The sequence below is a fragment of the Sorex araneus genome, chromosome 8 (genome assembly GCF_027595985.1).
Source record: "Sorex araneus isolate mSorAra2 chromosome 8, mSorAra2.pri, whole genome shotgun sequence".
Lineage (NCBI taxonomy): Eukaryota > Metazoa > Chordata > Mammalia > Eulipotyphla > Soricidae > Sorex > Sorex araneus.
In genome coordinates this window covers 51,218,340-51,279,287 of record NC_073309.1, presented here as the reverse complement: position 1 = coordinate 51,279,287, position 60,948 = coordinate 51,218,340, and the positions used below count along the sequence as shown (strand labels likewise).

The 60,948-nt window shown below is 41.4% G+C and overlaps 1 protein-coding gene across 1 annotated transcript; it reads left to right on the top strand.

Annotated features, from left to right (window-relative positions):
- The first annotated feature begins 8,892 nt into the window (after window positions 1-8,892).
- Window positions 8,893-46,104, top strand: LOC101551700 (sulfotransferase 2A1-like). Its single transcript, XM_055146197.1, has 6 exons — window positions 8,893-9,028; window positions 33,723-33,931; window positions 36,059-36,185; window positions 41,130-41,224; window positions 42,891-43,071; window positions 45,887-46,104. Exons 1-6 carry the CDS (start codon window positions 8,893-8,895, stop codon window positions 45,997-45,999), a joined length of 861 nt encoding a protein of 286 aa, XP_055002172.1. The 3' UTR covers window positions 46,000-46,104.
- The last annotated feature ends 14,844 nt before the right edge of the window (window positions 46,105-60,948 follow it).

Sequence of the window (60,948 nt, the reverse complement as noted above, 5' to 3'; positions counted from 1 at the left end):
TCCCCACATCACGCCAACAGCGGTTGTTTCTGTTTTTTTGACTGTGTGCCAGTCTCTGTGCTCTGAGGTGGTATCTCATAGTTGTTTTGATCTGAATCTTCCTGATGATTAGTGATGCAGAGCATTTTTTTCATGTGCCTTTTGGCCATTCGTATTTCTTCCTTGAGAAAGTTTCTGTTCATTTTTTCGCCCCATTTTCTGATGGAAATTGATGCTTTCTCCTTGTAGAGTTCAACGAGTGACTTTTATACCCTTGATATCAACCCCTTATCAGATGGGTATTGGGTGAATATCCTTTCCCATTCTGTATATTGCCTTTGTAGTCGGGTCACTGTGTCTTTTGCGGTGCAGAAGCTTCTTAGTTTAATATAGTCCCATTTGTTTATTTCTGTTTCTACTTGATTGCTTAGTTCCATGTCATCTTTGAAGATACCTTTGGCTTCAGTATCGTGGAGCGTTTTTCCGACCTTGTCTTCAATGTACCTTATGGATTCTGGCCTGATGTTGAGGTCTTTAATCCATTTTATCTGACTTTTGTGCATGGTGTTAGGTCGAGGTTTAAGCCCATTCTTTTGCATGTGGTTGACCAGTTATGCCAGCACCATTTGTTAAGGAGGCTTTCCTTGCTCCTCCTCACATTTCTTGCTCCCTTATCAAAGATTAGGTGTTCATATAATTGGGATGGTATGTAGGAATATTCCACCCTGTTCCATTGGTCTGTGGCTCTGCCTTTGTTCCAGTATTCTGTTTTAATTGTTACTACTTTGTAGTAGAGTTTAAGGTTGGGGAGGGTGATGCCTCCCATCGTCCTTTTCCCAAGAATTGCTTTAGCTATTCGTGGGCGTTTGTTATTCCATATGAGTTTCAGGATTGCTTGGTCTATTTCTTTGAAGAATTTCATCGGTATGCTTATGGGGATTGCATTGAATCTGTATAGTGCTTTAAGGAGTATTGCCATTTTGATAATATTAAGTCTTCCTTTACATTAGCAGAGATTATGTTTCCATTTCCTTGTGTCTTGTTTTACTTCATGGAGTAGGGTTTTGTAGTTTTCTTTGTAGAGATCCTCAACCTCTTTAGTTAGGCCGATTTTGAGATACTTGATTTTCTGGGGCACAATTGTGAATGGCATTTTTTTATATCATTTTCCTCTATCTCACTGTTTGCGTATAGGAAGTTCATGGATTTTGGGGTATTTTTTTATAGCCTGCAACTTTGCTGTACAAGTCTATTGTTTCTAGGAGTTTCATAATGGAGGTTTTAGGATTCTCTAGGTATAGAATCAAGTCATCTGCGAATAGTGAGAACTTGATTTCTTCCTTTCCTATCTGGATGCCCTTAATGTCTTTTTCCTGCCTATTTGCTATTGCAAGTACTTCCAGCACTATGTTGAACAGAAGCGGTGAGAGTGGGCATCCTTGTCTTGTCCCTGATCTTAGAGGAAAGGCCCTTAGTTTTTTCCCATTGAGGATAATGCTTGTCACGGCTTTGTGATAGATGGCTTTGACTATCTTGAGGGAAGTTCCTCCAAAACCCATTTTGGTGAGAGTTTTCATCATAAGTGGTTGTTGCATCTTGTCAAATGCTTTCTCTGTGTCTATTGAAATGATCATATGGTTTTTATTTTTACTTTTGTTGATGTGATGGTTTATGTTGATTGATTTCTGAATGTTAAACCATCCTTGCATACCAGAGATAAGTCCGACTTGGTCATGATGTATAATCTTTTTGATGAGTTGTTGGATTCTATTTGCTAGTATTTTGTTGAGAATCTTCGCATCTGTGTTCATCAGGGATATTGGCCTGAAGTTTTCCTTGTTAGCAGTGTCTTTATTTGCTTTTGGTATTAGGGAGATATGTGCTTCACAGAAACTGTTTGGGAGAGTTTCTGTTTTTTCAATTTCCTGGAAAAGCTCGAGGAGAACTGGCAAGAGATCCTCTTAAAATGTTTGGAAGAATTCACTGGTGAAACCATGTGGGCCTGGGCTTTTGTTTTTTGGGAGAGTTTTGATTACAGTTTCAATTTCCTTGATATTAATGGGTCTGTTCAGGTATTCCTTGTAAGGTAAATCTTCTTGGTTCAGTCTTGAGAGATTGTAGGAATCCAGGAATGTATCCATTTCTTTTAGGTTCTCTTGTTTTTTGTGATACAGATTGTCAACATAGTCTCTGACGATCTTTTGAATTTCATTGGTTTCTGTTGTGATGTCCCCCTTTTCATTTCTGATTCGGCTTATTAGGGTTCTCTCTATCTCTTTCTTTGTGAGTATTTCTTTGCTAGTGGTTTATCGATCTTATTTATTTTCTCGAAGAACCAGCTCTTTGTTTCATTAATATTTCGGATTGTTTTTTGGGTTTCCACGTCGTTTGTTACTGCTCTAAGTTTTATTATTTCTTTCCTTCGCTGTGGTTTCGGTTCCTTCTGCTGGTCCTTTTCTAAGATCTTGAGCTGCGAAGTCAAGCCATCTATGTAGGCCCTTTCTTCCCTCCTGAGGAATGCTTGTAGGGCTATAAATTTTCCCCTTCATACAGCTTTAGCTGCATCCCATAGGTTCTGGTAGCTTGTGTCTCCATTCTCATTTGTTTTGAGGTATCTTTTGATTTCTTCCTTTATTTCCTTCGTGACCCACTCATGCTCAACAATGAGTTGTTTAACTTTCAGGTGTTTGATTTGGTTCTCTGCGTCTGTGTGATTAACTTCTCTCTTTTTTTAATTTTTTATTAGAGGATCACTGTGATGTACAGTTACAAACTTATGAACTTTTGTGTTTGCATTTTACTGATACAGTGATCGTTTACCCATCCCTCCACCAGTGCCCATTCACCTCCACCTATGATCGCAGTATCCCTCTCACCACCCCCACCCCATCCCCCACCACCCCACCCTTCTTCTGTGGCAGGGCATTTCCCTTTGTTCTCTCTCCCTTTGGGTGTTGTAATTTGCAATAGAGGTATTGAGTGGCCACCATGTTTGGTCTATAGTCTACTTTCAGCTCTATCTTCAGTGCATCATGGTCGGCAAAGATAGTTGATACAATTTCTATCTTCCCGATTCTATTGAGATATGATTTGTGACCCAGAACGTGCGTGGTCTCTTTTGGAGAATGTTCCGTGTGCACTGGGAAAAAAAGTGCATTCTTTCTTTTTTGGGTGTAAAGCCCTGTATAGGTCTATTATCCCTCTCTCCTCCATTTCTTCCTTCAGAGTCATTGTTTCTTTGTTGAGTTTTGTTCTTGTTGATCTATCCAGAGGTGATAAGGCAGTGTTGAAGTCTCCAACTACTATCATGGTGCTAGTGATGTCCCCATTAAATTCTGCTAGGACTTGTTTAAAGCATTTAGCTGGTCGCCCATTAGGTGCGTATACATTTAAGAGTGTGATTTCTTCCTGTTGTACATACACCTTGATGAGTATAAAATGACCTTAACTGTCCCTTTCAGAATAACCTTTTTTAGTCTGAAATCTATGTTGTTGGATACTAGTATGGCCACTCCAGCTTTTTTGAGGGAGATTTTTGCTTGCAGGATTGTTTTCCATCCTTTGAGTTTGAATCTGTGTTTGCTCTGACTGTTCAGGTATGTTTCTTGTAAGCAGCAGAATGTTGGGTTCTGTTTCTGATTCCATTTTGCCACTCTGTGTCTTTTAATTGGTGCATTTCGGCCATTGACATTGAGAGAGATTATTGTCATGGGATTTTGTGCCATCTTTCTGTAAGGTTTGTTGTTCTCGTACGGTTTTTCCTTGTCTTACAGTAGCCCCTTTAGTCCTTCTTTTAAGTTTGGTTTTGAGTCTATGAAGTTCCTGAGCTGTTGTTTATCTGTGAAGTAATGTATGATTCCTTCAAGTTTAAGTGAGAGCTTAGCTAGATAAAGTATTCTTGGTGAGGCATTCATTTCATTGTGTTTTTTCACTATATCCCACCATTGTCTTAGGGCTCAGAGGTTTTCTTCTAATAGGTCTGCTGTAAATCTAAGGGGTGCTCCTTTGTATGTGATTTTCTTCTTTGATCTTGCTGCTTGCAGTATTGTGTCTTTATTCATGGCATCAATCATTGTGACTATGATATGTCTTGGAGATTTTATATTGTGGTCTCTTCTAGCTGGCACCTTCGGGTTCCTTGGATCTGAATGCCTGCATTCTCTATCTCTGGCAATTTCTTAGCAATGATGTCTTTGACTGTAATTTTTTCACTGGGATTAGTTCCCTGTGCCTCTGGTATTCCAATGATTTTATGTTGTTCCTCTTGAGGTTATCCCCTAGGACTCTGATTTGCCCTAGAGCAATTTTGAGGTCTTTTGCCATTATTTGTTGTTGCTATATGCTTTCTACAGCTCATCTTCAAGCTCACTGATTCTGTCTTCAGCTGTAGCCATTCTACTGTTGAGGGCTCCTACTGAGTTTTTTTTTATTTAATCTACCGATTCCTTTAATTAAGTCACTTCTGTTTGTAGCTTTGAGATTTCTGCTCTCATTTCTTCCCATATTATCTTGGTGGTCCGTTCCAATGCTGCGTTCATATCCTCCCTTAATTTATTGGATGTCCATTCCATAGTTGCTTTGAGATCGTCAATCATCTTCACAATATCCTCTCTGAATTCTCTATCTGAGAGGAGGTTGCATTTGTGCGTAGTCTCTGTTGAGGCTTCTGTGAGTTTTTCTTTTTTTTTTTTTTGGTGACCATATTTCCTTTCTTTATTTCTTTCATTAGTACATATTTTTTATTAGTTTATTTTTAATTAGAGAGTCATCGTGAAGGTACAGTTACAGATCCATACATCTTTGTGCTCATGTTTCCCCCATACAAAGTTCGATAACCCATCCCTTCACCAGTGCCCATTCTCCACCACCAGTAAACCCAACATCCCTCCCCCCCTCCCCAGTCCCGTCTCTCCCCACCCCACCCTGCCACTATGGCAGGGTATTCCCTTTTGTTCTCTCTCTCTGATTAGGTGTTGTGTCTCCACAGTCCCTCCCCAGTCCCGTCTCCCCCCACCCCACACTGCCACTATGGCAGGGTATTCCCTTTTGTTCTCTCTCTCTGATTAGGTGTTGTGGTTTGCAATAAAGGTGTTCAGTGGCCATTGTGTTCAGTCTCTAGTCTGTATTCGGCCCACATCACCCTTCCCCCACATGACCTCCAACCACATTTTACTTGGTGGTCCCTTCCCTGAGTTACCCAGAATGAGAGACCAGCCTCCAAGCCATGGAGACAATCTCCTGGTACTTATTTCTACTATTCTTGGGTGTTCATCTTATAGTCTATTATTCTATATTCCACAGATGAGTGCAATCTTTCTATGTCTGTCTCTCTCTTTCTGACTCATTTCACTTAGCATGATACTTTCCATGTTGATCCACTTATATGCAAACGTCATGACCTCTTTTTTTCTAACAGCTGCATAGTATTCCATTGTATAGATGTACCAGAGTTTCTTCAACCAGTCATCTGTTCTAGGGCATTCTGTGAGTTTTTCTTTATTCTCACCTGGTGGTGGGAATTTTCGTTGTTTCTTCATGTTGTTATAGGCCTTACTCTCAGACGCTCTTCCTACCTTATGTAGGGCCCCTATTGAAGACTTGAGGCTATGATCTCTTTATAAAGGTTTTTGTGCAGCTTCTTGTGTTCACTGAAAGTTTTTATGAAATTAGGATGGGATGGAGTAGTTGACGATTAGCATATAGTGACTAAGAAAGCTAGGGTGTTCTTCATAGGAGTAGGTTGTATAGATTGTGACATAAGTGAGCAATGCAGTGAAAGGGGAGAAACAACTGCAGCCGCTGAGGAGGGAGGCCACGCTCCTTTTGGATACCACGCCCCTGACCTAAGTACACGCCCCCCCACAACCTAGTGGAGAAGTAGGGCGGAGGTCTTCAAGAGCCTGAGCCCCCGGAGGGCGCAGACTTGGGGGCTGTTTCTTCCTGGGTCGCGGGGTGCAAGAGCTCGTTCCCGGTTACCTGGGGAAGGAGGGGTGAGTTGGGGCGGCGCTGATGATGACTGGCAGCGGCGGCAAAGTGGGGGCAGGGGTCTTCAAATGGCCGATCCGGCAGGGCGCCGACTTGGGGGATGTTTCTCCCTGGGTCACTGGGTGCAAGAGCAGTGGTTCTATAAACTTGCTGTGGAGAGGTTTGACGGTGGGGGAGTTTGGAAAACTTTCCATATCCCAGGAGATGTTCAGGCTTGTGATGAATTTATGCGATTCAACTTTTAGAAAAAATTAAGTTTAAAAATTATATATGAGCCTGAAGATAACTTGGTCGATTGGCCTAGCTTTGATGTCCATCTTTATGTTTTAGGTGGGGTGCTAGAGGAGGACACCCTGCTATGCTCAAAGATCATTGCCGGCAAGGCTTAGGGGACTATATGGGATGTTGGGAATCGAACTCGGGTTGACCACATGCAAGACAAACACCCTCCCCACTGTGCTGTAGCTTTGTCCCTGCCTTGATATTGATTTGCATTGACCAATCCAATGATTTTGGAAAACCCTGCTCAGGGCCTTCCACTTCCAAACTAAAGGGCATCTAGGCAGTTCCGAATTCCTTATTTAATCCAAGATCATTGCTCTCGGGGATGTTATGTCAGGATCAAAATAGCATATACTTGAAACCACAGGTTTCAGTCTTCCCTTACCCAGTCCTGAGTTTAGGTCTCCCAAAAAATGTGTGTCCATAGTTCAATGCTAGGATTTGATGATGAGGTGCCTGCTTTTTGGGCCTTTGATAGCAGGATTAACCCAGGCCACACTGGTGGTCCTCTGAGGCCTCAAGGGCTGTTCCTGGGATGCTTAGGTGCCATGTGGGGCCAGGATTTGAACTGGATTTGGCTCATATTATTGTACTATATCCCATTCCATTCGTATGTTTTCTTTATTTACTATATTTTAGTAAGTGAAACTTACCTCAAAGTATACAAATCATGCTGTTTAATAAAAACTTTATAGAATGAAATGTGGCAAGTAGATCAACCCAGGTAATATGCACCAATCACATGCTGAAGAACATTTTATTCTCTCAGAAAGCCTATTATGTGCGTTCAGTCAACCAAACACTAACCACCTGCTGTTTTTGATGTTTTCACTGGAAAGTCAGCAAAAGCCTTTCAAGTATAATAATAAAGTCATGACAATCTCTGGAGCCAGAATGTTAGCACTGCGGGTAGGACAGTTGCCTAGCCTGCTGTGACACAGATTCAATCTTCAGCATCCCATAGTTCCCACAGCCCTGAGTTTAGAGCCAGGAGCAAGCCCTGAACACTGTTGGATGTGGCCCCAAACAGAAAGCAAAACAAAAGTAAACCATAATATCTTATTATCTTCTTGCCTGATTGCACCTTTGCTGCCCTCATTGTAACTAAAGTAGATTTATTTACTGAGAGGATGATCTCAACCTTGGATTTTCTATTAAGAGGCTGATTTCGCACTGATGTCTTGATACTATACTTCCTCCATTCCTTGACTTCTTTTTCCATGTGTTCATGGAGCTGGCAAGTGTTGAGGGCACAGAATCTCCTGGATGGTAACAAGACTAATAAAAGGTGTGAGGGCAGGTAGCATTAGGAGGGCAGGAACTTGAGTGCACTCAGGCCTTGCTGAGGTGAAAATGGACTTGGTGGCTGAGAGGCTCCCCTGAGTCACAGCTCCTCCTCCAATCCCATATCAGCCCCTCTGGAAGAAGCTGACTCAGTTCCTGGGGAGAATCCCAGGTGTGTGTACATTTATTGTGTACAGAAGGATTCGGGAATATAGACCAGGGAACTATGATCAGATCTACCCCAATACTTCCCTACCCTGTATTCACTCTTTGGGCCCAGTTGGCTCTGTGTGATTGGTCTCAGTGTTCCCTACCTCAGTCACTTGTTCTCCACCCTGCATCAGCAGGTGCCCAGATTACAGGTCCAAAAGGACTTGAGGCCTAAAACACAAAAAAACGCATTTTTCACAGCCAAGATGATCTTCACAGATTATCTCCTCCTCCATCTCCTCTTCCTCCTCCTCCATCTCCTCCTCCCCCAACTCTCCTCCTTCTCAGCTTCATCCTCCTTCTCTTAGCATTTTTCTACATTGCCTCTTTTTTATGTTTTTCTTTTCTTTTTTTTAACTGAACCACTGTGAGATAGTTATAGATTTACAAACTTTCCTGATTATATTTCAGTCATAAAATGATTGAGTACCCATCCCTCCACCATTGCTCATTCTCCACCATCAATGTTCCTATTCTCCCCCCATACCCCATGGCAGGCACATTCTCATTTACTCTCTCTCCATTTCAGTGTTATGGTTTGCAATAATGGAACTAAGTGACCATCATATTTGTCTACAGGTTTTCATCACGCATCTCCCATCCCGAGCATGCCCTCCAAGCATCATTTACTTGTTAGTTTCTTCTCTATCCCATCTCCCTTTCCCCCCAGCATGTGAGGCTGACTTCCAAGCTGTGGAGTCATCCTTCTGGCCCTTATTTCTACTATCCTTGGATGTTAGTCTCCCACTATATTTTTTACTTTATACTCCAAAATGAGTGCAGTAATTCTATGTATGTCCCTCTCCCTTTGACTCATTTCACTTAGAATGATACTTTCCATCTCGATCCACTTATCTACATTGCCTCCAAATCCATTCTATAAAAACATTTTAAGTGCCCCATATCCTACCTTCATGGGATCTTACTGAATTGCAGGTTCCTTTCCAAGATTTATACTCAGATTTCCACATAATGTCTCTGAGTAACCTTACAGTTGCATAATATCATTGGATATTATGTGACCTCACAGTTGCATAAGACCATTGGACATGTCTTAGAGAATATTTGAACTTTATTATAATGTGAATCTTACAATAAACAAAGGAGCCTCCAACCATGGATACCACATTCCTCCAAAATCAAGCAACCAGAATGTCTGGTGAAAATAAAAGGATTAATGGTGTATTTTTTCCCACCGTGTTTTTCACACCTACTTTCATGACAGAAGAGTGGCATAATTTTTTGTTTACAGATGAAGATGTCTTACTGCTGACCTACCCTAAATCAGGTAAGGCAGCTGGAGAATTTGCAAGACAGATTGTGGCTCTGTCTGTGGGCATTACGGAAAAAAGAGAGACTTTCTATAGGACAGACCACCAGTGTCCAGGGAACTGGACATGGGCCTGGAACAGAGACATCCTAACAGGATTGGGATGGGGACTATTCAGGCTCTAGGGGAGCCTATAGGATGGAATCCTAAGACCGTGTCAAGATGCGAAAGTGCAGAGGGAGCTTATCAAAGACCTAGTGGGGAGCTTGATTGTTGGTTAGCTGGGACTGTTAACATCACTATACAGCATCACTATATACTGCATATAGTCCAGTGATCAGATTGTGTTCTGTAAGTAGAGTTTCACTTCTCAGTTGTGAGGCGTGAATTAAAGACAATTTAAAGGGAAGAAAATTTCCATCTAAATTGAGATGCTAAGAATGAGTGTGATCAACGAGCACTAACCTGCTCAGGAAATCCTCAGTGATTCAGTAACACCATCATGAAATTATAACAGTGAAAACCAGTTAGCTTTTACTGACCTTAGTTTGGATAATTTCATTTACCTTTGTGTTTTAACAAACCGGTGTAGCACTGTAGCACTGTTGTCCCATTGTTCATTGATTTGCTCGTGTGGGCACCAGTAACATCTCCATTGTGAGACTGATTGTTACTGTTTTTGTCATTTTGAATACACCATGGGTAGCTTGCCAGGCTCTGTCTTGCAGGCAGGAGACTCTCAGTAGCTTTCCGGGCTTTCTGAGAGGGACAGAGGAATCGAACCCGGGTCAGCCACATGCAAGGCAAATACACTATCCACTGTGCTCTCACTTCAGCTTGTAACAAATCACAGGAAGTTAAATTGTTGTATCTTCGAAGCGAGTAGGTTGATATGGTGGGTGGGTTATCAGGGACATTGGTGGAGGAAAGGTCACACTGGAAGTAGACATGGTGTTGGGACATTTAATGGCTGAAAAAACTGTATTCCAAACAACATGGTAAATCATGGTGTTATATAAATTTAAATTTTTTTAATTTTTAATTTATTCATTTATTTTCCAATATTTAAATTTTATTTAGTTATTTTAATATTTTTTCGCTTTTTGGCTCACACCTGGCGATGCACAGTGATTACTCCTGGCTCTCCACTCAGTAATTACCCCTGGCGGTGCTCAGGGCACCATATGGGATTCTGGAAATTGAACCTGGATCAGCCACATGCAAGGCAAATGCTCTGCCCGCTGTGCTATTGCTCCAGCTCCCAATTTTTTATTTTATGAGGTAGTTCAAAATATTTTATTACACTTAATGTTCAAGAAAAAATCCCTTGGGCTGGAGCGATGTGACTGGGTCTGACCCAAAAAGAAAAAAGAAATCCCACCACTATTACACCTTTCTACCACCAAATTTGGGATGTTTCCATCTCAAGCCCCAAGCCCTGTTCCAAAACACAACCGAAATGATATATTTTGTATCGTCTGTTATTAAGAACCACTGAAAATGCTTGCAAAAAATATTCATGTAGAAAACAGTGTGAATATTGTCCTATTTTGGCAGGGGCCATTAAGACATTCTTTAGGATATCACTAACATGTTGTTAAAGGTTGACTGATGTGAGATTTCTTATATATATGAAAATATGTGTATATGCATATATATTTACCTCTATGATTTGTTGCATAGTATCTGAATCCCATCAAATGTGGTGTGGTACTTATGGAAAATGGGTAGGGAGTGTTCAAGAATATGTTCATTCATGTATGAAGCCTGTCCCAAGCTTGTGGGAAGTGGCCTTGAGTGTGGCAGTAGTTGGGTTCTGGAGGTGTTTGCTGCTGGGGTTTGGTCCCTTGGGGTGGGAAGGGCTCTCACCCGACCCCTCTGGGGCGCCCCGGGTGAAATAGCCTGGTGTCTAGTCCGGTGGCATGGCTATGGCAAGTTTCATGTTATGCTCCCTTCCGGGAGAAAGAACCGTGTGATCTCTCTCTCTCTCTCTCTCTCTCTCTCTATATATATATATATATATATGTATATATTTATATATTAATAGTGCACGTAAAACAGTTTACTGAACAGGCTGTTTGCCCGGAAAGATATAAGTGTAAACAGTGGCCAGGAAATGAAGGGCCTGGAAGAGTGAGTTAGTTATATGATGAGGGTGTTTTTACTTTGGTGGGAATCATAGCATTTCTAGGGTTCTATGAGACTCTTCCAGGTGGTCTGGGGGCCAGAGTGGTCCATGCAGTTATTTTACTCAGGGCCTCAAGCATGTCTGATATTGATCCAGCCCACTGTGCTGACACCTTTGTCCAGATGCTATTCATTGTTTTTTTTATTTTGCTTTTTCTATTTAAGATTTATATAGACACTGTGATTCACAGAGTTGTTCATAGTACTGTTGTTTCAGACAATTGTGTTCCAAACCTATCCAATCACTATTGTGACCTTCCCTCTACCACTGCTCTTAGATTCCAACACCCTACCCTAGGAAGGCTGCCCTTTAGCAGGCACAAAACAATTGATTTATATTGTTTGCTGCAACTCAATAATTAATGGAATTACTGAATATGAATGCTGCAGTAACTAAATTTGTGAAAATTGTTACGTCTTACAATGGGTTCAAAATGTTTGTCTGAGGGTTTACTAAGTTGTTTGTTTACCAAGTTGTTTGTTGATAGTTGAGTTCTCTGTCATTGATTTTTTAAACTATCTTCCTTGAATTCTATGCTACTTTCTGATCTAATTTGGTGTGCTCTAATGGGCTGTCAGTAGTGTGGAATTTGGAGGGGTTGCTCAGTCCCCTGTATTATAGCACACTCCAGAAGTCCAGGATCTGTAGAACTGGGCTGATTGTTTTCAGCCGGTCGTCTTGGCTTGGCTTGCATCTCCCCTGAGATTAAAGCTGGGCCTTGTTTGTAAGGAAATGACTGTGAGATGTGGGTGTTGCTTGCGAAGCTTCCAGCAGTACAGCAGGGTGGGGGTGGCTGCTTTTCCCCATTCCAAGAAGAGCCCAGAGTTTTCAGGCCAAAAACCTAAGTACCTGGAATTTTCATTGATATGGCATCTCTACAGAGATGATTTGTGAGGCAGTGAAGTTGGGTCATTTGAATGGCTCCAGCTTTGGGGGGTGAATGCAGATGCTAGAGCTTCAGCATGGAGGAGACTTGGCCTGGCCCCCATCCTAAGGGAGCCCCGTAGTATTCAGCCTGTACAAGATGTGTGTACCTCTGAGATTTATCCTGGCTTGCATCTCTTCTAGGGTTGGTCTTGAAGCTGTGTTGCTGGGCTGCTATGTCTATCTAGATGTTATTTATGTGAGGGAAGGGAAATGAACGAGGACTGAGGCTGAGGTCAGGGACAGGGTAAGTGCACAGAAATGATCATTGTGCATAGAGTCAGAGACAGAGTCAAAGTCAAGATCAAATGCCTTGGCAATGTGTAGTTAAAATGTAGCACAAACATCTCAGGGCATATTCTTCAACCTTTTATGAAGGGGTGAAGTTCTGAAATAGCCACAAGAGGGGCTGGAGTGATAACACAGGGGTAGGGCATTTGCCTTGCACACAACTGACCTGGGTTTGATTCCCAGCATCCCATATGGTCCCCTGAGCACCGCCAAGAGTAATTCCTGAGTGCAGATCCAGGAATAATTCCTGTGCATTGCCGAGTATGACCCAAAATGAAAAAAAAAATCCTGAAACCAGAAACAGCCACAAGATTTTATGTACTCATAACAGAGTATTGAGTCCCGCTGACTGTATTGAGTCCAACGATCAGTCACACAAGGACAAACTATCGTGATGGTGCATCTAGGCAGGGTACCTGCTGTTCTAGAGCTCACGGAAACAGAAAAAGATCGGTGGTGATTAGGGTGTAAAGGGAGGGGAAAGAAAGAGTTAATACGGATTCAGTAGAAAGTCCTGCTTGAGTGTTTATAACCAGGTATAAAGTTCCTTCTTGTAACTCAAGACTTTCTTACAAAGAGAAGTATGGGGAAATGGGTGGATAACTCCAGGTTTGTCCCCAGCACTGTGACATTTGCTTGTTTCTTTGCTTTCTGCGGTACCAGAGGTTTTCAAGTCTATATGAAACCCTAAATGTTTCTGTTTAGGGTTACACTGCTCCATTTCAAATCCAACACCAAACTGCCAACACTCCTGCACCCCTGCTGACCCCACTGGTCCTTTGGTAACATCAAAACTGTAACCGCAGACTAAGGGGTAGCTTTCCCGGAGTCCCTCTATTTTATTTCCTTGTTTATTGTCTTGATTTATTATCTATCAGCTATATCACCTGGTATCTATTTTTATTTATTTTATTTTATTGTTATTTTAATTTTATTTTCATAAGGTTGTTCACATTAGTTGATTACATTCAATCTTTCAACACCAACCCCTCAACCATTACAACTTCTCACCACTATTATTTCCAATTTTCCCACCACTATTCGAGCCTGCCTGCCAGAGACAGATGCTAGATAATTTATTTTCTATTGCTTATTCATAAATATCATGAGAGGTCACTTGGCTGCAAAAGCAGCCACATCCTTCTGGAATTCTAAAATTGTAAATGGTTGGGGTCAGAAACATCTCTGTAGGGAGCTAATCTATTTTGAGATTCTTTTGGGGGTCTCTGGATCAAGGCCTTTGATGCTCTGAGATGGCGCCTGGAGGCTTGACAGCCAGGACCCCAGCAGACAGGGAGATGGGAAGGAACGGCTGGTCTCTGCTGCCACCACGTGGCCTGAAGTCTTAGTCTCTGAACCCCCATACCTGGGTTTTTCTTCTGGAAACTGATGGCCACCAGGGTTTCATTTGGAGCAGGCAGAAAGCGCACACCCACTCCATCTGAGGTGCCCTGGTGGAATTGATTCTGTACGGGGTCTGGAGAGATCTCCAGTGAGCTGTTGTCTTTCGGGATTCACTGCTGTGTCTCTGTTACCTGGTATTTAATTTCTCCATTTCTCCCTCATTAGATGAGAAGAATTGGACTTCATCTTTTTTCCCATATGACTAGGATTCCTCGCTGTCTGTAAAGTCCTCATCTTTTTAATTTATCTGTTTGTGGGAATTTGGTTGCTTTTAGATCTCAATTTTTGTAGATAGAACTGTGGTGCACGTGTGAAAATGCGTCCCGCCTTTAGTACAATGCGTTTTTAAAAGTTAAAGAAAATGCCAGACCTTCGTTTTCTTTCCTTTATTTAGGAAAAACTAGATGGCAGAGATTCTTTCCCTGATTCGTTCCAAGGGATATCCCAAGTGGATTTAATCTGTGTCAATCTGGGAACGTTCACCGTGGTTAGAGTCAGAGAGGGGGTATAATATATTAAAGAATAAGAAAGGCCCACACTTTATGTGTTCCCACCTTCCAATTCAACTTCTGCCCAAGTCATTCTTCAATGCCAAAGTGAAGGTGAGTGCACGATGGTCCTTGTGTGTGTGATCAATGCTTTTTAAATCTCGCTATGCCCAGAGGTTAACAGAGACTGTGGTGGAGATGCAAAGTCTCTTTCATAGGCCTGGAGTGAGGTCTGTGGCTCAGTGTTAGATGGTGCTACTGTGCATCTCTGAGTGCATTCTGTCAATCATTCCACAGGCTTTCTGGTAGCCAAGTTAAAAGGAAAATAAAGAGTTCTGTTATACATCACCCTAATCTGTGTAGTAAAAGAATAAAATGCGAATGACCTTAGCTCTCTCTCTCCCTCTCTCCCTCTCTCTCTCTCTCTTTCTCTCTCTGTCCCTCTCTCTCTCTCTCTAAACCTTCATTTGGTGGTCTCACAATGTTTCCCTCACCCAGGAGCAGATAATGGCAATGGGTGGATGGAGGAGGACACAAGGGCCAGCCTGGTTAGTCTCAACAGCAGTTTACTACAATCTCATCTCTATTCTTCTCTGACTCTCCTTCTGTTTTTGCCTGTTTCTCCTCCTAATCTTTCCCTTTCCTGATCCCCCTCATTCTCCTCTTGGATCCTGCTCCTTTATACTTTTCCTTACAGCTTCTGCCTCCCCCAGTCCCCTCTTACCACCTTAGTTAAATCCCAAATCATGAGGGGTTGGGTAATAATTTCACATAGGTGTGATCATACAATCAACAGAGCTAAAGTCCTTCCCTCAGGGGAAGCTTCTTCTATGACAGAATCACATTCAGTAAGATGACATTCTCAGAACTAGTATTCCATCTGTGAGTGTGTGTCTCCTTTACTCAGTCCAACATACATTCATATTATTAGTCATTTTGTATGGACACAGTAAGAGATACATTAAGCTTATAGGATTGCTTTCCTGGGGCCATTTTGCTATAGATCTCAGACTACAGTGCTTAATCCAAGTTACTCTTTCCTAACTCTAGCAGGGTCCTAACTCGTCGTTACTTTTTGGATCATGACAGAATTTGCCCATCACTATGCTCTTAATTTATAGTTAAGTATTGTGCCACTTTGGCCTGGCCCATTTTGATGCCAGGGTAGTTCACAGCTTGCCCTGGGTCCATTGAGTCCCTTTTCAGGACCCTCCTTTTGGGGTGCTAGGAACTAAGGGCAATTGAGGCTTCAGTCAAGAACGAAGATGCCCAGGAGTGAATATTATTCGGAGTCAGTTCCGAAGTTGCAAAAGCATAATATTAACTGTCTTCCTGTGTCTATACAAAAATGACATTGCTTTAAGGTAAATTATGCAAAAGACATGAGGAGAAGAAAAAGGCAATATTTCAATTATGAGTAATGTCAAGTGTCCTTAGAAGGATCTGGCCTTACAAGTTAATAGAGTATGAATAGGGGGAAAAGATGTTAGACCAATTGGGTAAGAGAGACCAGAGAAGTTACAGATAAGCACAGAGAAATGGAAGTGACTTGAGAGCACTGTGATGGGTGTAACCAATAAATCTAAGCTCCATGTGGCAAGGGAGAAAGGACAAACCAATGTTTTCCTACACTACTCTGTTTAAGATGCAACTTAAATTAGGTCAGGTTGAAGCCCAAAGAGCTATTCGTAGGAGACTGCTGGAAACATTCACGAATGAGTGCCTGAAGCCAGAGGGAGAGGTTGGCACCCTCCGTGGGTTCTCTGCCCCCTTTATCTCTACCAATTGTCAGTGTCTGTTGAGTCCAGCAGTCTAACACATCTCTCATGGGAGTAACAGATGACCCACAGGGATCATAAAGAGTAATATACTGTGTATCTGTAGACAGTTGGTTTGAGATGAACAGTAGAGTAAAGTGAGAAAGAGTGAGTCTTTGTGGATAGACAGGCGCACCTCTGCCTTCTCCTCTCTGGGCCTCTTCTGTGTTTCCTGGATTCACAATCCCCTCATTTTCTCCTGAAATGAATCAATGGATAAGTGAAGGGTGTTTGGGGTCCTGGAGTTTCTGATTTCTGTTTTCCCAGAAGGCCCTCTGTCTCCCAAACTCAATTCAGGATGAACTCTGAGTACCTGTGTTGGCATTCGAGAACATGGAGATCCAGGACCAGGTATCTTTGAAGCCTTGTTGGGATGAGCCAATTTTTTCCCTTTTTTTCATCAGCGGGTTTCAGTCATACAATGTTCCAACACCCATCCCTTCACCAGTGTACATTTTCTACCAATGTGCCCAGTTTTCCTCCCATCCACCCCAAAGCCTGCTTCTATCTAACATCCAGGCATGTTGCCTCTCTCACTCTCTCTCTCTTTCTCTCTCTCTCAATCTCTCTCTTTCTCCTTTTGAGCATTTAGGTTTCCTATATGGGTGCTGAGAGGAAATCTTTTGTTCAAGAAGTTTAGTGTTTATATGGAGAAGGTTCAACTGAAGTGGATTTTGTAAATGGTTGGCAGTTTTGAGTTGAGCATGATTGCCAAGGCTTCTGGAATTACAGCAAAGTGGGGAAACTTAGCTCATCCCAATTGCAAAAGAGCCTGGAGATTTCTGTCATAAAACTGGCAAACCCAAATTTCCAGCAGATTAATATCTTGATGAGGTCTTCCTTATATCTTGGGGTCTGGGCCTGGGGATTGTTGAGATTTTGGATTGTGGGAGCAAGTGGCTGCCTGAGGCTCTGAATGGGAATGCACTGGGCTAACTCACTTCCCCCCACCCCCAGATGCACTAGATGATTCACTCATGTGTGTGTCCAAAAAATTTACTGAAGCTTTTGAAAAAAATCTCTTTTGAAATTTCTTTACAACTCAGGAGCAAACCAAATAAATGAGCTTTTATGGCAGCACCAGAGGTGGTTGGTGGGGAGGTCTACTCCATACCTAAATTTTGTCAGCCTAATTTCTCAGAAAAAATATATCCTTAGTTGATGAAGTCTGGCTGGAGGCATAGTGCCAAATTTTGGGGTGTCATAGAGCACAAGGGCACTGCCAGGCTGCTGATACTCTCACCCAGCAGGTCCAGGATGCCTGAACAGAGGTGCTGCACACTCTGGGCCCAAGGGGTGGTGGCGGTAGCAACTTTGGCCAGAAACTGTGTGGTTGGGGACTCCAGGCAGGTGGCCAAAACCAGTCCAGCAGAACCTTCACAGGGGGCACTCGTCCGTGTCCTCGAATTCGGTCTCCAGGCAATTGGAGCTCAGGAAGATTTTCTTCCAAGATATGATACAGTCAGCCACCACTGCCAGAACCTCTCTGTGTGGGTTGGGGGAACCTGGGGTGCCCCTCTACTCAAGGACTGGTGCGCCACGGTGGTGCCAGGTTGGACCTGAAGATCATTGTTTATTCACATAGAAATGCTGTGGCTGCAGTGGCCTGCTGAAATAGCGCATATGACCGCTGTGTCTGCACCAGCTTGGGCACCTGCAGCCACACCTCAGCCTTCTTCAGGGGTCACATTCCTGGCCAAAGCTCTATGGCGGGCACCAGGCTGGTTCCAAAAGGCACCCATTGAGGGAGAATATTCAAAATTCACTTACATTCTTTCACGCAGATATGTGACCACAGCTGCTGCTGTTCAGTGAATTGAGTGCTGTCGGCTCTCAGCCAGCTCTGGCCTTTTGAAGGCATGCTGCCACCAACTCCCCCCCAACCCCTCTATCCCTAGTTATTTTGTATTGTCGGGGTTTTTTCTTGGATTATAGATGATGAGAGGTGAACTTGTCGAATGGAAAACGACCAAACTCAAAAATAGCAAATGTTTTGTTTAGATGAGTATGAAGTCTTGACAGTATTAAGCTCTATGAAGAAAATCAAACAATAAATACAAGTAATTTATGACTTTATTACATTGTTTTAAAAATGAGCAAAGAAGGCAGGAGCAATAGTGCAGAGGGCAGGGTGTTAGCTTGATTCGTGTCCATGTCAATTTCAGTACCCAGCACCCAGTATGGTCCCCTAAGCCCAACAATGAAGATCCCTGAGACTAGTGCCAGGATTATGCTCTGAGCAATATGGTACGTGGCCCTCACACTCCTCTCCATCCACTCCAAATAATCAATGAAAATAAGACTTTAGGAAAATAACAATTACTATTAATAATATGAGTGATTGGCTGGAGGAATCGTCGGGATGGGGATGTGTACCAAAACTAGATAATGGTCCAAACATGATGACTGCTTAGTGCCTGTGTTGCAATTCATAATGCCCAAAAGTAGTGAGAGAGTATGGGGAATATTGTCTGCCATGGAGGCAGGGGGAGGGTGGAAAAGGGGTGTTATACCGGGGATATTGGTGGTGGGGAATGTGCATTGATGGAGAGATGGGTGTTTGATCCTTGTGGGATTGTAACCCAAACATGAAAGCTTGTAACTATCTCACAGTGATTCAATAAAATTTATATAAAAAAAGGATGGATTGTTTGGAAACTCGTGGAAGCTCGAGTTTGAGGGGAGACCACAAGGAAGTCCTCTGAGGCACACTGGACACATGGTCATGTTCTAAACTGATGCTCCTCAATATGAATGAATTTTCATAGGAAAGATAAAACATAATTCAATGGTTGATTTTTATCCCCGTTTTCTATTGAAGGTAATTTATGTCATTAAAAATCCCAGAGATGTTATTGTGTTGGCCACTTGTTCTGGAAAGGCTTCAGGAAGCCAAATCAATAGAACAGTATTTTGATTGGTTCCTCGAAGGAAATGGTGAGTGACTGTAAAATATAGTAGTTGGATAGAGGATGTCAGAGTCCTTTATGAGATCTCATGTTACACAAGATTGTAATTCAATGTCTTCCCAACAAATGAGCACCTGGTTTGTTAGTATGGAACCAATATTTTATTTTTGCAATTAAAAAAATTGAATTATCATGAGATGGTTACAAGCTTTCATGTTTGGGTTACAATCTCACAATGATCAAACACCCATCCCTCCACCAGTGCACGTTTCCCACCACTGATATCCCGTGTATAACCCCCCTTTTCCACCCTCCCCCTGCCTCCACAGCAGACAATATTCCCTATACTTTCTCTCTACTTTTGGGCATTGTGGCTTGCAACACAGACACTGAGAGGTCATCGTGTTTGTTCCATTATCTACTTCAGCATGCATCTCCCATCCCAACTGGTTCCATGGAGCCCAATTTTTCCAAATGCCAATTCTCTACTGCAGTGCAACCTCACAAACTTGGAGACTAAGGAACCATTTGACATGCTACAGTATTAATCCTCCCTTCCTTTGTTCCCCTGGAGGTAGAGGTTGGGGGTCAGCTTTTCATCAAATATCTGCATGAAATAATCCACACTTTCCAAGACATCTTGAGTGTATTTTTGCCAAGATCCCATAATCTCTTATCCTATGTAGAGGAGTTTTATGGTTTGGAGTCTTGCATTCAATATTTGACCCATTTTGGTGCTAGAGAAATCACAGAGCAGTGAGGCACTTGCTTCACACATGAGGGACCTTTCTCTGATTCCTGGCACCCCATATAGTCCCTGAGCTTGCTGGGAGTGAATTCTGAGCACAGAATCAGGAATAAACGCTGAGCACCTCAGATGTCAGTCAAAACTCAAATTTTGGACCCATTTTGACTCAAAGATTGTGAGTGGTATAAGACAGACATTGGGTTCAGACTTTTTCACCCTGAACCTCACTTTTGGCAGCTACACTGATCTAAGAATCATCTGAGCCATTATTGCACTCTTGCTGTTCTTGTCTATGACTCTGATGTGTGATCACTAAAGACTGATGGTGGATGGCATCTGCATTCTCTTGAGCCCACCAGATGAGATGCCTGTCTGAGGTCAGAACTGTACCATATTGATGCCAAAGTTTTGTGATCAGATTGGAAATCAGCATGTGTGAAGCCTCCAGTTTTGTTTCTCTTGCTTATATGAGATCAGGTTACCTAGAACTTTTTTTTAACTTTGCATATTGTAGAAACACATTTCAATGTCTGAAGAAATGTCATGGAATTTTGAAAAGAATTTCAATGATTCTCTAGTTCCATCTGTACTCTGCACACATTCACCACAGCCATACACATACACACCTCTCTGGTAGATCCTCTTAGACACAGATTCCCCCACCCCCACACCATCAGCTACCATATCAGCAATGCTCATCAAATTTCACACCCAGGAACAATTTAATGCAGTCACCAATTTGGTCATGACTATATCAATATGTCTATGAGCAGAAGATTGTTTTTAATGGGGAACAAGCATGTCTATATTCTGAAATTTGGTAAATGTGAAACTGACAGGATAGACTCATGTGCTCCCATCAAAATTCTTTGTAATAGTTAGATCAAAGTGAAGAGAAAGGCACACTGGACTGGAGATAATCATTTATATGGGAAACATGGTTCTTGGAATTTTCTCTTTATGCACATATGCAGGAAAATCCTAACTGTGCTGTCTTTTTCTCTGGGAAAGTCAGTATTAAGCATAGTTGACAAAGTAACCTCTGTGAGGTCATTAACAGTGGGACCAAGAGCCTGAGGAAGTCTTTTTCTTTGAATTAGATCAAAAGCCCTTGCTTTAAGAAACCATTGACGAGGGTAAATAAGAAAGAGAAGAGATCAGTATGACAATAAGAGCTGGGAATGATCATGCTGGACAAGATCTGAGGGCTAAAAGTAGGTAAGGGATGAACTTTATAAACTTTCAGTATCAATAGTGCAAACCATAATGCCCAAAGTGGAGGGAGAAGTGGAGACAGAGAGAGAGAGATAAAGAAAAAAAGTGCCTGCCATAGAGGCAGGCAAGGGTTGGGTGTGGGGTGTGATGGGAGAGAATCTGAGGACACTGGTAGTGGGAAATGTACAGTGGTGCAGGGAGGGGCATTGACATAGTATAGTACTGAAATCCAATCATGAATGATTTGTAAGGGTCTATCTGACTGAATTCAATAAAAAAGTAAAAAGAAAAAAGAAAAAAAGAAACCATCAAGCATCAATTGCTGGAAAAGTGAAGGTGATATCGTGGAACAGGGTTCATCCTTCCTAGAACCCCACTGTGTTGGAGGAGAATGGAAGCCTTTTCAAATCATCAATTTTCTTCTTTCACTTTTTATTTTTCTGAGCCCCCCGAAAACTCTGACTTTGACAAAACTGTCATGAAAAAATTGATCCTTTGTCTGCCTTAATCTATGAACCCCAGTTTGCCTTTCACTGCTCCCCAAATTAATGTGCTTTGTCTCCTGCGTGCTCAGGTAGAGAAGAAAAGGGCATGAACGAGAAGAGTATATTATTCTCCCAGTTTAGGAATAGTTTTCCTTTCCAAATGAACACTTAAATGTGATTTTTGAAAGTGAAATCAAATCAAATATTTAGATATGAAAGTCATATACAAATCCACTACAAGGTCCCCATTCAGGCCGCAGTCCAGGGATTCTGTCCTAATGTCTCATGCTACTTGGGTTAATTGCCCAAACTAAATAGTGTACTTTCCACCAAATATTTATTCAAATTGTACTATTAGTCTGGGACTGTTAATCATTTACAGAGCACTTCTCTTGCATGTGTCAAGTGCTGGTTTTGATCCGCGTCCTAAACACCAAGCAACGTAAAAGTGCTTCATTACTAGGGCCAGAGAGATAGCACTTGCTTGCATGTGGAAGACCCTAGTGGATCCCAGGCATGAGATATGGTCCCTGGAGCATGGCCCAAGCATGAGCACAGAGTCAGGAGTATTCCTTGCCTTCCACCAGGTGTGGCCCCAATGTCTCTCTCAAAGCAAAGAAATTGTATTTTTAATGGATAGGTATATAAACATTTAAAAATAATGAGCAGATGTAGGAGTACATAGGTTAGGACACTTGCATTGCAGGTGACTGACTAGCATTCCATCTCTGGTATAGCTCATGGCACCCTGAGACCTGCCAGTGCAGAGCCAAGAGTAATTCCTAAACACTCCCAGTTTTGTGCTGCCCACCGCCGTCAAATTTACTCCGGAATTTGAGTAACTAGTCACAGGGAGAGTTACAAATCACAAGTCAAAGTAAAATCATATCATTCTAAAATCTGTGCTCTATTCTTGGAAAATCAGTGGAATATTAGTCACTAGAAATTTGTTTTGGGGCAGAGATGCTTAGAGGTGCTTCCAGACCCTATTGCAGATTGAATAATCTGGGACACCCAGAATGGAGTAAGTGAGACAGCACCTACCTAAACAGAGTTTTGGCAACAGAGAACTTCTACACTCCAATCACCACCAACCGCATGGCCAGACTCCACAGCTCTGGATGAGGCTCCTCCAGAAATGAATCTGTTGAAAAACTCGGGTATGTGGGTTTTGTGACTGAAATCTCCAGGTTCTCATGGAGTCAGGGATGGGATACTTCCCCTGTTCTTCTGAAATCCTGGCAGTCATGCCCTTAAACATTATCTTCTCCCAATAATCTCATTAACCAACCATGATCCAGAGGCTCATTAAATCTCAAAAGAAACCAACAAGTTACAGAGATTTTCCAGAAACCACCAGGCAGAGTGATCCAAGCTGTGGAGTGATCCTTATGGCTCTTCTCTCTACTATCCTTGGGTGTTAGTCTCCATTATATTCTTTACTTTATATTCCGCAAATGAGTGAAGTTATTCCATGTCTGTTTTTCCCTCTCTCTCTGACTGATTTCATTTAGCATGATACTCTCTATGTTGATCGCTTATCTACATTGCATCTAAAACCATTCTTTAAAAATATTTAAGCACCTTATATCCTACATTCGTGGAATTCTTACTGAATTGCAGGTTTCTTCTCAAGATTCATACTCAGATTTACAAATAATGTCTCCTGACTAACCTAAACAGAGGTTAGTTATATTGCACAATATCATGACCATTGGACCTGACTTAGGGAGTGTTTAGACTTTATTATAATGTGGATCTTATAATTGACAAAGGAGCCTCCAAGCATGGATATCACATCCCTCAAAGGAAAACAACCAGAATGTCTGGTGAGCATAAAAGAATTAATGGTGTATTTTTTTCCAACCGTGATTTTCACACCTGCTGTCATGACAGAAGAGTGGCATAATTTTTTGTTTACGGATGAAGATGTCTTGCTGCTGACCTACCCTAAATCAGGTAAAGCAGCTGGAGCAGTTGCAGAGACAGACTGTGGCTCAGTCTGTGGGCATTAAGGAAAAAGAGGAACTTTCTTTATTTTTCTTTTTTTTAATTTTATTGAATAACCATGAGATAGTTACAAGCTTTCATATTTGGGTTACAATCTCACAATGATCAAACACCCATCCCTCCACCAGTGCACATTTCCCACCACCAATATACTGGGTATACTCCCCCTTTCCTACCCTCCCCATTCCTCTATGACAGACAATATTCCCCATCTCTCTCTACTTTTGGGAATTATGGCTTGCAAAACAGACACTGACAGGTCATCATGTTTGGTCCATTATCTTATTTTGGCATGCATCTCCCATCCCAACAGGTTTCTCCAGCCATCATTTTCATAGTGATCCCTTCTCTATTCCATCTGCCTTCTCCCCTATGCTCATGAGGCAGTCTTCCAGCTATAGGAAAATCCCCCTGGTCCTTGTATCTACTCGCCTTGGGTGTCAGCGTCATGTGATATTATTTTATACTCCACAAATGAGTGCAGTCCTTCTATGTCTGTACCTCTCTTTCTGACTCATTTCACTTAGCATGATATTCTCCAGGTCTATCTATTTATAAGCAAATTTCATAACTTCATCTCTCCTAACAGCTGCATAGTATTCCATTGTGTAGATGTACCAAAGTTTCTTTAACCAGTCATCTGTTTCAGGGCACTCAGGTTGTTTCCAGATTTGGGCTATTATAAACAGTGCTGCAATGAATATATAGGTACAGATGTCATTTCTACTGTGCTTTTTTCATCTTTGGGATATATTCCAAGAAGTTGCATTGCAGGGTCATATGGAAGCTCAATTTATAGTTTTTGAAGCACTGTCCATATTGTTTTCCAGAAAGACTGGACCAGTCGGCATTCCCACCAACAGTGAAAGAGTGTCCATTTTTCCCCACATCCATGCCAGCACCGGTTGCTTTTGTTCTTTGGAATGTGTGCCAGTCTCTGTGGTGTGAGTTGATATCTCATTGTTGTTTTGATTTGCATCTCCCTGATGACTAGAGATGTGGAGCATTTTTTCATGTGCCCTTGGACCATTTCTATTTCTTTTTTGAGGAAACTTAGGTTCATTTCTCCTCCCCATTTGTTGATGTAGTTGGAGTTTTTTTCTTTTACAATTCTACTAGTGTGTTATATATCTTAGATATTAATCCCTTATCAGATGGGTATTGGGTAAATATTCTTTCCCACTCTGTGGGCTCTTTCTGTATTTTGGTCACTGTTTCTTTTAAGTGCAGAAGCTTCTTAGTTTGATGTAGTCCTATTTGTTTATGTTTGCTTCCACTTGCATGGTTACTGCTGTTTCATCTTTAAAGATGCTTTTAGCTTCAATGTCATGGAGAGTTCTGCCTACATTTTCTTCTATGAATCTTATAGATTCATGTCTGATATTGAGGTCTTTAACCCACTTTGATGTGACTTCTGTGCCTGGCATTAGACAGCAGTCAGAGTTCATTTTTTTTGCAGGTAGCTATCCAGTTTTCCCAGCACCACTTGTTGAAGAGGCTTTACTTGTTGCACTTCACATTTCTTGCTCCTTTGTCAAAGATTAAATGGCCATATATTTGGGGTCCATGACAGGATATTCAATTCTGTTCCATTGGTCTGTAGGTCTGTTTTTATCCCAAATACCATGCAGTTTTAATTACTACTGCTTTGTAGTAGTGTTTGAAGTTGGGGAAGGTAACGCTACCGATCTTCTTTTTTCCAAGGACTGCTTTACCTATTCGTGAGGGTCTATTGTTCCATATGAATTTCAGGAATGTTTTGTCTATTTCTTTGAAAAATGTGATGGGTATCCTGATAGGTACTGCATTAAATTTGTATAGTGCTTTGGGCAGTATTGCCATTTTGATAACGTTAATTCTCCCTATCCATGAGCAGGGTATGTGTCTCCATTTCCTAGTGTCCTACTTTATTTCTTGAAGTAGTGTTTTGTAATTTTCCTTGTATAGTTCCTTCACCACTTTGCTTAAGCTGATTCCAAGGTACTTGATTTTCTGAGGTACTAATGTGAACAGGATTTTTTATATGTCTCTTTCTTCTCTTTCATTATTTGTATATAAGAAAGCCATGGACTTTTGGGAGTTGATTTTGTAGCCTGCCACTTTACTATATAGACTTATTGTTTCTAGGATCTTTTCTGTAGTCTTTAGGGTTTTCCAATTGTAGTATCATATCGTCTGCAAATAGTGATAACTTGACCTTTTCCTTTCCTATCTGTATGCCTTTGATATCTTTTTCTTGTCTAAGTGCTATGGCCAGGACTTCCAGTACTATATTGAATTGGAGTGGCGAAAGTGGGCAACCTTGCCTTGTGCCCAATCTTAGAGGGAAGGCTTTTAGTTTTTCCTCATTGAGAACGATACTTGCCATGGGCTTTTGGTAGATGGCTTTGACTATATCAAGGAAAGTTCCTTCGATGCCCATTCTGCTGAGAGTTTTCATCATAAACTGTTGCTGAATCTTTTCAAAGGATTTCTCTGCATCTATTGATACAATCATATGGTTTTTATTATTTCTTTTATTGATATGATGAATTATGTTGATTGACTTGTGAATGTTAAACCATCCTTGCATCCCTGGGATGAATCCTGCTTGGTCATGGTGTATGATCTTTTTGATGAGTCATTGGATTCTACTTGCTGATATTTTGTTTCATATCTTTGCATCTGTGTTCATCAGGAATATCGGTCTGTAGTTCTCTTTCTTTGTGGTATGTAGTCTACTTCTGGTATCAGGGTGATTTTGCTTCATAGAAGCTGTTTAGAAGTGTTTTTGATACTTCAATTTCCTGGAAAAGCTTAAGGAGGATTGGGAGTAAGTCCTCTATAAAGGTTTGGAAAAAAATCACTAGTAAATCCATCTGCGCCAGGATGGATTTTGTGTTTGGGGAGACTTTTTATTACTGTTTCAATTTCCTTGATGGTGATAGGTCTGTTCAGGTATTCCAGGTCTTCTTGGTTCAGCCTTGGGAGGCTATAGGAGTCTAGGAATTTATCCATTTCCTTGAGGTTTTCATGTTTCGTGGCATAAAGTTTCTCAAAGTAATCTCTAAGGATTCTTTGAATTTCCGTAGTTTCTGTTATAATTACAGAACTGTTTTCATTTCTAATTCGGTTTACTAGGGTTTGCTTTCTCCCTTTTCTTTGTGAGTCTTCCTAGAGGTTTACCGATCTTGATTATTTTCTGTAATTTCTGTTGTAATTGCAGAACTGTTTTCATTTCTAATTTGGTTTATTAGGGTTTTCTTTCTCCCTTTTTTTGTGAGTCTTGCTAGAGTTTTATTGATCTTGTTTATTTTCTCAAAGAACCAGCTCTTGGTTTCATTGATCTTTCGGATAGTTTTTGTTTTTTGCTTTCACCTCATTAATTTCTGCTCTGAGCTTTATTATTTCCTTCCTCCTGTTCGGATTCTGCTCCTTTTGTTGGTCATTCTCCAAGCTCTCAAGCTGTGAGGTTAGTTTACATAGGTGGGGTCACTCCTCCTGTCTGAGGAATGCTTGTAGAGCTATGAACTTTCCTTTTAACACAGCTTTTGCTGTGTCCCATAGGTTTTGGTAACTCGTGTACTTATTGTCGTTCATTTCCAGGAATCTTTTGATTTCCTCTTTGATTTCCTTTCTAAGCCACTCATTGTCCAACAGTGAACTGTTTAATTTCCAGGTGTTTGATTTCGTTTTCTGTTTGTGTGTGTGTGATTTATTTCTAATTTCAGCACATCGTGGTCTGAGAAGATCGTTGATACAATCTCTATCTTCTTAATTTTATGGAGGTATGTTTTGTGGCTCAGCATGTGGTTTATCTTGGAGAGTGTTCCATGTACCTTTGAGAAGAATGTATATTCAGCTTTTTGAGGATGAAGTGTCTTGTATATATCTATTCAATCCCTTTATTCCATTTCTTCCCTCAGATGTTGTATGCACTTGCTAAGCTTGAGTCTGGTTGATCTATCAAGAGGTGATAAAGCGGTGTTGAAGTCTCCCACTAGAATTGTGTTGCTATCGATGTCTTTCTTCAAGTCTATGAGTAGTTGTTTTAAGTAATTTGCTGGTCCCTCATTAGGTGCATATATATTTAGTACTGTTAGTTCTTCCTGTTGTACAGATACCTTTATCAATAAGAAATGACCTTTACTGTCTCTTGTGACCTTCTTCAGTCTGAAATCAATGTGGTCTGATACTAAGATGGCTACCCCAGCATTTTATGGGAGTTGTTCACCTGTAGGATTGTTTTCCAGCCTTTGACTTTGAGTCTGTGTTTGCTCTGACTGTTGATATGTGTTTCTTGCAGGCAGCAGAATGTTGGGTTCAATTTTCTAGTCCATCCTGCCACTCTGTGTCTTTTAGTTGGTGCATTTAAACCATTGACATTGAGAGAGATTATTGTTATGGGGTTTTGTCCCATTTTTTCTGCTGAAGTTTGGTGTATTAAAGGATCCTGTCTTTTCTTAAAGTAAAATTCAGTCGTTCTTGTAACCATGGTTTTGAGTCTATGAAGTACCTGAGCTGTTGTATTTCTGTGAAACTGTGTGCTATTCCTTCTGTGATGAATGAGAGTCTAGCTGGTAAAGTATTTTTGGTGAGGCATTCATTTCATTGATTTTTTTCACTTTATCCCACCACTGTTTTCGGGCCACGAGTGTTTTATCAGACAAGTCGGCTGTGAATCTTAAGGATGCTTCTTTATAGGAGCATCCTTTCTTTGATCTTGTTGCTTTCAGAATTTTGTCTCTATCTAAGGCTTTGGTCATTTTGATCAGGATGTATCTTGGGGTATTTTAATTTGGATTTCTTCTAGCTGGTACCCTTTGGGCCTCCTTAATATGGTCACATGTTTTCTTCAGCTCTAGGAACATCGTAGCTATGATGTCTTTGACAGTTTCTTCTTCGTCAGGGTTTTCTTCCTGTCTCTCTGGGGCTCCAATAATTCTTATTTACTCCTCTTGGCTTCATCACCATCTTCTTTTGCCATCTGTTCCCGGAGTGTCAGTCTCCTTTCCATTTTCTATTGTTTCCTAGAGAGTCTCTGAACTTCATCTTCAAGCTCACTAATTCTGTCTTCAGCAGCTGTTACTCTGCTGCAGTGGCCGTCCAGTGAGTTTCTAATTCGCCTACTAGGTTTTTCACGTCTGATATTTCCGTTTGTATTTTCTGCATCTCTACCTTCAAATCTTGTTGTATTTTATTAGTATTGCTTTCCATTGTTTCTTTTAGCTCCCTAAGCATCCTCAGTAGCTTCTTTCTAAATTCTTTGTCAGAGAGGTTGTATATAACTTCATTGTTGTTGGGGTCTTCTGGGATAGCCTCTTCAACAAGTAATCTTGGTGGGGATCAGCGTTGCTTTACCATTGTGAATTACTATGTGGTTCAGCCCTTCACACTCAGTTACTATTCTGTTTATGATGCAATTATTAATTTAGGTGGGCTTAATGTGATATTGGCTAATGTGTTTCTGTTGGTTAAGCTAACCTTGTGAAAGTTCCAACGAAGAGGGTAACTTCTGGTTCTTGTGGGATATGGAGGGGAGAGAATAACTACTGTGGCCCCAGCTCCGGGCCAGAACCCCAACCAGGGCTGGTACCTGAATAGGGTGGCAGAGAGTGGGCAGAACGATTCAGCTTTGGATGTGGTGCGATGTCCCTCAATTCCCGTTCCCCGAAGACCAAGGGTGAAAACCGGCTTTCCTGGGAACTGGGTCAAAACGCAACTCAGGCAGGAGCCCTGATCCGGGCTGGTACCTGAATTGGGTGGCAGAGTGTGGAAAAGAGGGACTTTCTATAGGCCAGACCACCATTGTCCAGGGAACTGGACATGGGCCTGGAACAGAGACATCCTAATAGGATTGGGGTGGGGACTTTCCAGGCTCTCAGGGAGCCTATAGGATGGAATCCTAAAACCATTTCAAGTGTTTTAACTAATGTCAATATGCAAAAGTGCAGATGGACCTTATCAAAGACCAAGAGGGAAGCTTGATTGTTGATTAGCTGGGACTGTAGTGGCATCACTATACACTGCATATAGTCCCGTGACCAGATATATTCTGTAAGTAGATTTTCACATCTCAGTTGTGAGGTGTGAATTAAAGACAATTTAAAGAGAAGAAAAGTTCCACCTAAATTGAGATGCTAAGAGTGAACGTGATCAACTAGCATCAACATGCCCAGGAAATCGTCAATGATTCAGTAACACCATTATAAAATTATAACACTGAAAACCAATTAACTTCTATTGTCCTTAGTTTGGATAATTCCACTTGCCTTTATGTTGTAACAAACCATAGGAAGTAAAATTGTTGTACCTTCTAAATGGATAGGTTGAGATGGTGGGTGGGTTATCAGGGACATTGGTGGAGGGAAGGTCACACTGGAGGTAGGCATGATGTTAGAACATTTAATGCCTGAAACAACTGTATTATAAACAACATGGTAAATCATGGTGTTATATGTATATGTATAAATACATTTTAAAAGAATGCATGTAAAATTGTTTACTGAAAAGGTTGTTTGTAGGGAAAGATGTAAATGTGAGCAGCGATCAGGAAATGAAGGGTCTGGATGAGTAAGTTAGTTGAATGATGCTACTGTTATATCTCTTGTGGGAATCATAGCATTTCTAGGGATCTAGGAGACTCTCCTAGGTGTTCTGGGGGCAGGATGGTTCATGCAGTTATTTCACCCAGGGCCTCAAGCATGTCTGACATTTGATCCAACCAATTGTGCTGTTATTCTTGTACAGATGCTACTCATTTTTTCTATATTTTACTTTTCCCATTTAAGACTTATATGGACATTGTGGGTTCAGAGTTGTACATAATACTGTTGTTTCAGACATTTGTGTTTCAAACCTATCCAATCACCATGTGACCTTCCCTCTACCCTGTTCTTAGATTGCTTCCCCTGACCCCATGAAGGCTGCCCTTCAGTAGGCACAAAATCATGAATCACAAATCACAAAAACCTGTTGATCATCGAATTTCTCGAGCGGTCTCAGTAACCTCTCCATTCGTCCTATCCCTGAGATTTTAGAAGCCTCTCTCTACTCGGCCTTCTCAGAAGTGCTACATTGGAGGCTCTTTCAGGGTCACGGGAATGAGATCCAGCCTGTTACTGGCTTTGGCATATGAATACACCATGGAAAGCTTGCGAGGCTCTCCCATGTGGGCAGGAAACTCTCAGTAGCTTGCTAGTTTCTCCCAGAGCAGAAGTAGGTTATAAGATATCGCACGGCTGAGAAGTGGCCGCACGCTTCTGGGAGCTTGCTTTAAGTCTCTGGATGTTGGCTGTTGATAGGATTACACACACCTGGGTTCCTTTGCCGGTACCTTCATGCGTGAGGCTTGTCCGAATGTGTGGAGAGGGGCCTTGAGCATGGCTGTGACTAGATTCTGGAGGTCCTTGGCTGCCGGGAGCTCTGCTCGGGGCGGGGAGGGAAGCTGGAGCCAATCCCCTCCGAGGGGCTATTTGCTACAACCCAATAGTAAATGGAATTTCCGAATAATGCTGCATTAACAAAATTTGTGAAAATTGTTGTCTTACAGTGGGGACAAAATGCTTGTCTATGGGTTAACCAAGTTGTTTGTCAATTGTTTAGCTTCTCTGTTATTGATTTTTAAAATTGATTTTCATTGACTTCTATGTTACTTTTGCATTTAACTTGGTGTGCTCTAATGGGCTGTCAGTATTGTGGAATTTGTAGGGGTCGCTCCATCCCCTATGTGACTGCACTCTCAAGATGTCCAGGATTTATAGAAATGTGCCAATTGGATCAGCAGGTTGGTTTGGCTTGCATCTCCCCAAAGATTGTAAAGATAGGCCTTGTTTATAAGGAAATGACTGTGCAATGTGGGTGTTGCTTGTGGAACTTCTAGCAGTACAGCAGGGTCAGGGGGCTGCTTTTCCCCACTACAAGAAGAAATTAGAGTTTTCAGGCCAAAATACTATATACCTGGAATTTTCATTGGCCTGGCATCTCTGCAGAAATGAGTTGTGAAGCAGTGGAGTTGGGTCGTTTGCATGGCTCCAGCTCTGGGGGGTGGGTGCAGATGCTGGGGCTTCTGCAGGGAGGAAACTTGGCCTGTCCCTCATCCTAAGGGAGCCCCATAATATTCAGCCTAAAGTTGCTTGTACCCCTGAGATTTATCCTGGCTTGCATCTCTTCTGGGGTTGGTCCTGAAGCTATGATACTAGGCTGCTATCACGTATGATACTATGTGTATCAAGATGCTATTTATATGAGGGAAGGGGAACAAATGAGGACTGAGTCTGAGGTCAGTGACATGGCAAGTGCACAGGAATGACCATTGGGTAGAGACAGAGGCGGAGCCAAAATCAAGATAAAATGCCTTGGCAATGTGTAGTTAAAATGTAGCACAAACATCTCAGGGCATATTCCTCAACCTTTTATGAAGGGGTAAGTTCTGAAATAACCACAAGATGTTGTGTGCTCGCAACTGAGTATTGAGTCCAGCTGACCGTGTTGAGTCCAACAACCAGTGACACAAGGACAAACTATCGTGCTGGTGCATTTAGGAAGGGTACCTGCTCTTCTGGAGCTCATGAAAACAGAAAAATATGGGTGGTGATTACGGAGTAAAGGGAGGGAAAAGGAAGAGTTTATATGGATTCGGTAAAAGGTCCTGCTTGAATGTTTATAACCAGGTATAAAGTTCCTTCTTGTAATTTAAGAACTTCTTTTTTTGTGTGAGTGAGTTCTTTTTTTCTTTTTAATTTCATTGAACCCACGGACAGTTGATACAAGGGCCAGAAAGTTTGCCCCATAGCTGGAATTCAAGAATTTCTTACAAAAAGAACCATGGGGAAATGTTGGATAACTACAGGCAAGTCCCAAACACTGTGACGATTGCCTCTTTGCTTACTGAGGTACCAGAGGATTTCAAGAGCATGAATGTTTCTGTTTAGGGATGCACTGCACCATTCTAAACCCAACACCAAACTTCCAACACCCCTGCACCATTGCTCACCCACTGGTCCCTCAGTAACATCAAAATTTTGACCGCAGAATAAGGGGTCTCTTTCCCGGAGTCTCTCTATTTTATTTCCTTGTTTATTTTCTTGATTGATTATCTATCAGTTATATAACCTGGTGTTTCTTTTTATTTAATTATTTATTTTATTCACTGTCACTGTCATTCCGTTGCTCATCAATTTGCTCGAGCGGGAACCACTAATATCTCCATTGTGAGACTTTTTGTTACTGTTAATGGCACATTGAATACACCACGGGGAACTTTCCAGGCTCTGCCATGAGGGCAAGATACTCTTGGTAGCTTTCCAGGCTCTCTGATGATAAATAAATAAAGTATGATTTATTATTATTTAAAAAATTATTTTCATAAGATTGTTCACATTAGTTGATTACATTTAATGTTTCAACACCAGTCCCAACACCACTATACCTTTTCACCACCAATATTTCAAATTTTTCCTCCACCATTCAGGCCTGCTTGCCGTGGACAGATGCTAGATAATTTATTTTCTATTGCTTATCATGAATATCAAGAGAGGTCACGAGGCTGCAAAAGCTGCCACATACTTTTTGAATTCTAAAATTGTAAATGGTTGGGATCCAGAGACATCTCTTTATGGAGCTAATCCATTTTCACATTCATTTGGGAGTCTCTGGATCAAGGCTGTTGGTGTGCTAAGGTGGCATCCAGAGACAGATCATGGGTGTGAGAGCTAGGACCCCAAACGAGCGGGGAGACACGAAGCAGGTCCATCCCTGGTGCTACCTTGTGGCCTGGAGTCTTAGTCCCTGAACCCCCATACCTGGGTTTTTCTTCTGGAAGATCATGGCTACCAGGGTTTCGTCTGGAACAGGAGGAGGGAGCACACCCGCTCCATCTGAGGGGCCACGGTAGAAATGATTCTGTACTGGGACTGGAGAAGTCTCCAGCGAGCTGTTGTCTTTCGGGATTCACTGCTGTGTCTCTGTCACCTGGTATTTAATTTAATTTCATAATTACTTCCACATTAGATGAGAAGAGTTGGAATTTATCTCTTCTACCAGATGACTAGGATTCCTCACTGTCTGTATAGTTCTCATCTTTTTCATCCATTTATCTGTTTTTGGGGAATTTGGTTGCTTTCAGATCTCAACTTTCGTTGATAGAGCTGCAGTTTATGTGTGAAAATGGTGTTTTTTTGTTCCATAATTAGTACCATGCATTTTTAAAAGTCAAAGAAAATGCCTGATCTTCATTTTCTGTCCTTTATTTAGGAACACATTGGATGGCAGAGATTCTTTCCCTGATTCGTTCCAAAGGAGATCCCAAGTGGATTCAATCTGTGCCTATCTGGGACCGTTCCCCATGGATAGAGACAGATGTGGGGTATAAGCTATTGAAGGATAAGAAAGGCCCACGCTTTATGTCTTCCCACCTTCCAATCCAATTCATGCCGAAGTCATTCTTCAGTGCCAAAGTGAAGGTGAGTGCACGATATTCCTCGTATGTGTGATCAGTGCTTTTTAAATCTCTCTATGTCCAGAGTGTAACAGACTGAGATGGGGATGTAGAGTCTCTTTCATAGGTCTGTAGTGGGGTCTTTGGTTCTATGTAAGATGGCATTACTGTGTATTTCTGAGTGCATTATGTCAATCATTCAACAGGGTTTTTAGCAGTCAAGTTAAAATGGAAATAAAGAGTTCTGTTCTTTGCTATGTCACCCCACTCAGTTTAAGACACAACTTAAATTTGGTAAGGTTGAAGCCCAAAGAGCTATCCATAGGAGATTGCTGAAAACATTCAAGAAAGAATGCCTGAAGGCAGGGTGAGTGATTGGTACCCCTCCTGAGTTTTCTGCCCTTTTTGTCTCTACCAATTGTCAATGTCTGTTAAGTCCAACAGTCTAACACATCTCTCATGGGAATGACAGGTGACCCAAGGGACCAAGGGATAATAAAGAGTAATATAATGTGTATTTGTAGACAGGAGTTAGTTTGAGATGAACAGTAGAGCAAAGTAAGGAAGAGTGAGTATATGTGGATAGACAGGCATTTCTCTGCCTTCTCCTCTCTGGGCCTCTTCTATGTGTCCTGGACTCACAATCACCACATTTCCTCATGAAAGGAAACGATGGATAAGTGGAGGGTGTTTTGGGTCCTGGGGTTTCTGATTTCTGTTTGCCCAGAAGGCCCTCTGTCTCCTAAACTCAATTTAGGGGAAACTTTGAGTACCAATGTTGACATTCGGTAACACAGAGATCCAGGACCGGGTATCTTTGAAACCTTGTTGGGATGAGCTAATTCTTTTTAGAATTAGCATCCACAACCAGTCCAGCAGAACCTTCCCAGGGGGCACTCTTCCCTGTCCTGAATCTACTTTCCAGGAAGTTGGACCTCGGAAACATTTTCTTGCAAGATAGGATATCATCAGCCACCGCTGAAAGAGCTGATATGGTGTGTGTGTGGGAGGGGGATGGGGGGTCAGGGGCGGCGGAGATACCCTGGTGGCAGCGAGCAGCCCGGTACATCGAGCCTTCCCCTCATGGCAGGAACCTGGGCCGCCCCTCTACTCAAGGTCCGGAGCACCATGGTGGTGCCAGGTTGGACATGAATATCATCATTTAGAATTCACATAGAAATACAGTGGCTGCAGTTGGCCTACTGACATAGCGCACATGACCGCCCTGCCTCCTCCAGCATGGACACATGGAGCCGCATTGCAGTCTTCTTCAGAAGTCACATTCCTTGCCATACTCAACAGCAGGCGCCAAGCTGGTTCCGAAGGCACTCATTGAGGGAGAATATTTAAAGGACATTACCTTTCTTTGGGCAGAAATTTTGTGACTGCAGCCACCCACTGTTCAGAGAGTTGAGAGTTTCAGCGCTCAGCTAGCTCTGGGCTCTTATAGACACGCTGTCAACATCTTCTCCCCGCTGCCCTGCCCTCCCCACACCTAGTTATTTTGTATTGTCTTGTGTTTTCTTGGATTATAGAAGAAGAGAGGTGAACATGTAGAATGGAAAACTACCAAACTCAAAAGTAGCAAATGTTTTGTTTTGACGAGTATGAAACCTGACAGTATTAAGCCCTATGAAGCAAATTGAACAATAAAGACAAGTAACTTATGATCACTTTATTCATTTCTTTACAAAATGAGCAAAGAGGGCAGGAGCAATTGTGCAGAAGGAAGGGTGTTTGCTTTGTATGTGTGCATCTCAGCTTCAATCCCTAGCGCACACTATGGTCCCCTAAATCCCAAGCAGGAATGATCCCTGAAAGCAGAGCCAGGCATATGCCCTGAGCAACATGTTTTCAAAAAAATCCTCTTCAAACCGACCGGAAATGATCAATGAAAGTAAGACTTTAGGTACATAAACATTGCTATTAAGAATGTGGGCAATCACTTCAGTGGGGTAGATTCAGGTAAAAGGAGGGATTGTTTGGTGAATTGTGGAAGTTCGAGTCTGAGGGGAGACCAAAGCATGTCCTCTGTGGCACACTGGAAACATGGTCATGTTCTAAACTGATGTTTCTCAATATGAATGAATTTTCATAGGAAGGATAGAACTTAATTCCAATGGTTGATTTTTACCCCCTTTTTCTATTGTAGGTGATTTATGTCATTAGAAATCCCAGAGATGTTATTGTGTCTGGCCATTTGTTCTGGAAAGGCATAAAATTTGTTCAAGAAGGAGAATCAATTGAACAATATTTTGATTGGTTCCTCGAAGGAAATGGTGAGTGACTGTAAAATACAGTAGTTGGGTGGAGGATGTCAGAGTCCTTTATGAGATCTCATGTTACACCCAAATGGTAACTCAATGTCTTCCCCAAAATAAGCAGCTGGTTTATCAGTATGGAGCCTGATTTTTCTATGTCCCAATTCTCTACTGGAGTGCAACCTCACAAATATAGCGCTTCAGGAATCATTGGACACACTTCAGTCCTCCCATCCTTTGTTCCCCTGGGGGTGCAGTCTGGGGGTCAGCTTTTCATCCAATACCTGGATGATAGAATCCCGACTTCTCAAGACATGTTGGGGTATATCTTTGCCAAGATTCCATAATCTCTTGTCCCATATGGTGGAGTTTCATGGTTTGAAGTCTTACATTTAGTATTTGACCCATTTTGGTGCTAGAGAAACCACAGAGTGGTGAGGCTCTTGCTTCACATATGATGGACCTTTGTTTGAATCCTGGTACCCCATACAGTTCCCTGAGCTTGCCAGGAGTGAATCCTGAGCACAGAAACAGAACTAAGCCCTGAGCCCCCGAGATCTCAATCAAAACTCAAATTTTGGACCCATTTTGACTCAAAGATTGTGAGTGGCATAAGACAGACATTTGCTTCATACTTTTTCACCCTGGAACCACTTTTCATAGTAACACTGATTGAACAATCATCTGAGCCATTATTGTACTGCTCTTGTCTATGATTCTGATGTGTGAACACTAAAGGTTGAAGCCTGAATGATATGTGCATTCTCTTGAGCCCACCAGATGACATGCCATTTTGAGTCCAGAACTATAACATATTGATGCCATAACTTTGTGATCACACTAGAAATCAGGTGTGTGAATTCTACAGCTCTGTTCCTGTTGCTTTGTTGCTTTTGTGAGACTGGTTTACTTAGAGCCTTTTCTAGTTTGCATACTATAGATAGTGTAGATACACATTTCTATGTCTGCAGAAATGTCATGGAATTTTGAAAAGATTTGCACTGATTCTCTAGTTCTCTCTATACTCTGCACACACCCACCACAGCCATGCTCCCGGAGATCCAAGAATACAGGTGTAATTTCATTGATTTTTGTTACCTTCACATGCTGCCATCAATGTCTTGTTGTCTTAACTGCACAGGTCATTGACCTCCTGTCATTCTCTGGATATTCTTGAATGGGAATGGTTCCTTATTTTCCCTTTAAAAATTCATTATTTTGATATAGAAACTCACTTTCCTCTCCATTTACTGACAGAACAGTAAAATTGATGTTACTGGTCAGTAATTTTCATGATAACCTGCCCTAGTCTAACTTTAATTTCATGTTGGCCAAATTATCTTTGTCCTCAATACCTTTCTACCTGCTTGTTTTTGAGGTGCTAGGAATGTCAATTCTGTGCTCTGTCACTGAGCCACATCCCAGCTCCTAGTTTTGTCATTCTGCTATCTGTCTGGTATAGCTGAAATAGGATCCAATATTTCTGGTGTTAATATGAGCTGCTTATTCATTTTCTTATCAATTATGTAACTATTGGCTGTATTAGAAACTACAATTGGGTGCAAGTATGATAAACAGTCATGTTCTCTTCCTGATCTTTGTTTCAGATATTAACAAAGCTGAATTCTCCTTTATTTCAACAGCCTATTTTTAATAACACATAGACTTTTTATGTTCATATTTGAAAGCCATCTTTTCTGAGATTGCTGTGTTCTGATAGGAAACATATACCCAGAAATCCATACTTATCAAAACGTTATAGCTCAACAAATGTCCCCTTGCTTCATATTAACTTGCCTCATACTGACCTTACAACTATGCTACTCATTCCTATTTTAAAGAGCAATGATTCAAATTAATTATAAATTGACATAGTCATTCACACTGATGATACAAGTTAACTATAAATGAATGTAGGCATTCACACCAATAATACAAGTTAACTATAAATGAGTCCGGTAAGAGATAACAACCTAAATAACCACCAAGTAGAATAACTATAAATAGATACTCATCAAAGGAATGTGATGTGGGTCTGTCTTGGTTTCAAAAGTGACAGAGTTTTGTGCTCAACCTCATTCTGGTAATAGGTGGGAAGTGAAGGGAGATAAATGATGCAGGTGAGGAAGTAAAGTGAAGGAACTGCTGCAGGCACAAGATTTCCTATGTCAAGACAGACTTTGAATGGCAAAGCTGCAGTGGGACGGGCCCCAAGATGGAAAGCACTGTGCATTTCTGATAACATTTTACAACTATCATGTTTAGTTGTTTCACTTCCCAGGCCCAGGCCGCAGATCTTTTAGTGTCAAAAGATTATAATATTCATTAGGAACCTTGCACAATTACATGCATTTTGTTCTTGGCATATGAGGAATTTCTTCTATGTCTGCACCATTTTTTCTCTAAACACACGTTTCATTCTCCTCTATCCACTCATTTTTAGTAACCTTTTATGTTCTGGGAGAGGGTTGAGTTTTGAAAGAGCTGACCCACAGAACTATTGCCCTTGTCCTTATCCCCTCAGTTCTTCTGCATGAATGGAAAGTTCTTTATCTCCTTTCCCCAGTCACTTCTGAATGTCATATTTTAAAAATATTTTAACTGCTGGTGGGAATGCCGACTGGTTCAGCCCTTCTGGAAAACAATATGGACGACTCTCAAAAAATTAGATATTGAATTCCCATTTGACCCAGCAATACCACTGCTGGGAATATATCCCAGAGAGGCAAAAAAGTACAATCGAAACAACATCTGCACATGTATGTTCATCGCAGCACTGTTTACAATAGCCAGAATCTGGAAAAAACCCGAATGCCCCAGAACGGATGACTGGTTAAGGAAACTTTGGTACATCTATACAATGGAATACTATGCAGCTGTTAGAAAAAAGGAGGTCAAGAATTTTGTAGTCAAGTGGATGGGCATGAAAAGTTTCATGCTGAGTGAAATGAGTCAGAAAGAGAGAGACAGACATAGAAAGATTGCACTCATCTATGGTATATAGAATAACAGAGTGGGAGACTAACACCCAAGAACTGTAGAAATAAGTACCAGGAGGTTGACTCCATGGCTTGGAGGCTGGCCTCACGTTCCGGGGAAAGGTCAACTCAGAGAAGCGATCACCAACTACATTGTAGTCGAAGGCCATGTGGGGGAAGGGAGTTGCGGGCTGAATGAGGGCTAGAGACTGAGCACAGCGGCCACTCAACACCTTTATTGCAAACCACAACAGCTAATTAGAGAGAGAAAACAGAAGGGAATGCCTTGCCACAGTGGCAGGGTGGGGTGGGGGGGAGATGGGATTGGGGAGGGTGGGAGGGACACTGGGTTTACGGGTGGTGGAGAATGGGCACTGGTGAAGAGATGGGTTCCAAACTTTGTATGAGGGAAGTATAAGCACAAAAGTGTATAAATCTGTAACTGTACCCTCACGGTGATTCTCTAATTAAAAATAAATAAATTAAAAAATAATAATAAAATAAAAAAATAAAATAAAAAAAAATAAAAATATTTTAATCCTGAGTCGCAAGAACTTCTACTAAGCATGTTACCTCGACAAGTTTTTATAATATTTGGCTTGCTTTTTGCCCAAACTTGAGTGCCAGTTACTTCATCAGCTTCCATGTTATTCTGCCCAAGGCAGACATCTTTCATTACAGTCTCCCTGTAATGAAGCCAGCCTGAGTTTTTTTCTCAACCGATATTATATCGTCAGATACACATCTCTGATGTGCAATTCCTGGTAGCAAATAATACTCAAATATCTCTGTGCTCAGAATCACTTAATTTGCAAAAGCAAATCAAAGTTGGGTCAAATTGCCTAATGGAATCAATTGGGTCCAAGTTTTTGGCATTCATGCTTTAATAAATGATTAACTCATTTTTCAATGTTCTCAAAATGATTTTATAAACATGGGTTACACTCAACAAACTTTTCAGAGTGACTTTTGAGTCTCAAATATGCTGTGGAAGGATAACAATGAACTTTCCGCCCAAGTTTCATACTAGTTTTCTGAAAATGTCATGGTCTCTGGAAAAGTGAGACATTCTGTTCATATATGCACCTGAAAAATGAGCCTTTATTAGGCTCTTTCTCAAAGGACAACTGGAGTGAGCAGAACACGCAGGCATAGAAATTTCCGCCAGCATTCATCAGACAGAAGAGCTCAGACATGTTCTACACCTGTTGTGCCCAGGGCAGACTGGGCTGGAGGAGAGACACCACAGCGGGAAGCAACTGGCCTTGCACACAGCCAACTCTGATGTGATCCGAAGTCCTGCATGGCTCCCCAAGCCTTGCACACAGATCCAGAGTAATCCCTAAGCACTGTAGTGTGTCACCCCCCAACAAGCCAACAAAGAAAGTACACATATTCTATGTAACCCCTAGGGGGATCCTGAACCTTCCAAAATCACATGATACACGAGGAAATTTATTACGCAAGGAAACATGTCTGAGAAAATCCTGAATGAATGGAGTTAAAAGCCCACCACTATCACATAGACACATTAGACCATTCCCTGGGAAACAGTATTCTAACATAGGACAAAGCTCTCAGAACAGAATAGTTGAGATAAACAGGCAGAAAGAGACAGAGAGATAGAGACAGAGAGACAGAGAAACATAGAGATCATTTCCTAAGAGAAAATAATTATGAAACCAACTGTCAAAATCATAAAGAGACAGTATATTCAAGATGCACTACTGTGTCTCTCCATCCGTGGTTGGGTCGCTGGGCAGGAACTTCGTAGAGCTTCAAAAAGCCGTTGCAGAGCTGACTTGGGTAAGAGACCCTGGGATGTTGGAGCCCTGTGTGCCCACTTCCTCCCCTTCAATCAGTGAACTGTAGTAAAAGCCCCCGTATGGAGAGGTGTGAGCAATATTGCCTGAGTTTCGACATTCAGAGGATCCTAAACACCATGTTGTGGGACCCACTTCTTTCTCTGCCTCCCCATCTGCAGTGCCCTATGGTTCGTGGTTCGACCATACCCATGGCTGGATGCCCATGAGAGATCGGGAGAACTTCCTGCTGCTGAGTTATGAAGAGCTGAAAAGGGTAACTCTGGTTCTTGTGGTCAGAATCCCCAAACTACTGCACCTTATTAGCTGTTTCTCCTCCTCTGTGTTTCAAACCAAGATCTCTGTAGACATATGGTAGGTCCCCAGGGGGAGGACAGTTTGTGCCACAGGTGCCCCACTTTGGAGAGCACTCCGCAGACTCTTTCCTTTTGCCCGTGGTTGGTTCTTTGCTCCCTTTAACAACGTTGAAAGAGTGGCAGCCCTACCCAGAAAAAGGTGATACATGAGAGTCACATAGGCACTGGGTCCTCCAATGTGGTCTCACTGGCGATGGTGCTCATGGGGGTGAGAATTATGGGCTGTGGAAGTAACTTGAGCTGTCCTGATGCCTCTGCAGTTATCTCTTATTTCCCAACGTACTTCGAGGAGATAACTGCAGAGGCATCAGGGCAGCTCAAGTTACTTCCACAGCCCATAATTCCCACACCCATGAGCACCATCCCCAGTGAGACCGCATTGGAGGATTATGTTTAGTGAAATGAGTCAGAAAGAAAGAGACATAGAAAGATTGTACTCATATGTGGAATATAATGTAGCAGAGAGGTACAAGCTAGCAATGATGCATCTTCTGGCAGAAATTTCTCTGGACGTAGTTACTAAAATACTAAAATACAGAAATCCAAAACCTCGCGGCTGGTATTGTGGCTACACGACCTCATATCTCTTCATTCTCAGCAATGGAAAACAAATTATCAAATGCTTCCTTTGCAGCAGGTCTGACTTGGGGGGAGGGGTAAATTCCAAACAATAATAGTGAGATTTTGTTGAAATATTGAATTTAATCAAAGTAAAGATAATCAAAGTGAAATTTATCAGCTACACAGGTGGGGTGGGGGCCTAAGGGGGTGGGGGATGGGGGGAGGTTTACTGTGGTTCTTGGTGGTGGAATATGTGCACTGGTGAAGGGATGGTAGTTTGAGCATTGTGTAACTGAGGCTTAAGCCTGAAAGCTTTGTAACTTTCCACATGGTGATTCAATTTAAAAAAAAAAGAATGTTTTCTTCTGACACACACTCCTGTTTGTCCTCTGAACAAGTTTCCAGCCACCAAAACAACTTTCCTTACAATAATTTTTCAAGTCAGAAGTTTTCTTGTGGAACATAATCAAGACTCATGAAAATAGGAAGTGAAAAGCTTCTGAGTTCTGGGAGGAACTAAGGTGTACATGAGTCACAGTAAAGTCCTTTCTCATCATCTCCCTCTGGTGTTTTGTGCACCCAGTCCAATGACTGACACTGTGCATAGGATGACACTGTGCAAGTGTAGGCCCCTCAGTCGTGGTGTTTCTGGACAGCCTTGATGGCGCCACGAGAGCTGCAGTCCGTCCCTCTCACCTTGTCAGTTTCTCCCTGGATCTGTCTTGAGTGACTCTGACCACAGGTGTCTAAAGTCTTTCAACATGCTCCATTCTGGACCCTGCTTAGAAGCAAGGGCTCACCTACTCCTCAGAGAATCAGGCAGACCTGCCTTTTCACACCCTGTGTTCCCTCTGACTTTTTCCAGCCTATCCAGCTCCTGGGAACTTGAATTTCGAAGTTCTGTTCCTCCTCCCCTTTTTCCTTTGGGGTTTCTTCTCTCTCATCTCTCTCTCATCTCCTCTCTGACATCTTTCAAATTATTGCTCTTATCTGGTCTTCTTCAAGGACACAAAACGCAGTGTGCAGAAGATCTGCCGATTTCTGGGCATGGAATTAGAACCAGAAGCCCTGGATTCAGTCCTTGAGAATTCTTCCTTCAAGGCTATGAAAGAAAATAAGATGTCCAATTATTCTCTTGTGGATGGTACTTATATTGATCTAAAGATATCAACCATGACAAGAAAAGGTAAAGTAAAATGCTGTGTGTATGGCAGGACAACAGGGTTGAGATCAGAAGAGTTTGAGTTCATGCATGGTCATTGTCCATCAATCATTGCCCTTCTCCATGACCCGAGTGAAAATCTCTCATAGTTATGATGTGGGCTACAGGCACTGGCAGATGCTGATTCCTGCTTTGGGATCATCTGAATCCTGTGAGGTCAGTATATCTATCTCTCTTCTCAGAAATTTCTATACAGATATTCAGCTTAGAAAAGGGGTCCTTGCAAATTCCTCACCACCATCAAACAGACCAGGCTCAATGATCTGGGAAAGGCATGGTCTTGTCACTGTCCTGAACTAGGAAATGTCTAAAATATAATTTTCATCTCTTGGGAAGACAGGTCAGGTTTTTCACTGCAAAAATGCTGTCTTACTACAAGTTCGTGTCAGACCCTGTGTAATAAAATTCAATGAATTCACCGCCCTCAAGCTCAAGATGAAGAGATTCTCAGCCATAGACTTGGAGAATTCCAGCTTCAAGGATGTGTGACTTGAAGAAGGAAGGAAATTATTTTCATACTCAGCCAGGCCAGGCTGTGACCCAGGGCTGTGGAGTCAGGTGGCACACCATGGAGCACTGGAGGTTGGGTTACCAGGATAAATAGGCTTTCCTTGATGCTTAAAATCTAGGAGAATTTGATATGTAACTCTTTTTTGGAGGGAACAGGGGGTGGCGTGAGCCATGCCAGAGATGCTCAGTATTTACTCCTGCTCTGCACTCAGGAATTACTACTGGTGGTTCTGGGGGGACCCTGTGGGATGCCAGGGATAGACACTGGTAAGGCCATGTGCAAGGCAAAGAACTAACCCTTGTACTATGGGTTTGGTCCCTGCTCAGGGACTCAGTCAACTACTTTTTTTCTGCAACCTGTGGCTTGATTCTGATTCTTTCCTTTGGAAAAGAGACCTGTATTCTGTAGTTCATGCTGCTGCATATGGAAACAGATAACTTGATTCACAGGCCACTTTCAGAAAGCTCATGCTGTAGAGGATAGGAACATTTTGGCAGCTGTGTGAGATGTTGTTCTGGTATGAGAAGGACAATGATTTTGTGGTGAGCAGAAGTAGGCGTATTCCAGGCTAATTTCTGTCTTTGAAAGGTCAGTGACTCCCCCCTCCACCCTATTTAGGACTTCAGAACTGATTTTAGAGATAAAGTCTATAGGGTCATTACCACAATGAGGTAGTAAGATGCAGCCCTAGACTGATATGAGTTGTTTCCTTATAAGCTGATAATGGACAAAAGTGTGTCCAGGTAGTTACGGGAAGGGAGCACCTCCTGTCATGGAGAGAGATATCCCTCTTACCCCCAGATATTCTGACATGGAAATCCTGACCTGTGATCTCCAAGCTGATATTACTCTGAAGAAAATTAGGGACTGGAGAGAAGACACAAGATAGAAGTCACTTGTATAGCATGCAGCCGACCTAGAATTGATGCAGAAACACCTATGGTACTCTGAGTCAAGACAGGAGTGATTCCTGAGCAAATACCCAAGAGCAAACTCTGACACAGCCAGTTGAGGCCCAGAAACCAACAAAAAAAAAAAGAAATGAGAAATGACTTGTCACATTCCTTGCAAGTTCACTTGTATCACTTTCATTCCATCGATTTTTGATTTGCTTGAACAGGAACCAGTAACATCTCCATTTGTCCCTGTCGAGTGCTAGGCAATCACAAGCTAATGTCTGAACTCACAAAGCTGTGCAGAGAAGCAATAAAGGAAGACCTCAAATAGATAAGAGCAGCAGTGTTAGCCAATGCGGCAGAAGCCGGGAAAAGTATTTGTAACACCTGCCTGCCCTTCGCTAACTATAATACCAAGATGACTGCCCTCCAATGTCCTGATGCATCTATCACATCTTCCAGAAGGGCAGAGGAAAAGGTTATCCATGACTTCAAGTCAGGTCTCTTTGATAGCCACGTCCACCTGCCACATACCAAATTCTGGAGGATGGATATGTCTTTCCAAAATCTTCCCTTCTGAAATCCGACATGCCATTTCATCGACAAAGATGCATACAGCACCTGGTCTATACAAGGTCATACACGAACACCTGAAGAATCTGCTGCCAGTACTCATCAATACACTTGCTTGGCTGTTCACATGCTACCTGTTTGAATGCAAGTTTCCATTCCAATAGAAAACCAGCAGGACCATTCTGTTGTACAAAAAGGAAGACATTCATGACATCGGCAACTATCGCACAATCTGCCTTGTGTCCGTCGTCTACAAGTTGTTCACTCAAGTCATCCTGAATAGGATTGGCAGAACACTAGATGAAGGACAACCAAGTGAGCAAGTTGGGTTCCAAAAAGAATTCAGCACAATCAACCATATCCACACAGTGAACAAGCTCATTGAGGTTTCGCGAGAGTTCAAGATGCCGCTCTGTCTAACGTTCACCAATTTAAAGAAGGCCTTTGTTTCTATTGAGACTGAAGCATTCATCGAAGCTCTAGCCAAATAGAGCATTCAAACTCAGTACATCAGATCCTCTGTGAATTGTATTATGGATTCACCACCAGGATCTCGCCATTCTACAAAGAATTGATCATCGACGTAAAGAGAGGGGTTTGGGAGGGTGACACCATTTCCTTCTCAGTTACACTCAGTAAAGTGAAGAAATCTAGCCCAGCATAAAATTGTTTGCTCTAGTTTTCCTTTTATGAATCAGTACTTGACAGAGGTAAGTTTTGTACCCAGGCCAAGAGGAGACGACTTTGTGTCAGCAGAGCTGACATAATCTAATCAGAATCTCTCTTTTATGTTTGTCAGGTGTTTCTGGGGACTGGAAAAATCACCTCACAGTGGCACAAGCAGAAACCTTTGATGAAATATACAAGGAGAAGATGAAAGATCTTCCTCCAGAGCTGTTCCCATGGGACTAATGTTCTACAATGTTCAGAATCTCATAGAGATATTGATCATCGTTCTGTCTTTGCACAAGAGCATGCCAGGGGCTGATTGGTTATGATCATTTATTTCTCCCTGGTACCCTGATTAACCAGTCTTTGCATCGTTGGTGATATTGTTCCCATTGATCTGTATACTGCTCTGCATATAATGCAACCCACTTTGGAACAAGAAATATGGATGGATAAAAATAAATGGATAAAAATATTACAAGTATCACTGTATCACTGTCATCCCACTGTTTGTCGATTCACTCAACCAGGCACCAGTAACATCTCTATTTCTCCCAGCCCTGAGATCCTGAGATTTTAGCAGCCTCTCCTTACTCATCTTTCCCAACATTGGAGGCTCTTTCAGGCTCAGGGAAATGAGAACTATTGTTACTGTTTTTGCATATCGAATATGCCACCAGTAGCTTGCCATGCTCTGTCTGTGCGGGAGGGATACTCTCGACAGCTTGCCGGGCTTTTTGAAAGGTATACACACACACACATACACATACACACACACATATATATATATATATATATATATATGTACACTCTATGATTTGTTGCCTACTGTCTGAACTCCATCAAATATAGTGTGGTAATTATGGAAAATGGGTAGGAAGTATCTTATAAAGCGGCCTAGAGAGTGGTGGCAGATGGGTGGTGGAGGTTGGCTGCTGGGTCCAGGTCCCTTGGGGCAGGTAGGGTTCTCACCCGACCCACTCTGGTACACCCTGAGTGAAAACAGCAAGGCAAGAAGTCACCTTACAAGTAATGTTGTTAATATTGTTTTATTCCAAATGAGACTAAACCAAGGGTGTGCAGTTCAGGAAGTTGTGTTGGGGGCTCATAAGAGCTTTCCCAGTATTGCCAGTGTCAAGGCTGAGGAAGTACTTGCTAGGTATGTGGCTTCCACTTTCAAATCTGCAACACCATCGATCCCCTGAGCACTATCAGGGGTCAATCCTGATCACAAAGGAATGAAGAGGCCCTGAGCACTGCCAGGTGTGGGCCCCAAAAGAAAGAGTAAAATTAAAAGGGTATTTTCAAACGGTTGGCAGAGCACATCAGTGTAAAGTCAAATTTAATCACATCCCACAACACACACACTCACACAAATGCACACAGCTCATTTATAGATATTCTTAGAATCACCCCTGTTAGCTATCATATCAGCAATGCTCACCAAATTTTACACCCTGGCTCACAAATCAATACAGAGTCACCCATTTGGTCATGACTATATCAAAATATCTATGAGCAGAAGATTATATTGTAATGGGGAACAAGCATATCTATATTTTGAAATTTGGTAAATGTGAGACTGGCAGGATAGACTCTTGTGCTCCCATCAAAATGTAATCATAATGGTTCGATCAAAGTGAAGAGCAAGGCACGCTGGACTGGAGATAATCATTTATATGGGAAACATGGTTCTTGGAATTTTCTCTTTATGAACATATGCAGGATAATCCTAAATGTGCAATCATTTACTCTGGGATAGTCGATATAAAGGGTAGTTGACAGAGTGATATCTGTGAAGTCATTCACAATGGGCTCAAGAGCCTAAAAATAGTCTTTCTCTTTTGAATTAGATCAAAAGCTCTTGCTTTAAGAAACTATCAAGCATCAATTGCTGGAGAAATGAAGGTATTTGTGACAGAACATGCAACAGCGTTCATCCTTCCTAGAACCCCACTCTGTTGGAGCAGCGAGGAAGCCTGGTCAAATCATACACTTCCTTCTTTCACTTTTTACCTTTCTGTGCCCTCCTGAAAACTGTCTTTGACAGAACTGTCCTGCAGAATTTTCATCCATTTTCTGCCTTAATCTATGAACCCCAGCTTGCCTTTCACTGCTCCCCAGATTGATGTGCTTTGCCTTATCTTTGCCTCCTGCATGCTCAGGTTGAGAGAAATAGGGCCACGAGAGTGAAGAGTAAAATTTTATTCTCTCAGTTTAGGAATAGTTTTCCTTTCCAAATAAGCATTTACATATGTCTTGTGAAAGTGAAATCAAATCAATTCTTTAGAAATGAAAGTCATATACAACATCACAGAAAGTGGGTAGGCGGTAGATGCACAGACTACGGGATCTACCCAAATCCTCTACAAACTGCCCATTCAGGCCGCACGCTTGGGATTCTCTGTCCTAATGTCTCAGGCTACATGGTCAGTTGGCAAAATTCAATATTGTACTTCTCAGGAAATATTTAATTAAATTGTATTATTAGTGTGGGACTGTTAATAATTTACAGTGCACTTCTCTGGCACGTGTGAAGTGCTGGTTTTGATTCACATCCATTCTAAACACAAGCAAAATAAAAGTGCTTCATTACTAGGGACAGAGAGATAGGACTTGCCTTGCATGTGGAAGACCCTAGTGGAACCCAGGCATGAGATATGGTCCCTTGAGCATGGCTTGAGATCACTCCTGAGCACAGAGTCAGGAATATTATTTGCCCCCACCAGTTGTGGCCCCAATGTCTCCCTCAAAGCAAAGAAATAGAAATTTTAATGCATAGGTACATAAATATTAAAAAGTAATGAGGCTGATGTAGGAATACATTGATTAGGGCACTTGCATTGCAAGTGACCGACTAGCGTTCCATCTCTGGTATAGCTTATGGCACCCTGTGACCTGCCAGTGTGGAGCCACGAGTAATCCCTAAACACCCCGTGCTTTGCGCACCCTCCTCAAATTTACTCCAGGATCTGAGTAACTAATCACCAGGGGAGTTACAAATCACATGAGCAAAGTCAAGTCTGGATTCTCACATCGTCCTAAAATCTGTGCTCTATTTTCGGGAAGTCAGTGGAATTTTAGTCACTAAAATTTGTATTGGGGCAGAGATGCTTCCAGACTCCATGGCAGGTTGAATCATATGGGACACACCAGAATGGAGTGGGTGAGCCAGCACCTACCTAAACAGAGTTTTGGCAACAGAGAACTTCCACATCCAACCACTGCAACCTCACGGCCAGACTCCACGGCTCTGGGTGAGGCTCCTCCAGAAATGAACTGTTGAAATATCAGGTATCTATCTCATGGTGATCCAATAAAATTTTAAAAAAAATTTAAAAAAGAAAAACTCAGGTATGTGGGTTTTGTGACTGAAATCTTCAGGCTGTCATGAAGTCAGGGATGGGACACCTTCCCCTATTTTGCTGGAAGCCTGTCAGTCATGCCCTTAAGCATCATCTTCTACCCAATAATCTTATCAACCAACAATGATCTGGAGGCTCGTTAAATCTTAAAAGAGACCAACAAATTACAGAGATTTTTCATATCCCGCACCAGACCGAGCTATACAGGGCACTGAATGTCACAATCCAATAAAAGTTGAACTCTGCTGTATCACCCCTGTTGCAACAATGTTGCAGTAAGGTTTGGTTAGACAGTCTGAGGCATTTAAGATATGCACGTGAAAGAAATACGTTTTCTGGGAGGATCACATAACTGTTTCCGGATTTTTTTGTGTGCTCTGGCCTCCCGGAGAGCAGCCTGTTCAGCCCCCTTTTATTAATTAGCTTGATGTTTTAGCCAATGATATTCAGCCACATAGGCAGAATATTCAAATTAACTTAGTCAACGGAAACAGTATCAAAGTCAGTTACACAACTGGAAGTATAGTCAGTTAAAGTAACAGTAACAGAAAAACGATGTTTACATCCAAGTCTAGCTAGGCCTGAGATTATGGGATCTTGTACACCCCAACCCCATTCAAAATTTTGAATTCATGGAGAGCAGTCTACATTCATCACTAACTTTACATACTGATAAACCAGAAGTAGCACACTACATTGTAAAGTAGAAGGCAACCAATCTCGATCAACAAGATAAAAACACTTAAGGCTTAACCTGTAGCAAATTGTTAGTAATCTCTTCTACAGGACTTAAGGGCTCCATAGTGAGACACAATAAAATTCACATACTTACTTCTAAGAAAATATTTTTTGATCATTCTCCATGAGTCATGTATAGCAAGCAATAAAAATAAATTATTCAAGGCCTGCTAAAAAGTTAGGTTTGAGGGATAATTGGGAAAATTGGAGGTAATGGTGGTGAGAAGGTGTATTATGATTGGAATGGTGTTGGAATATTGAATGGAACAAACCATCATAAACAAATTTATTTGAAAAATTTAAAAAATTCATATTGCCCCAAAGTCTGGGAAAATATTTATTTCCCTTCTCCCCTGCCCTGAACACATTGCCACTTTAAGGGAGTCGACCAAGAAGGCATGTGCAGGGCCAAACTTTGGTGGTGCAGCTATCTTTGCTACCTGGTTCTTCAGCCTCCCTTCATTCAGGGAACAAATCCATGAACTGTCCCATGCCAGATTCAGGATATAACGTAGCCCTATGAATATTTCACAGAATAAAACTGCTCAGCAAACAAGCACTCAGTTGATTTCTGAAACATATTACATCAAATCAAGACCCCATTGACTTCCTTGACCAATCATACCCAAAAGGCTGACAGAGAGAGAGGCACCACTATCCCTTCTGAGCAGCAAGTCTCATGTAGGAAATGTTGAAGGGAAACAGAAGAGGGGTCAGTATCACAGTGTCTCACCTCCAAGATGCACAATCCTTCTTCTTCCCCTGGGGACAGCTGGTTTACCCCCAAGAATTACAGCAGAGGTTAATTGAAGCTAAGAGGAGCACCAAGGTCTGAGAAGTAAAGAGGGCATGCAGTTTTCTCTCCAAGGTCTCTTTCCCTGTTACTTAGACTAGGTAGAGTGCGTTCGTTTTGCACCTGCAAGAATAGCTGCCAGTGAGCTGAACTCAGACTGGCACCATCTACCCATTACACAGAGACAAGCATGTTAATTCCAATGACAATCCTTTCTGTCAGCATCCCAAGACTCAGATAACTGAGTCAGGAAGACTCTTGACATACTCTATTTCTCCTGAGATGTCAACATGAACTTTCTGGGTCCAGCAACTTTTAAAAAAATACTAACATTGACTATGAGTTTGCATTTTAGGATACAGTGCTGCACACAGATATGTAAAACATCCTAAGGGCCCACATCTCTACAAATTGACCCAATATTGTTAGAGATGATGCCTTGACTTCTTGGTCACATGCAAGGATGGAGTCAGTTCTGCAGGATTTCTTTTTTTATAGTTTTTTTATTCTTTTATTGAATCACCAGTGGAAAGTTACAAAGCTTTCAGGTTTAAGTCTCAGTTATACAATGCTCAAACACCCATCCCTTCACCAGTGTACATATTCCATCACCAAGAATCATGATATACCTCCTCCCTTCCCCCCACCTCCCGAGCCCCCCACCCTGCATGTATAACTGGTAAATTTAACTTTTCTTTCACTTTACTTTGATTACATTCAATATTTCAACAAAAAATTCACTATTATTGATTTGGAGTTTCACCACCCTAAAGTCGACCTGCTGAAAAGAAAACATTTGGTAATTTGTTTTCCACTGCTGAGAATGAAGAAATATGAGGTCAGGAGGCCGCACTAGCAGCCACACAGTTTTGGATTTTTGTATTTTAGTATTTTAGTAACTAAGTCCAGAGAAATATCTGCCAGAAATCACAACATTGTAAGCTTGTACCTCTCAGCTACTTTATATTCCACATATGAGTGCAATCTTTCTATGTCTGTCTCTTTCTTTCTGACTCATTTCACTCAGCATGATACTTTCCATGTTGATGCACTTATATGCAAATTTCATGACTTCATGTTTTCTGACAGATACTTAGTATTCCATTGTGTAGATATACCAGAGTTTCTTTAGCCAATCATCTGTTTTCGGGCACTCGGGTTTTTTTCCATACTGTGGCTATTGTAAACAGAGCGGCAATGAACATGGAAATGCAGATGTCATATCTACTATACCTTTTTGCCTCTCCGGGATATATTCCCAGGAGTGGTATTGCTGGGTCAAATGGGAGCTGAATTTCTAACTTTTTGAGAATCGTCCATATTGTTTTCCAAAAGGGCTGAACCAGTCGGCATTCCCACCAGCAGTGAAGGAGAGTCCCTTTCTCCCCACATCCACGCCAACACCGGTTGCTTTTGCTTTGGGGGCTGTGGGCCAGTCTCTGTGGTGTGAGATGATATCTCATTGTTGTTTTGATCTGCATCTCCCTGATGATTAGTGATGTGGAACATTTTCTCATGTGCCTCTGAGCCATTCGGATTTCTTCTTTGGGAAAGTTTCTGTTCATTTCATCACCCCATTTTTTGATCGGGTTGGCAGTTTTCTTCTTGTGGAGTTCAACCAGTGCATTGTATATCCTTGTGATCAACCCTTTATCGGATGGGTACTGCGTGAATATCCTTTCCCATTCTGTAGATTGTCTTTGTATTTTGGTCACTGTTTCCTTTGAGGTGCAGAAGCTTCTTAGTTTGAGATAGTCCCATTTATTTATCTTTGTTTTCACTTGCTTGGCCAGTGGCATGTCAGTTTTGAAGATACCTTTGGCTTCAATGTCGTGGAGGGTTTTCCGACCTTGTCTTCAATGTACCTTATGGTTTGTGGTCTGATGTTGAGGTCTTTAATCCATTTTGATCTGATTTTTGTACCTGGTGATGGAGGTCTAAGCCCATTTTTTTTGCATGTAGCTGTCCAGTTTTGCTGGCACAATTTATTAAACATGCTTTCCTTGCTCCACTTCACATTTCTTGCTTCCTTAGCAAAGATTACATGATCATATATTCGGAGGGGGGGGTTCAGATATTCAACCCTGTTCCATTGGTCTGTAGCACTGCCTTTGTTCCAGTACCATGCTGTTTTAATGACTACCGCTTTGTAGTAGAGTTGGAAGTTGGGAGGTTGATTCCTCCCATTTTCTTTTTCCCAAGAATTGCTTTAGCTATTCGTGGGGGCTTATTGTTCCATATGAATTTCAGGAGCCCTTGCTCCATTTCTTTGAAGAATGTCAAGGGTATCCCTATAGGGATCGCATTGAATTTGTACAATGCTTTGGGGAGAATTGCCATTTTGACAATGTTAATTCTTCCAATCCATGAGCAGGGGATGTCTTTTCATTTCCTCGTGTCCTCTTTTATTTCCTGAAGTAGCGTTTTGTAATTTTCATTATACAGATCCTTTACCTCCTTTGTTAAGCTGATTCCGAGGTACTTGATTTTTTGAGGCGTAATTGTGAACAGGATTGCTTTACTCATGTCACTTTCTTCTCTCTCATTATTTGCATATAGGAAAGCCCCATGGACTTTTGGGTATTGATTCTATAGCCTGCAACTTTACTATACGAGTCTATTGTTTCCAGGAGTTTCTTGGTAGAGGTTTTAGGGTTTCCTAAGTATAATATCATATCATCAGCGAATAGTTAGAGCTTGATTTCTTCCTTTCCTACCTGAATGCCCTTTATATCTTTTTCTTGCCTGATCTCTATTGCAAGTACTTCCAGTACTATATTGAACAGAAGTGGAGAGAGTGGACATCCTTGTCTCGTCCCTGTTCTCAGAGGGAAGGGTCTTAGTTTTTCCCCATTGAGGACAATGCTTGCCATAGGCTTGTGATAAATGGCTTTGACCATATTGAGGAAGGTCCCTTCTATACCCATTTTGCCAAGTGTTTTCATCATAAACGGATGCTGGATCTTGTTAAATGCTTTCTCTGCATCTATTGATATGATTGTATGATTTTTATCTTTTCTTTTGTTGATATGATGGATTATGTTGATTGATTTCCGAATGTTAAACCATCCTTGCATCCCCGGGATGAATCCCACTTGGTTGTGGTGTATGATCTTTTTGATGAGTTGTTGAATTCTATTTGCTAATATTTTGTTGAGAATCTTCGCATCTGTGTTCATCAGGGATATTGGCCTGTAGTTTTCTTTTTCTGTGGTGTCTTATTTGCTTTTGGTATTAGGGATATATGAGCCTCATAGAAACTGTTTGGGAGAGTTTCTGTTTCTTCAATTTCCTGGAAAAGCTTGAGGAGTACTGGAAACAGGTCCTCTTTATATGTTTGGAAGAACTCGCCAGTGAATCCGTCTGGACCTGGGCTTTTGTTTTTGGGAAGACTTTTGATTACCATTTCAATTTCCTTGATGTTAACTTGACTATTCAGGTACTCCAGGTCTTCTTGGTTCAGCCTTGGGAGATTATAGGAGTCGAGGAATTTATCCATTTCTTCTAGGTTCTCTTGTTTCGTGGCATAGAGATTTTCAAATTAGTCTCTGATGATCTTTTGAATTTCATTGGTTTCTGTTGTGATGTCCCCCTTTTCATTTCTGATTCGGCTTATAAGGGGGGTTCTCTCTCTCTTTTTTTGAGAGTCTTGCTAGTGGTTTATCAATCTTGTTTATTTTCTAGAAGAACCAGCTCTTGGTTTCATTGATCTTTCGGATTATCTTTTGGGTTTCCATGTCGTTAATTTCTGCTCTAAGTTTTATTATCTCTTTCCTTCTGCCTGGTTTGGGCTCCTTTTGTTGGTCCGTTTCTAAGGTCTTGAGCTGTGAAGTCAAGTTATTTATATGGGCCCTTTCTTCCTTCCTGAGATATGCTTTCAGAGATATAAAATTTCCCCTTAAAACGGCTTTAGCTGCGTCCCACAGGTTCTGGTAGCTCGTGTCTTCATTCTCATTTGTTTCTAGGTACCTTTTGTTTTCTTCCTTGATTTCCTTCCTGACCCACTCATTGTTCAATATCAAGCTATTTAATTTCCAGGTGTTTGATTTGGTTTTCTGCATCTGTCCACAATTAAGCTTTATCTTCAGTGCATCATGGTCTGAAAAGTTAGCTGGTACAATGTCTATCTTGTTGATTCTGTTGAGGTATGTTGTGTGGCCCAGCGCATGGTCTATTCTGGAAAATGTTCCATGTGCACTGGAAAAGAATGTGTATTTCTTTTTTGGGGGATATAGAGCCTGTATAGATCTATTAGCCCTCTCTCTTCTATTTCTTCCTCCAAAGCCAGTATTTCCTTGGTGAGTTTTAGTCTTCTTGATTTATCCAGAGGAGATAGTGCGGTGTTGAAGTCTCCAACTATATTGTTTCTCACAATGTCCTTCTTAAGGTCTCTTAGCAGCTGTTGTAGGTATTTAGCTGGTCCCTCATTGGGTGCGTAGACGTTTAGGAGTGTGATTTCTTCCTGATGTACATATCCCGTGATTAATAAAAAGTGGCCTTCACTATCCCTTCTAATCTTTTTCAACCTGAAGTCTATGTTGTCCAATACTAGTAAAGCAACCCCAGCTTTCTTGAGGGAGTTGTTTGCTTGCAGGATTGTTTTCCATCCTTTGACTTTGAGTCTGTGTTTGTTCTGGCTACTCAGATGTGTTTCTTGCAGGCAGCAGAATGTTGGGTTCAGTCTTTGAGTCCATTTTGCCAGTCTGTGTCTCTTAATTGAATTTAGACCATTGACATTAAGGGAGATTATTGTTATGGGATTTTGTGCCATCTTTGTGTAAGGGTTTGTTGTGTTGTAGGGGTTCTTCTTGTCTTATAATAGCCTCTTTAGTGCTTCTTTTAGGTTTGGTTTTGAGTCCTTGAAGTTCCTGAGCTGTTGTTTATCCCCAAAGTAGTGTATGATTCCTTCGAGTTTGAATGAGAGTTTGGCCGGATAAAGTATTCTTGGTAAAGCATTGATTTCATTGAGTTTTTTCACTATATCCCACCATTGCCTTCGAGCTTGGAGGGTTTCCTCTGATAGATTTGTTGTGAATCTAAGGGGTGCTCCTTTGTATGTGATTTCCTTCTTGGACCTTGCTGCTTGCAGTATTGTGTCTCTCTGGATGTCGTCCATCATAGTAACTATGATATGTCCTGGGGTTTTTCTGTTAGGATCTCTTTTAGCTGGCACCCTTCGGGCACCTTGAATCTGGATGCCTGTATTGTCCAGCTCTGGGAAATTTTCCGCAATTATTTGTTTGACTGTGTCTTTTTCGTTGGGGTTGGTTTCCTGTGGTTCTGGTAGTCCAGTGATTCTAATGTTGTTCCTCTTGAAATCATCTCCTAGGACTCTGATTCTGGCTAGGCTATTTTGAGGTCTCTTGCCATGGTTTGTTATTGCCTGTAGGCTTCTTGCAGCTCATCTTTAAGCATACTGATTCTGTCTTCCGCTGCAGTCATCCTATTGTTGAGGGCAGCCAGAGAGTTTTTGATTTCATCTACCGAATCCTTCATTTCTTTTTGAAGGTTTTTTATTTCTGCTCTCATTTCTTCCCGTATTTTGTCGGCTGTCTGTTGTATTGTTTCTGCCAGGTCCTCTTTGAAGTTGTCCATCTTTGCATTGAGTTCATTGAACATGTTGAGGATTTCAACTCTGAATTCTTTATCAGAGAGGTCAAGTTTGTAGGAAACGCTTCTTGAGGTTTCCGGACTCCTTTGATCGTCCTCTGCTTGCACTAGGGATTTTCGCTGTTTCTTCATGTTGTTGTGGTGGTATGAAAGAGGGACATTGAAGATGAGTATTCCTGTTTCCTCTTGTTGCGAAAAAGGATTGTGGATAGGCTCAGTCAATGGTGGTTGCCTTTTTATCTCCCTCTTGTAGAACTTGGTCTCCCACTGAGATGTTCCTTCAATCCTTCTGTGAAGTCTTGTGTTTTATTGTCATACTGCTTGCGAATAGCTAGGATGTTAGTTTTGGATATGATGTTGAGGAAACTATCTGCCGCCGCATTTGTGGTGGAGGGCCGTAAAGAGTCCACGCCCACTTTGCTTAGGCCATGCCCCGACGATTAAGCCACGCCCCTTTCCCACAACCCGACAGCAGTCAAGGGGCTGGGGGTGGTGTGCTGGCCACTCGGCCGGCAGTCAGGAGGGGTGGGAAGCCCGGGATGCTCAGGGCTGCGGAGCAGGCTGGGACTGCAGGATTTCTTATGGGAATCTTGCTGAGTGAATCTCAGTCGATTGAGATTTTTCTCCAGAGTGTGAAAAACACTGTCCAGTGGTCTTTTAACCTTGCTGTGGACAAGTTTGATGGTGAGGGACCTTGGAATATTTTCCATATCCCAGGAGATGTTCAGGCTTCTAATGAATTTATATGTTTTATGTTGCAACAATGTTGCAATTTTACCGGAGAGTCAGAGGCACTTTACTCGGAGAAGAAATATATATTTTGGGGGGAGGATCACAGGACTGCCTCTGGAGGTTTTGTGTTATGGCCTGCCGGAGAGCCGCCTGTTCAACCTCCTTTTATTTATTAAATTAACATACAAACCAATCATATTCAGCCACATAGGCGAATATGCAAATCAACCAACAGAAACAGTAACCACCATTTAAAGTTACAGTAACCAAAACATAAACTGTTTACATCCAGGCCTAGCTAGGCCTGAGATTATGGGATGTTGTATACCAATATTTCTCCCTTTTTTGTTTAAAATAACCAGTAGTAAACAATACAAACATTTTCACAAATCTTTCCAGTAATACCTCAAGAAAATCTTAAGAAAATCTAACCTTATTTTACAGAAATTGTTTTTCATTTTACAATACAGAGTTTATACACATTAAGCAATATTTCAGTTCCAGTCCTGGTTCAGAGACATTTGTCAATGAAGATCAACTAGTCTCTAAAATAAAACAACACTTTCATGCTATTTCTGGATGAACTTCACAGTCCAGGTTTTTCCACAATAAGTAACTGTCGAAGTACTCCTGTTATCAGATACTTCTCTCAGAAGAATCACCGGCATCCATAAGTAAAATTAGAAATTTTCTCTTTCTCAAGCTTCATAGATGTCCCAATAAAACATGCATGGAATATCATCCAGTTTCTTATTTGAACCTATTTTATATACAGTTATTTCAATTCTCTTTTAACAGCTCATTTAATAGTTCTTATGCTTTAGATATTTTAAATCATGAACCTTTTATATTAATCTTTAACAGTTTTCACCTTGGTTTCATGCTCTAATTTTACAACTCTTAATAAGTTCCAAAAAACACTCAAACTTTTAAAAAAAATTTTTGGAGTAGGATTGCCACTTCTGATTTCAATCTGACTTCAATATTTAAACACTTAACACAGACAGACATAGAGAAAGACAACAAAATCGCTTGCATGTGCATTCATACATACCTGATCCTGATTCTGACCCTCCAAGAACCAGAAAAAAAAACTGATGGACAGAGAAAGGAAGGGCAGTCCCCAGGGTAAAAATTTCCCTGTATCCCGATTGGGATTATCCTCGTTTCTCAGTCCAACTAGCCTGTCTCTTGCTTGTAGAATTGGATCCAAAAAGAAAATAAGAGAAGCGCTTCTGTTTTTACAAAGCCGGCAAAAATCCATGAAAAAGGAATCCATACTGCAGTTTTTTCATTTGCTATCCATTATTCACTGAGAAGTTTTAGTCTCTTTGTAGGACACCAAAAGTGGTTTCTGTTTGCTGAAATAAAAGCAAAACCTCGACCCCACCTTTCCACCTGGCCTGGCATCCAACTCCCAGAGACTGGGTCCCTGTAAAGGACCTTACGTCTCCTATTAATTGTATCCAAATCATTTTTAACTTTATTAGAACTTATTTCATCTGAACTATTCTGAATTTCCCAATGTCTTTCTTCCGATGTCATTTCATCAGAGCAATTCAAAAAATTCAAGGTGAACAGTGCCCTAGATAGTTGCTGTCTAGGAGAATCCGCATATATTCCCCCTTTTTGTCTAGATAACATATCTTTAAGCCCACGATTTGCTCGTTCAATAATGGCTTGTCCTGTACTGTTATATGGAATTCCTGTAATATGATTGATGCCATAAGCAGAGAAAAAATCATGCATTTTTGAGGAGGTATAAGCAAGTGCATTATCAGTTTTCATTTTCTTAGGGACACCCATAATAGCAAATGCTTCCAGCAAATGAGTAATCACAGCTCCTGCTTTTTCGGAAGACAACATAGAAGCCCATCTAAAATGTGAATAGGTATCAATTGATTGATGAACATATTTTTGTTTACCAAAGGCTGGAACAATAGTTACATCCATTTGCCATAATTCGTTTGCCTTCATACCTCGAGGATTAGCTCCCAAAGGCATATGAGGCATATTGATTGCTTGACAAGTAGGACATTGCCTAATAATGTCTTTAGCTTGCCTCCAAGTAAGGGCATATTTGATTTTCAACGCACGAGCATTTTGATGATGTAAGGCATGAGATTTTTCTGCGTTTATTACTAAAGCAACCAACTTATCTACTCGATCATTGCCTTGAACTAATGGACCAGGAAGACCTGTATAAGCTCGCATATAAACAATGTATAAAGGATGTTTATGGTCTCTCAAAACTTGCTGCAAATTTTAAAATAAAGATATAAGCTCCGAATCACTCAAAGGCAAAGCAACAGTAAATATATGATTGACGGTCCAAGCTGCATACTGAGAGTCCGTTACAATATTTACTGGTTCAGAATAATTTTGTAAAAGAGAAATAATTGCAAATAATTCATTATTCTGTACTGATTTATATAGAGTTTGTAAAACCTTGTAATTTTTCATATCAGTATAAGCAGCCTTTCTTTCTTTACAAGCATCTGTAAAGAGTGTAACAGCGGACTCAATAGATTCAGCCTTCATAATATTAGGCCAAATTCAATTAGTAAACTTAAGAAATTTAAATATCTTTTGCTTTGGAAAGTTGTTGTGAATTTTGCCTAGATAATCAGTGCAAGCAATTTGCCAATCTTCATCAATTTCCCACAGCTCCTGAATTTGCTCATTAGTCAATGGTACAATAATTTCAGTTGGATCATTCCCTATTAATTGTCTAGTTCTTCTTCTTCCTTTAAAAATTATCTGAGATATTTTATTTACATAAGTAACTAATGTTTTACTAGACTTGTTACATAAAAAACTCTATTCCCCAATATTAGTTCCTTGTACCAAAATCCCAGTAGGAGAATGTGAAGTATGCAGCACTATCAGATTTAAACTTTCTGAAGAATCAATTATATCCAGCTGAACCTTATTAACAATTTCTTCAATTATTTCTAATTTCTTTTCAGCTGCTGGGCTAAGTTGCCTTGGACTGTTTAAAGAGGGATCACCTTCCAACGTTTGAAACAAATTTTGTAGGGCATAGGTTGGAATACCCAAAGAAGGCCATAGCCAATTTATATTTCCTAATAGTTTTTGAAAATCATTTAAAGTTCTTAATTTATCTCTCCGAATTTGGACCTTTTGAGGTGTAATTCTACTCTCCCATATTATTTGTCCCCAAAATTCCCAAGGAATCTGACGTTGAATTTTGTCTGGTGCAATTTTTTTAAAACTTTTTATTAAATCACCATGTGGAAAGTTACAAAGTTCTCAGGTTTATATGTCAGTTATACAATATTCAAACACCCATCCCTTCACCAGTGCCCATATTCCATCACCAGAAACCCCAGTATACCCCCTGCCCCCTCTCCCTACCCCCTACTGTATAACTAATGAATTTCACTTCATTTTTTCTTTACCTTGATTATATTCCATAATTCAACACAAAACTCACTATAGTTGTTGGAGTTTCCAACCAAGAGAGACAGACCTACTACATTTGATAATTAGTTTTTCATTGCTGGAAATGAAGAGATATGTAGCCCCACTGCTACAAGTACATAACTCTCTCTCTCTCTCTCTCTTTTTTTTCCTTTTTCCTTTTCCCTTTTTTTTTCTTTTTCCCCCTCATCCTCCTTCCCGCGCCTCATAGTATGGTGTACGCCACGCCGCATCAGCCAGCGTGGGGCTTTTACTTAGTTCACAGTCCAGAGAGGTGGCTGCTACATTAAAAACCTTCAATATTTCAACAAAAACTTACTGTTATTATTTGGAGTTTCCCCCCCAAGTCAGACCTACCTGTTCAAAAGGAACCGTTTTACATTGCTGACAATTATAAATGTTAAGTCGCGCGGACGCTAGGTCTTTCATTAGGTCTTGGATTTCTGTATAAAGTCCAGGGAAAATTCTGCCAGAAATTACATAGCCCAACTCACAGTTCCAGTGCATTGC

Excerpts from the sequence above, each read along its gene's own strand:
- LOC101551700 (XM_055146197.1), top strand. The coding sequence starts at position 8,893 with ATGTCTGGTGAAAATAAAAGGATTAATGGTGTATTTTTTCCCACCGTG. Across the intron at positions 41,225-42,890 it reads GTTATGAAGAGCTGAAAAGG|GACACAAAACGCAGTGTGCA; the intron begins GTAACTCTGGTT and ends GTCTTCTTCAAG. Across the intron at positions 43,072-45,886 it reads ATCAACCATGACAAGAAAAG|GTGTTTCTGGGGACTGGAAA; the intron begins GTAAAGTAAAAT and ends TATGTTTGTCAG.